Consider the following 72089-nt stretch of genomic DNA (forward strand, 5'->3'; position numbering starts at 1 on the left):
GAGAGCTACTTCCAGACTCATTTTCAGTCAGCACAGATTTCTCTCTTCTGTAAGGGTGAGTTCAAATCCAAGGACTTTTTTCCTCTAGACTCTGTCCACTGAGCCATGCCTTAACCTCCCGCCTACCCCCAGACTCCTTTCTCTTCCTTGTTTTGTTGATAACTTTTTACATAGCCTCTCCTGGCTTTGAAGTCATAGCAATCCCCCTGCCTCAGCTGCCTGATTGCCTATATAACCCATTCCTGGCTTCACATTCATTTCCTGAAGGACCTTTGTTTGAACTTGCAGAGAGAAATGTCAGATTCACGAGATCAATATTACTACCTAGATAAACTTTCCTGAGGCCGAGTCCCTTGCGGTGCACGTGTGTTTCCCTCCAGCTGTGTAAGCCCATTTATTAGCAATGTATGGCAGTTTTGCCTGCAGAGGCTGCAGGCCAGCAGGAGATACCAGTGTCTCATATACTCAGCAGTTGCTTCCCAGCCTCCGAGCCCTCCTCCTCTGACTACCCTCCCCCAGTTCAGTCTTGCTGCAGAGCCTACCCCCACCACGATGCCATGCGACCTTAGTAACCCCCAGACTCAGAGGCAAGCATGTAGCGCATGGCTTGCTAATCACAAGCCTGCACTTGCCAGCTACTGTGGGAACAGGGATGCACATATGACCAAGCTGACCCTATCAGTTTGTCTGAGTAGCCAAGTAAGCTTAGAGTCAGAGACGCTCCTTTGAGGCTGTTTCTGTAGGTTGGAAGGCTGAATCCGGGCTATACCTGTGAGGACCCCGAGGAGGAACCGAGAGATTCAGAGAAACTGGGTCCTCAAGCATCCCTGGGTCACTGGATGTAGCGGTATCTGAAGAGAGACCTGTCCCTGGACCTTCTTATTGCAAAGTTGTTGCACACCATCACACACACACACACACACACACACACACACACACACACACACACACACATCGTTTCTTCCTCCTCTTAAAAAGCTGCCTGAATCATTCACCCACCCACCCACCCTGCCAGTCTCTAAACAGCAAGGTTCTTGCTAATGGATGAGACCCAAAGAGTGCTGAGCACCCCACACATCGCAGACAGGATTCTTGGGTCCCGGTGGCTCCACAACACAGTGACAGGAGGAAAGGCAGCGGGAGCCACCCAGGCACTTAAGTAGAGAGAGAGAATGAACAGATGAAGCAGAACAAAAGGGCCCAGAAGGAGCTTGCTGCAAACCACTGCAGGTAGAGCAGGGACTGCACCAGCGGAGCCGGTGAAAGATAATGCTGGACGGGTAACCGTACTCTAGGGAAGAAGAGAAAACCGTACACTTGCTTTACCCACAGCACAAGTCCCCAGCGCCTGCACACTCTTTGGTACCCCACCTCCCAAAGAGTGGACCTTGCCCCCTTCAATCTCAACCTGTACACACTCTTTGACACTCCACATTCGAAGATTGGGCCTTGCCCCTCATCCACACCCCAGCATGAGCTGGAGGGAGCCCTTAACTCTAACAGGCAGAAAGGGGCAGAAGTGGGAGTTTGCATGTCAAACCAGAACACAGCCTGAAAACCCCTCCTCTTTTCCTTCCTGCCCACTCTCTTTAGTGCTCCAAGGTAGCCACCCAAGAGCGAGAAAACTCAAGCACTCAACGCTGAAGAGCTGGTCTCACATCCATGGAGAGGAGGAGTCTTCCTACAGGCAGATGTGCCTGTGGGGCACTCTGTGCTGCTCCAGTCACCTTGGGCTGTCATGGCCTCCCTGTGCTGTCATGGCTGCACCCTGCAGATGGCTTAGACTTATGAGCTTGACCTTTCTGAGTTTTCAAGCTCAAGCTGGGAGAACCCAGAGAGTCTTTGAAAAAGCCATGGAGGTCGGGAGAATGGGACACACAGAGCGTGGAGACACAGTCACCTGGCTGACTTCCCTGGGTTTACTCTCTGAACGTAAGTGTAAAAGGTGAAAATATCAATCTACACTAGATGGGTCAGAAGAAAGAAGCCCTCAGTGAGCCTCCAGAAGGTCCTTGCAGCAGTGACTCATCAGCACCAAGCACCCAGAAGCTTCACAGTGTGCTCACAACCAGTGACACTGGCCATGGCCAAGGCAGCCACTGTTGAGCCTGCTGGGATGGACCAGAGAGTGGTACCCAACATCACAGCAGCACAGGGCCTAGCCTGGATGCCAGATTCAGATACCAGGAGGCCTTGGGCAAAGCCAACCATCTCTTTATCTTACTGTTGGAGAGGATCTGTTGGAGGGGACTATGGCTCCTCATGGGGGAACTAATGGCTTAATGTGTCTCTGCAGCACCTAGCAAGGAACAGGGGAGTATGAGGAACGGGTAACACTGGAAACTCCTGGATGCCATGGGAGTGAGGCTAGGTATTGCCAGGAGGAATGTGGGGAATGGCAGAGTTGGGCTTGCTGTGAGCGTGTAGAGCCCACCCACCCCACGGAGGCTGACACAGAGGCACGGTAGGGTAGATGGAGATGCACTTCAGGCTGTAAGCATACAGCAGTAGGCTACAGGGTTTGCTTGCTTGTTCTGTTCTTCATCAGCAGGTGCTGCTTCCCTTGACCAACCTGAGATGTCCTTTTCTTTTCCCTCATGGTTCTCTCTTTGGCCAATTAGTGTATTTCAGGCTGGAAAATAGTCAGGAGGGCACCAGGAAGACTCCGGGTGGGGACTTCAATGCAAGCAGGCATTTTGCCAAACAAGCTTCTTACCTGCTCTTCTGGGCTCATTACCTGTGCTTTCTCCTGTGTTACTATAACTCAGTCACTGGAACCCTTCTCTCTGGCTGGGAGGGAGGCCGCTAGAGAGCCAGCGGGACACAGAGCACCTGATAGCACATTGGCCATTCATGTAACTACCGTGTAAGGACATCTTGTTCTTAGTCCTAGGAGGGTCCAGGAGCCAATGCTAGGTTCTGGGAATCCAGCTATGATCCAGACCAGATCTAAGGAGGGGAAGGTACTCCATGTAGCTGCATGGGCATGGGAAAAGAATTAGACTCTCTGTCTTTGTTCCCTTCAATCTGATGATGGCCAGCAGATTCATTGAAAACCATTTGTAGACATGAGAGATTAGGAAGGAGTAGAGCACAGGGGGCTGTGTGGTGGGATGAGCAACAGGCATCAGACAAGGCAATGGCTGGCTTGAGCGGTCGGTCGTACCTTAGGACATGCAGGAAGTGTGCAGATTGAAGGGAGCTTTTGACAGTTGCCACATCTGTGTCCCCTCCCTTGTCATAGACATGCATGCTGCAGGATTATAGGAAGACTAGGTATCTGTGTCACACCTGGGGAGGGAGGGTAGAGAATGAAGTGAGCAGGAGATGGAGTGATAATGGGCTGGCCTTGACCATCAGCCAGCTCCTGGGGGAACAGAAGGCTCTTCTCGGACATAGGAAAGCTAAGGAGTATGGAGTCCCAGGCAGAGTTTGTGAGAGAGGATGACCTACTTCTCTGGGACATCAGGACTCCGTGAGGACTATGGCTCCGCCCTCTGGCTCCCATCCAGCTGTCAGTTTCCCCAGCACAGCCCGCCGGTCCTGCCACAGACCCTGGACTGCACTGACAGCAGGCGAGCAGTCTGAAGGGACAACCTGAAAGTAGTCACACCTCACCTCCTCTGATGGCTTGGGATATCTTGAAGTCTTCTCACTTAAAATTTTGCTTTTCATGCACTCGGCCTGATTTCCTCTCTCAACCCTTTACCTTCCATTTCCTTTACATTCATGTTCTCTCTCTCTCTCTCTCTCTCTCTCTCTCTCTCTCTCTCTCTCCCTCTCTCTCTCTCTCTCTCTCTCTCTCTGTGTGTGTGTGTGTATGTCTCTGTCTCTGTGTGTGTGTGTGTGTCTGTCTCTGTCTCTGTCTCTCTCCCAAACAAACAATGAAAAAAGAAAATCCAGAGATGAGGGTGGGGATGGGAGGCGGGGGAAGGGTAGGTGGGAAGGGGCTATAAAGTGAATAAATAAATCAATGAATAAAAAAGAAAACCCCAAACAAACAAAACCCCAGCACAACAAAAAAATGCTAAGACAAAATAAGACAACGAAAAAGGCCCACAAACAAAACTATAGTCTGTTTCTCTGCTGGCCAACTGCTACTCTTAGGCAGGGTCTTGCCCTGGAGTGTGGCTGACATAGCCAGGGATGCTTCATTAGAGAAAATTGATTTTCCCTTGTGCAGATTGGTTAGGGGTGGGACCCCATATCCACTTCCTTGTCTCTGTCCTGGGACCCCGCCGTCTGGCTTGAACTTGTGCAGGTCTTGTGCCTGCTGCCACAGTCTCTGAGCTCATAGGTGTGTCTGTCTGTTGTGTCTGGAAGACACTGTTTCCTTGGGGTCCTTCATCTCTGGCTCTGATCATCTTTCTGCCTCTTTTTCTGAATAGCTCCCTGAGCCTTGAGGTTTGATGAAGGCATTCCATTTAGGAATGAGTACTCCAAACTCTCTCTCTCTCTCTCTCTCTCCCCCCCCATGGCCCAGTTGTGGGTCTCCGTGTTAATACCCATCTACTGCAAGAAGAAGTTGTTCTAATAAGGGTTGATCTATGGCCATAGCAATATATCATTAGGAATTGTTTTATTGCTAGTTATTTATTAGTAATCATAAAGGTTGCTATTAATTTATTACTATTAATTCCTTCAATAGAACAATAATAGTGGGTTTTCCCCTAGGCCCATGACCTATATAATTTCATGTTCTTGGCCAGGTACCTGGCACACACACACCCCCCATCCACCCTCACAGTAAACTGTGAACTCATAGCCATGAGGGGCCCACACCGACTGTTGATTCAGGACACCTGGACAGTCTGCCATTCTCAGCCTGGAAAAGTACAGCCAGCCAGGAGCCACCTGACCCTGAGGACAGACTGGGTGACTCTCCTAGTCTAGCCAAGCCCTTTCTCAATGTCACAACTCTGCATTTCTTCTTGACTGGATGGCACCCCCATGCTTGCCTGTCTCTCCCAGGCTAGATCACACACTCAGAGAGTTAACAATTGCTGTCTCTGTGCCACTCACCCTTCTGTGGCTCTCTTTTGTCCCCTGTGGCAGCTCTCTCTCTCTCTCTCTCTCTCTCTCTCTCTCTCTCTCTCTCTCTCTCTTCAGGCTCAGGGCTGCATGTAGGTCATGCTGTGAGAACCTACAGGAGATGCCACAGGTCCCTGCTCAGCTGTAGCCTTGGGCGTTTCGTTCCCTGGATGTAGAGTCAAAGTTAAGTTGCCCAAGGCTCTTGCTAGCTGCGTTTGAAGACAAAGTTGTGTTTGGAAGATATAACGTACTCACCAGCAACCTGAGTTCAGGAGCAGTCTTGCCATGCCTCTGGGCTTCTTTTTCTAAAACCACTGCGTGGTGGCATTCTCTTTGTCACAGAAATGAGATGAGCTGTGTCTGTGTGGGGTCTGGTTTCCCTGCTTAATCCCCGGAGCTTGATGAGACCCACAGCTGTCACTGCACGTGGAAGGCTAAGATGCTACTTTTCACCGCAGCCTTTGATTGACAACAGAGGATGCTACACGTGCGGTTGTTGGAGGAGGCTGATGTTGGCAGCAAGCTGGCAACTGGACCTTTGTACCCCCACTTAGTCACTTTCAGGTAGCAACTTGACCTAGTGTTTTCTCTCTTTTTTTTCCCTTTTTTTACTGTCATACTAGCAGCAACTCCAGTCTTTGAGTTGTCTCTTCATCTCAACCCAGAGCTCTACTTTCATGAAGATGACTGGGGTGTGTGTGTACAATTTTAGATTAACTGAACAAATCTCCTAGTCCCATTGGGGGTTCCACTCTCCTGAGAAGGGAATAGAAAGATTTAATGAATGTGATCTTGGCCATTCGTTTGGCAAGCTAAAGGGAAGGTAGTGCTCCCTATAAGAGTGCTCCCCAGGAAGACATCCTTGCCAAATTCCTGAAGCATGTGAGTGTGACCTCATTTGGAAAAGGGTCTCTGTAGATGTGACCAAACCCAGGCTTTTGTAATTAGGACATCAGAATGGTTATTGAGGGGACCTTCGTGCTGTGACAGGCAGAGGGAGCTTCTCCAGGCAGCAAGGGAGGGAGCATGTGACACCTGGGCTTGGGATAGGGAAGTATAACCATGCACATCTGGAGACTCTGAAGCTGGAAGAGACAGGAAGAAGCCTCCGAGCCGAGGGCTTTGTGGCCTGCTGACACCTTGGTGTTTGCATAGTTGAGGCTGTAGTATTATTCTGTACTCTGTAAATCACTAACCTAGAGACTGGTACCCAGAAACCTTAAAGCCTGACTCTCTGATCTGGATTCATTCCCTGTGCTGAGCCTGCTCAGTCTCGGGCATCTTCTCGGTTCACACCACCTCCTGAGCACCAGTCGGCTCCCTGAGAAGCACATCCAGGTCCCACACGGGGTGTCCTGGCTCACACCGTGGAAGTCCAGCCCCAGCCTGGCCTCTTCTGGTTCTCTCCTTCAGGGCTGGCTTTCCTCCTGGGCTTTTTGCTAGGAAAGGCATGCATGCTGCTGCAGATTGCTGTAATGGGCATGTGGAAATCACCCCCACTGCGAAGCTCTCTGCTGCCTTCCTGAGAGCCCTGTCCCCTCAGTCTTCTTGGGCTCACTGTCATCCATCCTTCCTATGCTCCACCCCGCCCCCACCCTCTGCACACTCAAATTAGTGCAATGAGGTTATGAAACTTCCGGAATTCTTTCCTAAAATGTGACTGAGTTTGGGAGCAGATGCCCTGTCAGGAAATGGGCTTATGTCCTTCCTGTCCCTCTGTCCGTGGCCCTAAGGTGTAGGGTCAGGGTCATGATGATGTGTTTCTCTGCTAAGGAGCACATAGACAGCCTTTGATCATCACAGAGTACTGTCGCAAGAGTATGTGTAGTAACACATTTATGCTCACACCAGCAGTGCACTGCAAACACACACACACACATACACACACATACACACACACACACACACACACTCCTTTATGACAAGAGCTGATGGCCAGTTTCATCTGACAAGTTCAATACACTATCTCTTAAGAGGCATCCTGAAGTGTGGTTCTCACACAGGCATGGTGTCCTCCCATGGCATAGCTCAGCTGGCACTTGGTAACCTCTAGCGTTCATGTGTCTCTGGATATTGGGTTAATTCATTTGTCTGTTGCTGATGGCACACAATCTCTCTAATTTCATATGCGAGTCTGAGTTCTTCAGTCCAGAAGTGACCACAACTTTCTGTAACCATGGCCCTTCTTTTTGCCAATGCATAGATGTTCTTTATGTATCATGAGTACTAGTCCTTCTTGTTTAAATACAAAACACACCTTTTCTGTATTATTATTGTCTTTTTTTTTAAAGGTCATTTTGTTTTACCCATATGACCATTTTGCCTGCATGTGTATATTGCACCATATGCATGCCTGGTGCCTACAGAGGCCAGAAGAGGGCATTGGATCCCTGGAGCTGGAGTAACAGATGGTTGTGAGCCACCATGTCTGCTCTGGAACTAAACTGGATCTTCTGAAAGAGCAGAAAGTACTCTTGACTGCTGAGCAATCTCTGCAGCCCTCACATCGATTCCTTCTTACGATGACCATTGGTATCTTGTATCATTTGTTTGCTTGCTTTGGAGCAGTCTTATGGTATATACAGCCCAGCGTGGTCTCCAATGCACGATTCTCCTACCTCTGCCTCCCAAGTGCTGAGCTTCCAGGTACGCACCATCCTGCCTGTCTTGTTGGTATCTTTTTGCTAAAGATGTTGTTGGTATCTTTTAGCATATATAGAAATTTTTTTCTTGTAGGTCTGTGCTCTTATTTATCTGGTGCATCTTCCAGGCGGCTGCAGTGCTTGTGATTCACCACTTGCCTTGGTTTCTTTTCCTGTTGCCATGATAAAACAACCCCCAAAAAGTGACTTAACCAAGAAGGGGTTCATTCGGCACACAGCTCCAGGCTACAGTCCATCATTGTGGGGATGTCAAGGAGGCAGCAGCTTACGAGGACAGTCACATCGGAGCCACAGGCAGGAGCAGAGAGCCATGAGAGACAGTGCGGGGCTCAGCTTCTCCTTTTCAATCTGGTGGGGGCAGGGAAGACATGACCTGCTGCGGTCCATACTCAGGTTGAGTCTTCCTACCTCAATTAGCCAAACCCAGTGAGTTCCTCAGATGTTCCCAAGTGACTCTAGGTTCTCAAGTTGACAGTCGGCACTGGCCACTGGAGCTCTTCCCATTGCTGATAACCCTAACAAAACACCTGGCCAGTTTCTTCTGTTCTCTGTAGCTAAGGTGTTACCTTCAGCTATGTGGTAGCGGCTGCGTGAAGGATGACCTAGATTTGGGCTCTGTGTCACCTCCATTGGTGACTTGTGCTTCTGCATTCAAATCTGCGTGGGAGCTGAACTTCCTCAGCAGTGGGCCTCCTTACCCGTTCCCCTCATCTCTCCTTTCTTGAGTCTCTGCCTTCCCAACATTGCCCAGAGCCAGCCCATCCCGCAATCCTTGGGAAGTGGATGCTGTGTGAGGCCCTTGGGCCACAGTCCCTGGCAGCACCGGTAGATTCTGGATGGGGATTCTTAGGCAAGAAGTGCTTCTTTCCTGCTTGAAGGGATGGTTGTTTGGGTCAGTTTTGCTCTCTAAAACTAGGGCTCCAAAAGAGTAGGCTACATGTTCTAAGTCCCATGCCACACGAGACATGGTATTGAGGCCAGGATTCAAGCATCCCCTTGAGAAGAGATCCAGTAGTATTAGTGGCCTGGGCTCACTCTCTTGAGGGCCTACAGTTACCCTGACCAAAAGCTCTCTGTAGCTCAGTTATCTATTTGATAGCTTTTATTTTCCATAGGAGAAAACCAAGCATCAAAGCTGCTTAAAGTCCAGGCTCTTCTGTGGACTGGGGATTCCAACTAGAACATAACGTGCTCTGTTTCATCTCTGCCATTTGAGGTTGGCTCTTAGTGATGGCGTAAGGGTCAATCTGCGTGGAAGGAAATGCCCACCCAGACCCAGAGCAGGTTCTTCTACTTTGCCCGTAGACTGTACAGTCTTGGGCCAGTGGCACAATCAGCATTCTGAGTTCAAAGGGCCCACCCAGTGCTAGCTAAAGTTGCCCTCAAAGACATGCACCAGACTCTGGCCAGGCTGGGGCATACATGTAAACGGTGACCAGAGAGAAGTGTAGGCTGACAGAGAGAGCCCACACTGTTTGTCTCACACCTGGTGGCAGCCTGGCACACCATTCAGGGCTGGAAGACAGGCCTGCCAGGAGGCACCTCCCTCTCTTCTGTGGGCTCACAGCAACTCAGAGATGACAGTATGCAGGACGCCTCCAGGCAAAATCCAATGCAAAGCCCATTTCCTCCCTGCCAGAGACGATTCCTCACTCCTACCCAAGTGAGGTGTCTGCTCACCAAATCAATTTCTCGGCTCCTGCACAGCCCCAAGCAGAAGCGACAGGAGCTTTATTGATCCACACCCTCAGCAACATGCTTGCTGGGTAAGCGGGAGCCAGGTAGCTTCCCTGTCTTCCTGCTCCTCCTGTCCTGCATATACCCATGTCCACATGTCCAGCCAGCTCATCCCAGAAGGCAGGGGGGCCAAATCATAGTCCCTGAGAATCTCAGGACACCAGGCCCCTTCTAATGACCATGAGATACCAAGCATAAGGCTAACCAGCTTGTTTGTTTGTTTGTTTGTTTGTTTGTTTGTTTATGGACAGGCTGGCCTTGAACTATGTAAGTGAGGATGACCCAAGCATCTCTTCTTTCACCCTCACTTCCCAGCTTGCTGGGATTATGAGCGTGTGCTATTATACTCTGTTCATGGGATCAAACCCAGGGCTCTGTGTGTGTTAGTCAAGTACTCTACCAACTGAGCTACAGCTCACTCCCATGATGCCCAGGTTTTCATTATTGCCAGCGCATCCTGCATCTGCTGGGAGGGCTTCTCCCCACCTCACCTGTCACTGTGCCTACCATGACCTGTGTGTGACCTGGGAGTGCTGTAACTCTCCTTTACTGTTTAGTTCAGCTCTAACCACACCTGCTTTGTCTGACTATTGTGACACGATCTGCTGTCTTATTTTGCCCCCTTACCTCGAGAACGGGTAAACAGATGCACATTGTATTCAAACAATGACTCGACTGGAAAGAGAAATAAACCAGGTCTTTTCCACAATAATGAACTCCTAAATGCAACGAAAGGGAAGATCAGAGTCAAAGGGATGCTGTTGTGTGACTCTATTCACTGGCAGTTCTAGGACAGTAGCAACTAAACAATACATGATGTCAGAGACATAGGAGCAGGTGTTTCCGGGTGGGAGGGGGGCATGTTAACAAGTGTGTGAGGAGGTGAGGTGCTGAGAATATTCTGGAAACCACAGACAGACCTCATCAAATTAGACTCTTAAGGGTGTACATTTCATTCATGCTCACCCTCAGGGCTCTCTTATGCCTGACACAAAGGAGCTAGAGGTGCTGAGTGACCACATTTCACCAGCATCCTCAAGCGGAACACAAGCAGAGGAAGTCAGGCTTTCCCGCAGTAGGCGACGGACAGCAAATTTAGCATGGGGAAGGAGGACCATGAGCGTGTATGTCTCTCTGTGGAGACAGTCTTCCAAGCAGGCAATGAGAGCCAACTCTAGGCAGAGCATAGCAGCCCCTCCAAGATGACATACATACTGGTCTTTGGGGCTCTGGGGACAGCTGGTGCCAAGTGCTGCAGCTCAGGCAAAGGCCAGCCCAGAGTTCACTATAGCTGGAAAAGTGGACACCAAGCCCCAGAAGAGACCCACCCAGGTGGCAGGTAGCAGCTGTACACCCCAGGGTGGTGGTGATGGGGAGATGGCCAAGCTCTCTTCCAATCACAGACACTAAACATCACAGGCCCAGGTGACCAGACTGGAGTACACTGTCCACCACCGGAGAATTAGAAAGCATCTGAGAAAGAGCACAGAGTCCAGGGCCTGTTGGCCCAGCTTGGAGTCCAGCCAAAAGGCCCTCTGCAGAACAGAGGAGCCCTCAAAATTCAGAGCCTAGGAAAAAATGAGTTAGTGGGTTACAGAACTAACGTGGCCCTCTGCACCCAGGTAAGGGGTTCCTGGTGGTGGTCACAAGTTCTCCCAGGATGCTATTTTCAATGAATTAAAAGAATAGAATTCCTAGGAGTGACCATAAACACAATCTCTTCTAAGAAGTGGAAATCATGTGGAGAGTCAGAGTGGGAAATCTCTCTCCATCTTGACATGTGTGGCTGTGTCTGAAGGCACCCTGTTAGCGGTAGATAACATGTCTGCCTCATAACTGCACGGCTGTTCTGATGTAAGTACACAGGTGCAGTGACTGCAGGCTTCTTTATTTGGGGGCTCACCCAATGTCCTCTCTTCTACCTATTTTGAGGTTTTTGGTAGGTTTACCGTTAACTACTTCCCAGCTAGAGCTCTTCAGTCCTGTCCATCAACATCTGGGTTCCGTCTCATCCATCCACATCCCGGTTCTGTAGCATCTATCCACATCCGGATTCCGTCTCGTCCATCCACATCCGGGTACACATTGTCTACTTTCTGCTACATCCCTTACACACTTCTTCTTCCCCTCTCTCTCCCCGTCTATGAAGCGAAGCAAGTCTTTAGCTTCCACTTCACTCACACAGTGTCCTTCAGGCCCATCCACTTCGCTACAGCAAATGGGATTTTGCTCTTTTCCGTGACTGGGTAATATTCCATTGTGCGTCCAGTACACATTTACTTCCTCCATTCATCCATCTCCGGAGATTCTGTATCTTGGCTCTGTGAAGGGCAGTACATTAAACACACAGGGTGCCTTCAGAGGAGAGATACAAGGGTCGAAATGATGAATTCACTGAAAGAGCTTGTCAGAGATTGGGGCCGACAGAAGAGGAAGTGGAACTTGAGGATGGATCGATAGAAATTATCCAATCTGGAGAACGGGAGGGGAAAAGACCAAAGACAAATGAACACAGCTCCGGGGAACACACACAATAATATCAAATGGAAATACGTATTTGAAGAAACAACGGCTGTAAACTTCCAAATTTTGATGAAACTATCATGATTCTAAAAAAAAAAAAATAAAAGTGGAGATCTAAAAACTGTTGGGAAGCCAAGGATGAAAGCACACTGATGCTCGCTGCCAAATCATAGCTTCTGATACATTTAGCAGGCATTCGGATATCATTTTAAAAAATGGTTAATTTCTTAGTTCAAAGGGCTAAAAAAAGAACAATCGCAAAACAACATAAATTGTCAAAAATGGGGGGGAAAAAGAGAGTAATAAGGAATGGAAACGGACTTTCAAAAATAGAGCGCAATGCAGCCACATCAGGCTTAATTCGGGTTTTGTTTGTAGCTTTTTTTGGTGAAGGATGACAAGATGAACTGACCTCTGAGAAGCAGAACGAAGAAAAGGAAGCAAGAAAGCAGAAATTAGCATTCTAGAGTGCTTTGCGGGGGTGGGGGGGAGATACTGTGAGCAATCCCACACAAATGGAAGTCCTACGGGTGCGCATAAGCCATTTTGTGCAGGGAGCACGGTGACGGTCCACAATCAACACAGTTTAGCAGCCATGATGCACACACACAAAGACCATGGGCAGTTTTGAGTTGTCTAGAAGGCCCGTGGTCATGTTGAACATGCAGCCAGTGCAGCCCAGAATCCTCTATCTAGATAAACAGGGCGGAAGCTCACACTCATGTCCAGCATTGTCTGCTGCCACCCAATGTGAGATGGAAGAGATCCAACAGTGGCAGTGTGGGACTGCCCAGAGGGATGCCTGCTCTCCAGTTAGACACCATAATGGAGCTGGATGAAGGACGCAGTGCAGGAAGACTTCCAAATGGTGGAAGGCAAAAGCACACTGGCAAATACAGAGTGATGCTATTTTGGTGAGGGTCAATGCCTTCAGGCCAACTGTGCTCCTGGTTTCTGTCTATGCTGGCAGGATGAGAGCATGGGGCTATAAGCCAGGGAAGCTGGCTCCTGATGACATCTGCAAGCCAGGAGAAGGAGCATGAGCAGATGAAGGGCACAGGTCCTGAGTAGGGCTGTGAGCATGACAGACAGCGTTGTGGGCTGTGGGGGACCAATGTGCCCCTTACTTTGCTCTTTGTATACCCAAAGTATTTCAACTCAAGGTCAGAAACAAAAAAATACCAGACCTGTGGTTCCTGGGGATGCAATTTGGAGGCACTGGAGTTGGGAAGCCAGTCCTTCTCCTAGGGGAGGACTGTCTCAGAGGGGACAGAGACCACTTGCTATGTGGCACTTACAGTGGGCCTTGAAACAGAAAACAATATCAGAAAAGACTGGGAGACCCTGGGGAAAACTATGAGCATCTCTCATTAAGTGTGCATCAACCTTAACTGCGGACAGTGAGCCATCACAGTGTGACAAATTAATAGTTCCTGTGGGTATGTGGGAGTCCCCACCAGTGTCTGTGGACCCAAAAATAGTCTGGAGTAAAAACAGTATTAAGTAATCAAAAGTACGGGTCCTCCTGTGTCTTCTGACTCTCCTTCCCTCATGCTAATTAATCTGTCTGGCTTATCAGGTCCAATATGGGATGGTTAATCTTGCCTAGCAACACGACTTGATTGACACCTCTAGGAAGTTAGTGTAACAGGTGTTTTCAGAGAGGTTTGCTCATGATGCTCTGCCAGGCGAGCTGGCCAGAGGAGGTAAAACATAACCTTGGGGGCCCTGATCTCTCGGGGGGCCACTTCTTGCTACTGCCCCAGTGTGATTCCTGTCCTCTGGGATGTGAGCTGCTCCGCTCTCTGCTTCCCATCTGCCCTGAGGTGAACCCATGTGATGCTCTAACGTGGTTGAGAGAATGTTGTACTTGCTCCCCAACCTGCATCCAGGCCTGAGTTCAATCATGTCCCCTTTGCATCCTGATATTATCTTCCTCTGGGGATACTGAATCAGGAGACTTTCTTTGGGTTTTCTGTGTCATAAGGTCCTCTGTACCCCCAAGTCCTTTGTCCTTTCATGTCCCCTGTATTTCAGGCCTTCTGTGCCCCAAGGCCATCTGACTGGTGGCGCCTTTGCCTGGGGTGGAGGAGGCAATGTGACTTTGGAGAATCTGACTCTCTCAAGGTCACCAGAGGAGTACAGAGAGTGGAAGGAGAGAAAGTCAGGGTCCTCCCGGCTTCTGTTCAGCTCCCAGCCCAGGGCCTGGAGCTCCTGCCTGTGGCAAGGCATGTGCAAGAGTCTTAATGAAACGCCAGACAAGCCATTTGCATTCTTTGCAAGACCTGGAATTTTTATCTTGGAGGTTTTTTTCCCCCCTGCTCTGGGAAAGACATTTTAACTGACTAATATTTTTGAGACTCGCTCTGGATGTCTGTTAAAAATCAAGTTCTGTCCCTGCTAACAAGCGTGACTCAAGGTAGGAAGAGGCTGTATGACTCAGCACCCAGGACATGCGACCACTCCCCCTGCTAGAGGGGGACAGCAAGCCTGACCTTGTTAGGATCACTTTAGAGGTGTCCATGTCCATGTCCAGACCTGGCCACTGATATTTGGGGGATGGAGAGAGCTTTACGCCACTGTGTACTAGAGAGACTGTGTCTGGGTACTATCTCTGATGCTTCTGCTCCAACTGAATTAATCAAGATGATGGCAGGCAAGGACAGGATTCACCCATTCTTGTCGCTCCTACGCAGGCCAGGCCCCTTCGGCCCTCCCTACACCATTTTGTTCAGGCTACTACCCTTATCCTTGCTTCCTAAAGCCCCACCCCCTGACCAGCCGAGGACTCTGGGGGCCAGCTGACAATGACCCAAGCAGGTATACCTAGAGACATTTGAATAAGCAGAGGCCTCCCATCTCAGCACTCGCTCTCCTGGGTCTCCCTTATCCACAGCTCATGTGCCCCAACACCATAGTCATGCATCTCTGCTCTCGAGGAGGCCTTGTGGGACAGATCCAGAGGCTGTACCCACTATCAGCATGAGGACGATATCCTTCCTTTGGTTTGTCACTATTTCCTCCTTAGGCTTCTGTCTTCAGTCCATGGGGCTAGGGCAGCGGACATGGGTGAGAGCAATGACCAGGCTAGGTGGCTCCTGTTGGACATCTTGTGACCTTGATAACTCATACTTGTCTCTGAACTTTGCTGGCTACAGAGTCTGAAAACTGTTGTATGAGATTCCTGAAAATGCAGCTGTCAGAACTCGTAACATTGCCCATCTTGTGCTAGCCCACATGGAAGGCTACTGTAGGTGGAGTGCATTGTATTCCTGCATGAGAACTGTAGGTCTCAGTGGCTTTGGGCTTGATGGCTCTGTACCTAGAGCTGTGAACTTTCCATTGTGCATCTCAGTGGCCACAGTCACCCAGGCCAGCAGAAGTCACCTTGGACTTGGGGTTTGCTGCAACCTCAGGCAATGACTCCTATCAGGCCTTGATCCACATCCATGCACACATAATACACATGTACATATATGTTTGCTCCATTGTTGCTGTCTGTGGCCCAAGAATCAATCCATGACTCCAAGAACACAAAATGGCTTTCTGGGTAGACCCTACTAGGAATCGCATGACAAATGTGCAACCTTTATCCTGAAGTTCTATGGTGTCTCAAGTATCTATGGTTTGCTGGAATCAGTCTGACATGGCCGATCTTGTGTGATACAGACTGGTGGCGGTGTACCTGCCTCCAGGAGCCTTCACAAGCTTCGCCTGGCCCCTTGTTGGCCCTGAAGTGTGTGTGTTTTTTGCTTCCCTCACTCCTTCTACCTCCTTTTCGTTTTTTATATATGTGTTTATTGTCATTGGTGAAGTTAGGACAGAGCTCTCAGCAAGCAGACCTTACTCCATTTTGAAACCCAAGTGGCCCTGGCAGGTAGGTCACTGAACCCCAGTGACCCTTGAGCTCTTTCTCCAATGACTACCCAGGTGTGAGCTATATCAGATATGATGAGCTGATACTAGTTGGGGTCTCCAGTGTGAGGTGAGGACCCAGAGGGATTAAGGATCTAATGAGGAGTTAGGGATCTCTAGTAGGGGTGCCTTGCATAGCAGTTGAAAGGGCTTCACTATTTCATGGCTTTCAGGTTTCAGCTGGGCTTATAGTGCACCCTTTCTGGGGTCTGACTTCTGGGGGTGGGTTGGGACCTCACAGTGAACAACTTAAGCCAGGGCATACCTGAGGATGATGAGTAGCCTGGGGTCAGCTGTGGTCTAGTCTGTGTTGATTGTGTAGGTGGTATCAATTCCCAGGGCTGCTGTACAATTCCGATCCCATAAGCCAAGGGCCACATAGAGGTCACCACAGGGACGTGACCTTGAGAAGGTCACAGCGGGGACTTGTGACTGCTACCTCCTCAGAGGCCATCTGAAGTGGAAACATGACTCTTCCAGACAGGCCCATTTTCCTCCCCTCCCTCTCCACAGCATAATACATAGACGGCCATTCCTCAGCCTCAGCACAAGCTGGTCACCACCACAGCCACTGTTATCTGCTCAGAGGCCTAAATTACCAGCAAAGGGAGATAGATGGCCAGCCCTTCCCAGCTCAAATTGATTCCCTCCCGGGGCTCCCAGACCCTCTCACTGGTGATCACTGGAAAAGCTTCCCCCTCCTACACATAATGGCCCCTCATGAGCGCCTGATAGGAGCAAAGATATCCAATTGCACCATGATGCGGTGAGCCAGGCACAGATGCAGGGGTGGGGTGCATTTCAAGGGTGTCTTACCCCACAGCCCTAGTGGCTTTCCAGGAAGATGCTGGGTCATCAGAACTAAAATTTCCCTGAGTGGTGGGGGCCCTGAGGACAGACTCCAAGCTCTCTCTGCTTCTTTCATAAGAAAAGAAGAGATGCAGAGGAAGTCACCAGCATATACTGTGGTCTATTCTGTTCTGGGCAAAGTGGAGTTCTGGATGCACAGAAAGGCTAGGAAAATTTCCTAGGCCACCCAGCTAGTGAGTGTGACTTAGCCCTTCCTTGACCCCATACCCCCTCTCCAACCCTGCGCTCATTCCTCTACCCTAAATCTGCTGTAACTCTACGCCCCCCCCCCATTTAACTCCAGCCCCTATTGTGATCTCACTATTCCTTCCTCTCAAAATCCCCAGGAACTTGCTAGCACTGAGTTCCGGAATTGCCTGGCGAACATAGGCAATATTCTGCAGGACTTCTGTCTCCTTTCCCAACTTCCCTTAGTAAGAGAGAGGGGCAAAATGACATATGGTAAGTGGTCATGACAGATACAGTGGTTGGTAGCCACCTCTGGTATCCACAAGTAATATCACACTAATGCCCTGTGACACTGGGCAAGTCAGGCAGCCCCTCTATTTCTTCCTCTTGGGACCAATCTGAATGCAAAGAGAGATTGCTTTAGATGCTCCTTGAAGATGCAAGGGTCCCCTCACACCCTGTCAGGGGACCGCAATATTGCTAGCAGCATTGATGGTGACAGTGAAGACAGGGATAAGCAAGATGATTGTGTAGCATAGGTGTGGAGTCACCAGTATTCAGGGTGACATTCATGATACCACAGTAGGGACAGTAAAATGGCAGTCATGATGAAAACAAGGGTGTATTGATGGTGATGGCAGGGTGACATCAATGATGGTCCGGTCAACTGTCATAGCAGTGGGAACAGTGAGGGAGATGCTGTTGCTGTTCTTGGTGGTGGAGACAGAGATGATGGGGTTGGTGGTGGCTGTGGTGGCAATAGTGGCGATGCTGGTGTGGTGAGGTTGATGACAGTGGTCAAGAGGGTGATGATGGCCTTGGCGGTGATTATGATAATAGTAAGGATGGTGGTGATAAGATACATATGTCATTTATAGTGTGACACTGATTCTGATGGTGTTGTGAGTGATGAGGACAGTTAGGGCATTGGCAAGGGTACTGGTACTGCTGATGGTGATGGTGATGAAGGGGTGCTGACGGCAGGAGTGATGGTCATGGTAGTGATACAAGTAGCACTGAGAGCATGAGTGAAGGTGACTCTGAGGACAGTTGTGCTGTCGACAGTCAGCTCCAGCGTCAGCAGTGTGATGGTGATAGCGATAGTGTTGATGTTAACAGTGACAGTGTTGATGTTGGTAGCCATGAAAGTGATGGTGGTAAGGATGTTGATGGCAATGAGTTGTATTAAGGACAGCGTTATCAACTCAGCGCTTAAGCCAGGCAGTCTGTGGAGTGGTTACCAGTCTCCACTGGGTCTTCCCAACCTTCCCATGAAGTCCCTGCCATCTTTAGCCCCATAATATGAATACAAGAACAGAGCTGCGTGCCTGGGGCCATGAGCAGAGACCAGGATTTACAGACTTTCTTCCCAACCCCAGAACCTCACTCCCAGCAGGCCCCCATTTCCTCCTCCTCCTCCGGAGCCCACCTGCCTCGAGCTAACTCCCTTACGAGCTGACAACTAATCTACTAATCTCCGACTGGTTTGGCGCCTTCCATTGTAATTCTGGCAGCCATGTCACGCGTCTGCTAATTACATGTTTTATTGTCTCATTTGCTGTTAAATATTGCTTGAGCCTATCGTTAAGCAAACCTACCTCCTCTGTGGATGTATCCTCTTCTGAACCCCCCACCCCCCGCATACTAGGCTTACTGGGGACATGTCCCATGATGGTGACACTCTTTTCTGTCTTCCCAACTTGGCCTTTGACAGTGCTATTGGGTCTGAATTACCATTGTCCTATCTGTCCTCCTGCCCACTGTACAGTGATATATTTAAGCAAAAGGCTACTCACAGCCCATCTGTCTGTGGCTCCTTCAGGGTATCTGCAGGGTGGACATGTGGCTGCAGGCTTTTTGTGGCTTTCAGCCCTTTCTCTGCAGGCTGACCTGACATAACATTTCTACCCATGTGGCCTCTTCCCCTTCTAGGCTGGCAGTTGGCTTACTGCTCTCCCTGGTCTTTCTCAGAGCTCCCGGGCTCCCCATTACCTGTGGGGGCCACCCTAGGTCAGCTTCTCCCTCCAGAACACTTCTCATTAAGCCATGCCCGTCTCTTCCCCTACACGTGCCTGTCCACAAGGCTTTCTAACTGGGCTCCAGGACTTCCACGCAGTACGGAAATCATCCAGGTCTCCAAACACTGACTTCCGAATTCAGCTTGACTTTCAGTTCCCTGTTACTCTGTATGACTTCAGTACTTGACCAGGATAGGTTCAGGCCCCCCTTTCTATTCCGGACATATCTTACCACCTCCATTTCTGTTGTTAATTGTTGGCCATCACCTTCTGCTGTGGATATCTGCACACCTGCTGCAACCCCACCCAGTCTACTTGTACCCGACATTGCACAAAGTGAGCTATGCCAGGCGAACACTGCAAAGGTCAGCTCCAAGGGACACAGGCCTAGTCCTGCTTCTTATGCTTCCCCAGGGTGTAGCTTTGATGGGTGGCAGCTCCCTCGCTCAGGGAGCCTTGTGTGTTCCCTGACCTTCCTCTCACACACAGCCCAACTGCCCTATCATATTGGTGGTCTCAAATCCCTACAAGATGGCAACATTCCAGAAACTTCCATCTGAGATTTATAACCAATACCGCTTATTCCTATTTCTGGAGAAAATGTCCAGATGTGCACACTTGATCATTCCTTAAAAGCCTACTGTGACCCTGCCATGAAAATACTTCTCATGGCTATTTTGGTCATTAAAGTGTTATTCAACTTAATCCTTAGCAAACCCAACACAGAGGGGTTAAGGAAGTTGCCTAAGCTGGCACAGCCGGTGTAAGGAGACAGAGGCTTTCCATCTCCTCTAGAAGGCTCAGATTCTCTGAGGTGAAGATAACCTACACTTGTTCACAGCCAGGCTCCAGAATGGCCGAAGATACTGCAGCTCTAACTCGTGCCATATCCTACACTGGGTAATCCCTGAGAGACCACTTCTTACCTTCCTCCTGGTAGCACCCCACACCACTCAGGGATCAGGACTAACAGCTTCTCCTGTGAGCATCCCAACTGCCCCAGTGCACTGCAGGAAGGTGTCCCAGAACAATGGCTATAGCATGAGGTGTGTCTCACCTCAGCACCTGCCTCAGTTATGGATGCTACAGACTCCCAGTATGAGTGTATGGTATGTCTGAGGGCACCTGAGACTTCCTTGAGACGTGACTACCAGAGCCCCAGGAAAACAAGTGCAGTGTACCCCACTGCTGAGAGAGGGAGACAGCAGCTATGGGTTACTTCAAGGTCTGTGTGGTTCAGATGGGGTAGGAGCTTGCTCATCCTCACCAGGTCTACCTTACTGTTCACCTCTGTATCTGGGGTGCATGATGCTAGGGATGCAAGGCTGATTGTGGATATGAATTGCAAGGCTGTCGCAACTCTGGTGTGAGTGTGTGTGAATGTGTGTGCATGTGTGTGTGCGTGTGCGTGTGCGTGTGTCGTGTGCCGTGTGCATGTACGTGTGCGTGTGCGTGTGCGTGTTTGCACACTGCGCTTGGGCTGGCACACTGCTTAGCTGGGGCACAGCACATCCTGACAGTGTCTCCCTGACACACAACAGCAAAACGGGTTGGGCAGTCTGACCAGCAGCCTTGGAGGGAAGTCCCGCAGGGTCTGCACAGCTGCTGGACAGCTGGAGCTGAGCTGAGCTGCTAACTTATAGGAGCCCCGGGTGGCCAGCTGATTGGATCCAGCAAGACAGAAGCAAGGAAGCTTTGGGGGGCACTTTTATCTCCTTCATAATACATTTCTTAAGATACACGGTCAATATTTGTTCAATGCCGAACTTGGGAAACAAACAATGGAAGGAGAAGATTGTCTGTAATTACGGAGACAAACATCAGCAGTTTGGGGATGTGCTGTGTTCTCCTCCCTTCCTCGCTCTTCGCTCCTCTCGTCTATGTTAACAGTGCATGCTGTGGTTGACCTTCTCAGCTTCCAGAGGTCAGGCCGATGGCATCTTACCCAACTGTGGTTGCTCACCACACTCACACATTGCAACAGTTTGTCCTGTCCCCTCCTCTGGGTCTCTGTTGCCATGAAATCTCATACCATCTGCCCTGGGTCTAATAGCCTCCTTCCTGTCCAGTCTGTGGACAGGATGGTGGCTTCATTCCTGCAAGGGCCTCCTGGGGCACAGAGAAGAAAGAGTAGTTCCTGGATGGGTTGAGAGTCTCATGATAAACCTGGCCATTCCTTAACCTTCCTATACCTACTTCTCCGAGGATCAGTGTGGTGGTTTGTATATGCTTGTCCCAAGGAGTGGCACTATTAGGAGGTGTGGCCTTGTTGGAGTAGGTGTGGCCTTGTTGAAGGAAGTGTGTAACTGTGGGGTGGGCAATGAGACCCTCCTCCTAACCATGTGAGAGCAAGTCTTGTCCTAGCAGCCTTCAGATGAAGTTGAAGAACTCTCAGCTCCTCCTACACCATGCCTGTCTGGATGCCGCCATGTTCCTTCCTTGATGATAATGGACTGAACCTCTGAACCTGTCAGTCAGTCCCAATCAATTGTTGTTCTTTATTAGAGTTGCTGTGGTCATGGTGTCTCTTCACAGCAATAAAACCCTAACCAAGACATTCAGCTTGCTCTCACTCAGACTCCTCCTGTAGGAGCACTTCTCTAGAGGCACCAACCCTCACTCCCAGTGTCCTCACACTTCCTAGAAAGTATCTCTCTATGCACCCTGGGATAGCTGGGTCCTCCAGACTCTGCAAGAGAACACACTGACTTCTACGTGTCAGTCCAACACACACAGTCAGCCTGGTTCATGACATACAGCAGGCATGGAAACAGATGATCAAATGAGGAACGGATTTGTGTCTCTTTAATACCCATCTCTGTATACACATCTCTACACTCAACCCTGGCCATCTCTCCAGGACAATCTTGTCAGAAGGGTACCACATGCCATCCCCTGCCCCCTTCCACCTGGTCCCAGGCAGCCTGTCACATGGGCCCCCACAGTTTGCACTGAGCTGTGGCTGTTACCATGTTTGGTACTCGAGAATAAATCTAGCCTGCTTTTGCTCACATTTGCCGCTATTCCATAATGAACTGTAAACAATTTCTTTCTTCCATGCTGGCCACTTGTACAATGTCTCTGGGCCACTTTCCGCCCTGTGTCTGTGCTTCACGGGTTTTTCTTTTAAAGATTTTGTCTTTTGATCATTAACCCTTTGTCTAAATACATCGTGGAAAATTCCCCCCAGCACCGTGCTCAGGTGGCATTGGGGCAGGGAAATGCGAGCAGCTATGCTACCACATCGCTGCCAGTGTGAGTCTTGGTGAGCTTCATATTTTGCCTCCTAACCAGGGTTCCAGGACAGGGCTGTCAGGCTGCAAGTGTTATCTGTGCTGGGTCACAATGGCTGGTCCGTTCCCAACCCAGCCAGCCTTGTGGGAACTGAGTTTAGCATCTAGCTTTATAATGCTTCCCAAATTGTACAAACACTTTGCCTTCTAATTTTAGTTTAGTTGTTTCCCCCCACCCTTGGAACAGCCATGAGGCAGATATTTCCAATTCATTAAACCTCCCACATGTGTTTTAAATTTCATTTCCAAGATAAAAATCCCAAAGACAACACAGAGGATGAGAAGACACATTCATTAAAATGCGGTTGCCTCCCACGCCCTTCTTCAACTCTCTAGATCATTCCTACCCCATACCAGGGCCTTCTGGGAACAGCTCTCTCTCTCTCTCTCTCTCTCTCTCTCTCTCTCTCTCTCTCTCTCTCTCTCTCTCTCTCTCTCTCTCCCATATCTAGCTTAGGCCACAGGTTCATGGGTTAAACAAAAGAAACGTACTGAAACATACTCTCTCCCATTCTGGAGGATAGAAGTCCAAGGGCAAGGGGTCAGTGGGCTGGCCCTTGCAAGGTTGCTCCCTGAGGCCACTACAGTAGTAGCTGCCACTTCCCTATGTCCCTACATGGTCATCCTGTGCTTGTCCACAAACAGATTCCTTTAGAGGACACAATCAGCCTGGACCAGGCCTTGCCCCAATTCCCTTATTGGACCCTTCTCTCTTTGAAAGACCCTATCCCAAACCCATCCTCATTCTGGGGTGCTGAGAGGTTAAACACTTGAAGGGATGAATCTAGGGAGACAGTTCTGCCAAACACCACATAGCAGACACTCAGACTGGAGGGTCCCCCTTTCACTCCCACTTTTGGGTTAGTGTGACTAAGAACCCCAAGAAGCACAAGCTTTTGTTTTTCAAGCCACTGGGTGTCCCCCGGAGCACTGTGGCACAGACAGGGATTTCCAGACTGGGCTGGTGGGATCCGTGGGCAGCTTGGAGAGAAGTCACTCCCTCGTCTGTGTCTGTAGAGTGGGGATTGATGGTAATTTGGGGAAGGTTAGCCCAGGACCATCTCCCACAGAGGGACAGGGACATGATGGATGAGAGTTCCTTTCCCAGATAGAGAATTTTTTTATTTCCCTCCATGTTTGATTCTAAGATTCATATATAGCCATTGGGAACAGTACAGAATAAGGAACAAAGATGTCCCAGACTTACAGCAGTCCCAAAGGCCACATCTCTGAGGAATCCCTACAGTGTGTGTGTGTGTGTGTGTGTGTGTGTGCTGCTAAGAGCTCATCTTGCCTCCCCCTCTCTTCTACTTGAAACTCAGCCTCTTGTGCGCAATGACAAAGACCTTTGCCTGGCCAAGCTTTATTCAGTTCCAGAGCCTTCTCCTGGCTCCTCCTCTCAACCTCCTAGAACGCCACTTCGTCAGATTAGCAAGGAGGACCATAGCTGAACACCCTCGGTGTCTGCGATGGTTAATTAGAATAACCAGCTTGATTGAGCTCTGCTCGGGGTATTAATGAAGCATGATGCTGAGTGTGTCTGTAGGAGCATCCCATGAAGGATGAGTTGAGACGTGACTCTGAATCCTTACAAAGTCCCATGTTGTCTGGGTTCCCTATTGCCATAGACTCAGGAAGGACCCACAAGCCCCAGCAGATAGCAGGGCCATGGGGAAGAAGGACTTCAGTCCCTGGGGAGTCATGTTCTTCACTCCACCCCAACGGATCCTACAGTGACCTGAGCACTTTCTCTGGCTCAGGTGTAACTGATTGTCTCAGCTGGTACCAACTGTAAGGGATGCAGATGCCGTCCAGCTGTTTATGGAGAGATAAACTCACGAGTTCTCACTTGTTATTGTGAACTGTCACCTCACCTGTCACTTCTTGACTTTGTCAGAAACTGCATGTCATTAAAAACCCCTTAGTGTATCCGGCTCATCCCAGTTCCGGGTCTAGAGCAAGAATGTGCTACCGTTGCAGCTGGTGGCCTTTCACTAATGAGACAATATACACATCCATTCCTCACCTGCAGACCTTGAGCAGTCAGTATTCATGGCCCTTGCTAAAACTAAGGCATGGCGTATTTTTAATTCAACCTATAGGACATGAGAGTGAATTTCACCCTGCAATTTTCCTTCTGTGTGCCCTGAGTTCTAGGTCCTCCCGTTGGGCTGTCTGGTGCTTATCTGCAGCTTAAGCACCCTGTCCTTCAGTATCCGCTGTCCATCACTGCTTCCATACTGGTAAGGGTGAGAGCGACTTCCTGCTTGGCTCCTGCTCCTGCTCCTGCTCCTGCTCCTGCTCCTGCTCCTGCTCCTGCTCCTGCTCCTGCTCCTGCTCCTGCTCCTGCTCCTGCTCCTGCTCCTGCTCCTGCTCCTGCTCCTGCTCACTGGTACAATTCCTTTTACATCCTCCAAGTTTTAACACTGACATTTGCTTCTGCCCCCAGACCAGGTGCCCCAAGCCAGGCTCTATTTCGGGGATGTTCTTAGAAGAGGAAAACCAAACTCCAGGTGGACACCACAGCGTTGGCTGATCTGCCATATCAACTTGGTTGGATTAATAAATGGCTCAGTGGTTACCAGTACTCACTGGTTTTCCAGAGATCATGAGTTCAATTTCCACACCCTGCAGCTCATATCCATCTGTAACTCCAGATACAGGGAGATCTGATATCCTCTCTTATCCCCCAAAGGCACTTCACATACATGCCATGCATGACACACATATGCAGACAAATAAAAATAAAATTAAAAAAAAAAGAAATACCTAACAACTATGTCTAGGCTATACCCTATGTTGCATGCAGTGTGGGGGTGGGAGGACGGTCAGTAGAGGGAGCTTTAAATTCTGCCCAACATGCAGTCATAAAGTACTTAAAACATTATGGGATAATTTTCGTTTATTTCTCCTCTATCAGTCATCCTCCATTATGAAATTTGTAAATAACAATATGCCCATGCCAGTGTGAAGAGGTTGGACACATGTGTGCCGCTTGTCTTATGTCAACTCGACACACAAATCAGAGCTGTAGTTCTCAACCTGTGGGTAGAGACCTCTTTGGGAGTCAAACAACCCTTTCACAGGGTTCACATATCAGGTATCAACATTATGATTCATAACAGTAGCAAAATTACAGTTATGAAGTAGCAACAGTAATAATTTTATGGTTGGGTAGGGGTCACCACAGCATGAGGAACTATATTAAAGGGTCCAAGCATTAGGAAGGTTGAGAAGCACTGACCTAGAATCATCTGAAAGGAGGGAGAGTCAATCAAGAAAATTCCTCCATGAGACCCGGCCCTAGGCAAGCCTGAACAGCATTTTTTTTTTTTTTTTTTTATTGGTTTTTCGAGACAGGGTTTCTCTGTGTAGCCGTGGCTGTCCTGGCACTCACTTTGTAGACCAGGCTGGCCTCGAACTCAGAAATCCGCCTGCCTCTGCCTCCCGAGTGCTGGGACTAAAGGCGTGCGCCACCACGCCCGGCCTGAACAGCATTTTCTTAATTAGTGGTCCAAAGGAGAAGGCTCAGCCCATAGTGGGTGGTGCCATTCCTGGATTGGTGGTCCTGGGTTCTATAAGAAAGCAGGCTGAGCAAGCCATGGGGAGCAAGTCAGTAAGCAGCATCCTTCCATGGCCCCTGCCTGCATCAGCCCCTGCCTCCAGGTTCCTACCCTGTTTGAGTTCCTGTCCTGACTTCCTTCAATGATGGACTACCATGTGGAAGTGTAAGCCAAGTAAACCTTTTCCTCTACAACTTGCTTTTGGTCATAGTGTCTCAGTGCAGCAATAGAAACCCTAAGACAACACCTGAAGAGAATTAATGAGACATTTTCTGATGTATCCCTGAAGGCATTTCCAGACATGATTGACTGGAGCAGATTATGTATCTTGAATGTGGAGACACCATTGATGGGCTGGGGTCTTGGACTGAATAAAAGGGAATGGCTGACTGCACACAGTGTTCCCCTTTCTCTGCTTCCTGACACACCCAGACATGAACAAGTATCCTCCCACGGCATCAGGCAGGGGGTGGACAGGACGTGATGGATGGCACCCTCATGTTGATAGCCAAAATGAAACGAAACCTTCTTTTAAGTTTCTTCTCGTCAGATCTTGGGTCACAGCAATGAGGAAAAGTGACAGAGATATGGTTCTAAGGAAGGAGGTGGAGGCCATCTTCTTTGTAGGTTGCAAGGGCTCCATTCTCTATGACTGTCACCTCATCATCCCAGAGACACTGCAGACAAACCCAGCACACTCAGGCTCTATTTTCTCCCTATTGCTGGTCTGTTGTCTGAGACCTCCTCCCCGTCCCCCTCCTTCTCCTCCTTTCTCCTTCTCTTTCTTCTTTTAGACAATTATTCTTGCATGTGATAGACAGGCACCAGGGCCTGCAGGTAGAAGAGAAAAGACCATTTTGTGGAGTGGTTCTCTCCTCCCACCTGTACATAGGTCCTAAAGGTTGTACTCAGGTTGTCCAGCTTGAAAGCAAGAGTTTTTACCTGCTAAGCCACGTGGATGCCCCCCACCTTCTGCTTGTTTGCATGGTTCTGCAGATTCCTGTCACCTTGTGCCATCTTATCCCCCTTGCCTTTCACATCCCAGACATTTTCTCCCAACACTCAGTTGTATGTATGACATGGGGTTCCTTCCATCTAGAAGCCCCCAACTCCCACTGGAAAGGGCCCCACCCTGTGTTCTTCCCTAAGCTGTCTACTCTGCCCTCTGCTCTGGCCAGTTCAGCACTCTCCTCTACAGATTCACATTCTCTGTTGTTTTCCCGGAGAACACATTTCCTAAGAGACAAACAAGATGATCCTTATTTGCTCGCTGTCCCACAGTGAGCAGAGTCCATGGGACATGAGGGGCCTGTGTGAGTCTTTGCTCCACGTTGGATGTTAATGGAATCCACCAAGGTACAGCAGCTTCAAAGAGAACAGCCATCAGTGTGCTTCATCTCCTGGCAGATGACTCTCCTCTCTCTTGGAAGTCCCTTATCACTGCCACTACTATTTTCTGTCCTGCTGTTGGACAACTTTATGACACTAGCTTGTTATAAGTCTGGATTTGCCCCAAGGGGCACTGCACGTGCCCTTCCTTTTCAAAGCTGTTTCACTCTGGCTTGAAAAGAAGGTTCATACATTCCGTGCAGGTTCATCTCCCTCTCCTCCCAAGTCCTGCTTAGTTCTTGGACCCCTGGAGGCATTGTAGTGTCCCTTATCTATTTTCTCTCAATGATAGTCTTGCATCTCTAAGCTCTGTGCTCTTAAGTGTTCTGAGCCTGACTCCTACACTGCAACATCATGATAGGGCCACAGCACATTCCAGAGCCCGGGTGCTGAACTGGGATGACCATCTAGTGCTCACTGGGTTCTTCTGGATTTCCTATCCTGTGGCTTCTTTGGAGCTAGCTTCCTCTGACCTTAGGTGCTTCTGGGACATTTGCTGCTATCTTTTGTGCTGCTGGTCCCTTGAGTGTCCTAATAATGTATTTGCACGGGGAATTCAAGGATGGGGTGATAGTGTGTGTCTCCTCTATGCTTTCTCAGAACAGGCTTTTTGGTCAGCTGGATACTGAGAATCATGCTGACTTGACATGGTCATAAAGACAGGTGGGTTCTGTGAGGGTCTTGTGCTCACTGGTCATGCACAAAGGTCTTCTCTCTGGGATCTGCCTAGCTTTTAGCCACCATAAGAGGCTGCTGCCTGAGTTGTGGCCACCATGCTTCCTGCAGTGTGCCTGCAGGATGCTTGGCTTCTGTTGTAAACCCTCCAGACTGTGTGCAAACCTGGGATCTGGTGGCAGGCCCCTGGAGAACTGTCCAGGAAGGTTGACCCGCGTGTAACTCAATGATGACCCTTGTGTCTATCTTGGCATTTACCTCTGACATTCCTGTTTCCTGTGGGGTTCTTGCCTCCCTTGGATCCCAGGAGTAGGTTTGCTACCACAGGTCCTGGTCTGGTCTGTAGCTTCCTCCTGTTTTTTTAGGTCAGCTCCCCACTCGCTCTGTTCACTGCCTCCCAGAAATTCATTTAAACCTCTTAGTCATTGTTGTGAGGATTAAAATGTAATTGTGTATGCAAAGCACGGGAAAGCTTACCTGCCACAGAGGCATGAATACTGGCATTTATCATCACCCAACTAAGCAATGTCCTCAAGACTCAAACCCTTCGTCAAGAAGTCTGTGCTTAGGACCGCAGCTGCTGGTCCCAGCATCTAGCACAGTCCCCAGCCCTCTGTGAGACAATGCCACACAGCCTGCCCTGTGTTGAACCCATTGAATATGGGAGAATGGTCCCTCACAGGACACCAGCCTCTCCAAATTCTGGGCACTGGCATAGTGATAGAGGGCTTCTGGGCACATCTGCCTGGTGGTCCATCATTCTGCTCTTTTTCCTTCTCATGGCTGGGACATACCCCTTAGCTGTGCTCCCAAGAAGGGGCAAAGGAAAGGTGGGCAGTGCCAGCTAGAGACATCCTTGGAGAACATAGCTCATTCCCATTTAGGGGACTCATGAAGGGCTGCTGAAGGGCAGGCAAATGAGGCTGGGGCTGTGCAGGGACAGATGAGCATGAGGTTCTTAGCTAGGACTGCTCTTGGCTATCTTGGAAGCTGAACTGCTGGCATTAGGGGATATTTCTGATTCTAAGGATTTCCCATGTTCTCTGAGCCATGATTCCCTGCCTTATCCACTGCCCTCCCCAATAGTATGTGGAACAAAGACTAGTTTCTAGTCATCTCATACAACAAAGGTAATGTCACTAAGGTCACAGCTGTGTAGACTGTTACAATCTTCCAGGCACCACAGGTGACACTTAGGCACCATAGTAGACTCAGGGCAGGAGCCAGGTTCACACAAACATGGGACAATGCATTCTGTCAACCTCTTGAGGTGATAACTCTCTTGCAATAATAGAGTTCTATATAAGAGCTCAGGCTAGCCTGATGTTTGACTGCAGGCAAGACGCCCTAGTAGAAGCCACAGCAGTGCAGCTCACCCTCCCCCCCCGACACCCCCTTCCCTGCCCTGAGTGACCACGTTTCTGTGTGTGACATTTAGTCGCTTGGGGTATAGCCATGACAGCCACTCTGGACACCAGCTATGATGACTTGCAAGGCTAGAATGGGTGTGACATTGCCTGTGGGGCTGCAGCCATTGTCACCTGGCTCTGCCTTGTTTAAATCTCTTAGTCAGCTTGGCAGTGGTCCAGAAAGAGGCCAGAAGCTCACTGAATTCTTCAAAGCCCTGTCCATCCAATGGTCCCAGAGGATCCTGTTTTCTCCCCACATAGAAAAGACCTGAGCGCTGTTGCAGCTCATATAAATGAGCGCAGAAATAAATGGTTTTTTCCTGCCCCATCGTTCTCCTAGAACAGGCGGCTCAGGTCTGTTCCCACTGACCACTCACCCACTTGGCTAGCTGGAGTAACTACTAAGGCCGACATTTACGGAGTCACAGGCTACATATTCATCATGGGAAATTGCATTATTAGGAACCCACCTGGATCTCACCACAGTCGTATGTGGGAGGAACTCTTGGCAGCCATGTCCCTGGTGGGGAGACAAAGCACGGGGAAGTTCAGGAGACACCACAAGACTGGGCAGCTGGATCAGTGGAGCCAGGGCAGACGCCTATGTGATGCTTAATCTTAATTGTCCGTTCGCCTGGATTTCAATTCACCATGGAAACACACTCCTGGGTATCTCTCTATGAGGGTATTTTCAGAACAATTTAACTGAAGAGGGAAGACCATTTGGAATGTGGGTGGCACCATCCCCTGGGCTGGGGTCCTGGACTGCATAGCAAGCAGAAAGTGAGCTGAGCCCCAGCATTTATCTCTGCTTCCAGCAGAGGACACAATGTGACCAGTTATCACCTGCTGCAGACACAATGTGACCAGTTATCACCTGCTGCAGACACAGTGTAACCAGTTGTCACGTGCTTCTGCCATCCTTCCTTCCCAGCCAGGATAGACTTCTCAAACTGTGAGCCATAATAAACCCTTCCTCCTGTAAGTTGCTTTAGAGGGTCTTTTGTCAAGCCATGAGAGATGTATCCAACCCATGTACACACTGAGTTGTACTGCCTCCAGTCAGAGACCATGGAGCTAGGCCAGTACTAGCATATGACAGCAATTGCACTTCCACCCACTCTGAGCATTAGTATTCACCCCAAACTCAGGCTCTGCTCCCCAGAGTCCTATCTTATGTGGTTACTACCAGAGCAATATGGCACCTGTGTTTCCTCTGTTAGGGTCACGTGTTACTGGAGGGGCTGTCCCATGTGCCTGAAGGATGCATCCTGTCCCCAGAGTGAAGGATAGCCCCTCCTCAGAGGAACTCTACCAGTGTGTAGGCCAAGAAAAGAGCCACTCAGAGTTAGGCAGCAGATTTGTTTTCCAGGTCTGTGTGATCTATCTAAGTAGCCTGAACTCTAAGATTCCACTGATCCATCCTTCAGCTGGTATTGCCACCACTGACAACTTCTGATGAGGTCACTTATACAAGGCACTGCATCTAGATTTATAGAGCATTCCTCACCCAAGAAACTCTGTTCTTGGTGGTATTGCCCATGACCCTGTCTGGGGGAGGGGATGCGGGCATCAGGGACCCTGGGTGACCTTGAGTGATCCTGGACTTGCATCTCAGTTTGACAACATGGAATTATGTTGGACAACTTGAACACTTGCTGTGGAAGGAGACATTTCATACTGTTCCTGGGCTGAAAGGGTCAGACATTCACCTGCATCTGCCACATGCTGCAGGTCACCAGTCCTTGCTGTAGCATGCTACTGTGTGCAGGGCCCATTCATTGTTTGGCAGTGCAGGAAACTGAAGCTGGGCAAACCCATGGAATTACCCAAGGTCACATTGATGAAGGACTGTCTCTCTACAGATTCAAAGAGCCATAAATCAGGGGGAAACGATAAGGATCAAAGCTACATAAATGAGATGAGTCACGGCCTTTTATCTTTATCAGCTACTTGCCTGGAGTAAAACCTGCCTCTCAGAGTTTTTGTGAAAAACTCTATGATCCATCAAATAAGAATGTGCCTCGCACATGTAAGGCCATGCAGTAGAGACTTAGCTGATGTTTAGGGACCAAAGTCTAATGAGGACTGATTTAAGGCAATTTTAGGGCAATAAAAAGGAATATGGCCATTTTTGCTGAGGAGCAGGGATCAGGAGTTTATGGAGCAGAGAACTGAAATAGAACTTAGTGAAGGAGGAGAGCAGAGTGGCCTGAAGGCTCAGAGCACAGCGTTTTCTAGAATAACTAGATTCACTGGATGGGGGAGCGCTTTAAGAATAGAGGGCTGAATACCTTGGACTCTCCGCTGCAGAAAGCCACCGTGTGTGGGATGGCTTGTATATGCTCTGGCCAGGGAGTGACACTATTAGAGGGTTTGGCTCTGCTGGAGTAGCTGTGGCCTAGTGGAGTAGGTGTGTCACTGTGGGCATGGGCTTTGTCCTAGCTTCCTAGAAGCCAGACTTCTGCTAGCAGTCTTCAGATGAAGATGTAGAACTCTCAGCTCCTCCTGTACCATGCCTGCCTGGATACTGCCATGTTCCCACCTTGGTGATAATGGACTGAACCTCTGAATCTGTAAGCCAGCCCCAATTAAATGTTGTTCTTATAAGGGTTGCCTCGGTCATGCTGTCTGTTCACAGCAGTAAAACCCTAAGACATGAGGGAATCCAAAGCCCAGGGTGTCGATGAGGCCATTCCTGGGTGTTTTCCATATAGGATGGGACTGCCATTTCCTGAGTCTAGCCACTTCAGGGTCAACGAATCTAACAATTTTCTCACAAACATGAATGGCTAGCACTTCTATCTCTTGCACACTACCACAGCTGGCCTCTTGGGCATCAGGATGTGTTCTTACTGATTCCAACAGACCAGGGCTGAGGGTGCCTCATGTTAGTATCACTGCAAAGATCTCAGAGGTCACTGAGGTCCAAAAGAAGTGTCAGTGATCAGGAGGAAAAAAAAAATCCCATCCCACTTCTACTTATGGGAGCATAGTAAGAGTAGTGAGGCCTGGGATTACTCGCCTAATACTGAAGACAAAACAAATGCCAGGAATCTACAGAAGGAAGGAAAGCAACTACTCATAGATAGTGATGGTCAGGCAGTAAAGACCGATCACAGAAGAAATACATAGACAGGCAGATCTGCCCTCATCTACCCTACCCACCTGAAGGACACTCTTAATTAAGCACAAGAAAGGGAACCAATCAGAAGCAAGAGGCTTTTCAAGGTTTTCAAGTATGAGTTTGTAGGGTAGAGACACAGAGCGCAGTGAGCCATGCACAGGGAGGTTCTGTTCCCTGTGAACAGGTGCAGGGCATAGCGGCCAAGCTGCACGATGCCAGGGTTCCCAGAGTGAGTGCTTCTGCCCCCTAGCTTGAAACCCAGCACATTTGGTAGGTGTTCCAAAGGCTCTGAGAGAAATTCTAGCTTCTACCTTAGCGAGCCAAAAATAAGAAGAGAGACAATAGAAATAATCCAGACCTAGACAACCTAACACACTCTCAGAGTCGGATTCTTTCAAGGAATCTAACAAACTCCAGCACTCAAGAAAGCTGGGTGCATGGGTTTGCCTATGAATAGCTCCCGGGAGAAGCTTGAAGCTTTGATTCTCATCCAGGAGAAAGACAACTCAGTGACATGGATTTGGAGGACACAGAATCATGGACAAGCAGGGAGACTGTCGCAGAACAGGACCCATGGGTTCATTATGGAAGTGAGATGCTGAGACCACGAGGAAGGGAATGCCATGCTAACAGCTAGGTCTCAACAATATAGGTAAGCTGTGATACGAAAGTCTCCAGGCAGAATTAGCAATAGGTGAGACACAAGAAAAGGAAGGGAGGAAAAACCTGGTAAGCCTGCAGACACAGCAAACTGAATGAAGCAAAACATGATAAATCATTAAATGTGAAGGTAGATTTTGTGGGTAGAGTTTTGTGTAGCCTCTCTGTGGGAATAATATCAGCTGTCTGATAGCTGGTAATTGTGATTATAGCGCATGAGTGTGTTGGGCAGAAACAGAGGGAGCATGCTTGAGGGAATGGTGGGAAGCTCTGGCAATTAAAAACAAATCCCACAAACCCAAGCACACTAAAAAAAAAAAAACCAAGGAGAAATACATACATTACATCACCACCATCAACGTTATCATCACCATCATGAGGAAATTACCACCACCACCATCACTACCACCACAATCACAGCCATCATCACCATTACCATCACCATCACCATCACAGTCACAGCCACCATCACCATCACCATCATCATCATCAATGTCACTGGCACCACCACCATCTTCACCATCACCTTTGGATCTACCCTCACCATCATTATGACATAAAGGGAAAAAATTTAAATACATTACTTGGGAGAAAGAGTGTTACAAAAATCCAAGATAAGAATAATCACAAAACCTTATTTATGCAAGCTAGAAGACAACAGAAGGGTACTTTCAAGTGTGAAAAAAAAGTGGGAAAAGAAAAACCCTGTCAATCTAGAAATCTATATACAGTGGAAACCTTTCAGAAACAAAATCACTCTGAAATTCTGTAGATGAAGGAACAATGGCACCTCAAGAACTGCCACAGGAAGTCCTGAGGGTAGAGGGGGACGCTAACGCCAGATGGAAACTGGAGTCTGAACAGAAAGGAGAATGCCGAGAACGGAAAATGAGGGCCATAAAGGGTTCTCTAAAATTATTTCAAAGTGAATTCACTATCTGAAGTGAAAGTCATGAGGTACCATGAGGCCAGAACACAGAGCTGTTAAGTGTGTGGCAAGAAGTTAAACGATGAGGAGGAACTGATGGGGCCTCTATTACACTGAACACTTTCTCTAGTACATGGAGCGCCATGTTGTCTGAAGGTGAGTTTTGGTAAACGAGACCCAAGTGTGGCAAACATCGGGTCAACAGATATCAAAAGAGAAAGAATTGGGGCCAAGAAAGTCATTGGAGGGTGATGATGACCTCCTAAGAACATGCAACAGAAAGAGAGACAGATAACACAACCCAAACAAATAGCAAGTCGTAGATTCAAAGCCAGCCTCACAGAGGAAAGCATTCTCAACAAGGCACATGGAAAAACTTCTGTAGTCAGCAACTTTTCATGGGAATTCTATTACATCTAAAAGATAAAAGGCAGACATTTGTCAGGCCAGGCAGAAAGAGCAAAATGTGGCTATCGGAGCCATTTATGAGAATCTGACTTAAATATGAAGTTGCATGTAATTATAAAGTAAAAATTCCTGTGTCACCCATACTCTATTAAAAAAAAAGTGTTGTTGTGACCACAGTAACACCAGAACAGTAGACACCAAGAAAGAAAGAAAGAAAGAAAGAAAGAAAGAAAGAGAGAGAGAGAGAGAGAGAGAGAGAAGGGAAGGAGGGAGGGAAGGAAGGAAGGGAGGGAGGGAAGAAGAGAGAGAGAGAGAGAGAGAGAGAGAGAGAGAGAGAGAGAGAGAGAGAGAGAGAGAGAGAGAGAGAGAGAGAGAAGCAAGAAAAGGAGGGTCAGATTCAACAATAAAGTTGTAAAATGATCTATCCATATCACTACAGATAGAAGGTTGTCACAATGCCAAGGTGATCTCAAGTGTGTGAGTACTGAACAAGAGGAAGAAGATGGATTAAAATGTAAGAAAAAAAAATGCAGAGATGCATTTAAAGGTTTCAACACCCAGATGGAACATTCCAGACATTGTAGAAACTTAACAATAGCATCTAATGGACTTGACCAGTGGGACTTCAGAGAAGACACCAGGAGAGTGGGTGTGGGTTCACGAGGGCTACAGAGATGGCTCAGCAGTGGCAAAGTGCTTGCCATGCAAGAATGAGGAGCTGAGCTCAGATTCCCAGCACAAGTGTCAAAAAGTTAGGCATGAGGTGACATGTTTGTAATCGCCTTGCTGGAGGAAGAAGGACGGGCAGGTCCTCAGAGCTCGTTGGCCAGTCAATGTCGCAAAATTGAGTGAGCTGCTGAGGAGCTGACCCTGAGCCCTGGCTTCTGTAAGCATACATGCACACTCACATGAGTATATACACACCACACACATGTGTGTGTGTCCACACATAGATTTATCATGTACTGCTTATAAACAGGAGAGAGCATCTTTAAGGATAATTCAAGGTGCTCTCTGACCCATAAAAGGATTAATTGAGAAAAAAATTAACAATCATACCTAGAAAAGAGCCAAATATTTGGAATTTAAAATACACTTCACATTAGAGCTGGGAAGCCCACACAAATTGGTGGGAATTTAGATAGTCACAGTCCCAAGCATGGGGATGCAGCTTAATCAGTGCCCAGCAGGAAGCTTGAGCATCAGCTGCCTGCTTTGGTAAAGGGAGAAATCAGTGAGCTAAGCTCCTGGGTAGACTGTGGACAGGACAGGAAGAGTTCGAGGTGGACTGAGCTGCTGTCAAAGGGGGAGGTGAAAGACAAAGTTGGATGGAAATTAAAATGAACAAGACAAGAATGGTTTGTTTAGAAAGATCAATAGCATTTAAATGCACCAAACTAGGGTGTCATGAAAGGAGAGAAGCTGTGAGTTTTCAAAGTAAAGAAGAAAGGGGGCACCCATTCAGACTCCACAGATGCAGGCAGAGGAGCGGGTGAATGACCTGACAAACTGGTGCTCCTGACAGTCTGGAGTAAGAGGGACAATTTCCTTGAAAGATAATAATCAGTGAAAAGGATACAAGAAACTCTAGCACAGCTGGGTCACCACATGTCTGCAAGAGGATCTGAGTTGGGAGGGAGTTTCTGTTGGAACCTCAAAACAGGGGGCTTCCTTGAAGGGTCTACTAAATACTTATGTCTGTCTCAAATGGGATCCATAGGAAAGAGGGTCAAATGTCAGCTTTGCTGACCAAACCAGTGTCTCTCCATGTGTAAGCAAGGGAACCAAGTTCTTCTTGAATGCAGATATAAATCTTTATGAGATCATTGGGAGTAGTACAATCATATGCCTGTAATAGCAGCACTCTGGGTATGGAGGCAAGAGGATCAAGTCCAAGGGCAGCCTCCATTACACAGTGAATTTGATGTGCTTTTTAAAAACTGTAGCATATACCATGTTAGCCAACATGCCATCACCAGGTTCTGAGTATGAGCTAACACATAAAGTGTTAGCGTGTGCAATTGCAACACATCATGTTACAGTGAGAGGAGACATGGTTTGTCCTGGTAGATACAGGAAAAAGCATGTGATGAAATTAAGTGCTCACTAGAAACAGTCTGGAGGAAGTTTTCTCTACTCAATAAGGCTGCCCAGAGGAGAAAGACCTGTGATTGATGTCACCTCCCAAAGTTCATGCTGAGTACCCACCACCTGCCTGCTACTCAGGATATCCCTGTGCTAGACACAGTGAAGAAAACAGGCTGAGAAAAAAAGAAATGGAAGTTTTATTGGTGGCTGACTTTCTGTTAATGGAAAAGGAGCAGGAAGAGGTGATGAGGTGGCTCAGTGGATAGACACTTGCCCCTAAGCCTGGTGACTCGAGTTTGTTCCTCAGGTCTCAGCTGGTAGAAGGAACTAACTCCCACGGCTTGTTTTATGACCTTCACATGTGTGTCATGGTATATTGGCATTCACACACACACAACCATGCACACACACACACACGCACACACACGCACACACACACATACATTCACACATACACATTCACTCATACACAATCACGCACACAGACATCAAATCAAAGTAGTCTTGAAAACTTAAAAAGAGACAGAAGAACTCATCAAAAAGCTTTGGAAACCTCTGAGTGGGCAGCAAGACCCAGGATACAAGGCCACTACACAGAACTCTGTTTCATTTTTTGTGTTTTTAACCACCTTTGTGAACTCTACATACATTCTCAGAATGTTCTGACCACTCAGAGCAGCCAGGGAGAACAACGCTGAAGAGGAACATTGTCTAATTTGCATAAAGCCTAATCAAGAGAAGGTGATGTCCCTCTGACAATTGACATTTATACTAAACAGAATAGAAGCTCTAAAAATAGACTCACTATGAGCTCTGCCAGCCCTTACACTGATACCCAACTAATTCAACAAAAAAAGAACATCTTTTTCTTCAAGAGATAAGACTGGAATGTGTGGATATATGTGGGAAAAAATGAACCTTGACTCCAACTTCAAGCTATTAGCAAATATTGAAATAAATGATACAATTAAATGAAAACCCTGAACCTTAAAAGTTCTATATAGAAATCAAAGGGTACCCCCTTGACCATCTGCTTAGGACTGTACTAGAAGAAGCAAGGATTTCAGGGGCAGCTTCCAAGGAGGTAAAAGAAATATTAGCAAATTAGACCTCAATTTATGCAGAAATGAAGACCTTCTGTACTACAAGGATACCATTAAGGAAATAGAAAGGAAAGACACTGAACACAGGAGAAGTTTTTCGCCCAACCATCTGGACATTTCAGAGAAGGAAAGACAGACTGATGGTCAACAAGGACATAAGGAGAGGATTTTACACTACAGCACATCAGGAAATCACACACTGAAAGCCATAGCAGGGGCTCCTGGAGGTGGTCAAGCAGACTTCCTTGGGGGGGGTGGCCAACACTGTGGAAGGCGGGATGTAAAGTGTGTAAGAGGCAGAAGGGGTGGATGCTGCTGCCCGGACACCACAGGGCAGTTCTCGTATGAACCCACAGAGACTGTGGCAGCATATCCAGAGCCTGTACAAGCCAGACTGAATCTCAGCATGGAGAAGGCAGGTAAGCATAAAATCCCACCTCTAACCATGGAGCTATTGACAAATGATAGCTACCGGAGAGTGATAGTTATTTGTCCCTAAGAGTCCAGCCCCCAGCAAGCTGCCCATGCTGCAGAGGAAGGCTACTTATCCACTAGTATATGAGCAGCACACACTGGAGTAGATGGTTTGTAAAGAGGACCTAAAGTTGGATAGGAAGGGAAGGTGGAGTGGATCTGGGAGGAGTTTGGGGGTGAATATGATCAAGACACTTAAAAAAAATCTCAATAGACTAATAAAGAAAAAACGTAAAACAACAAAATAATAGTAATAAAACAGCAACCTGGAACTCTTACAGGAAAAGCTACCAGTTTCTTGCTTAAACATTCACCTACTGGGCAATCCAGAAATCTCAGTCCTAGATATCTAGCAGGCACAAATGCACACACACACACACACACACACACACACACACACACACACACACACTTAATGTTCATCACAGCTTCACTCAAAATAGCCTCAAACTGGAAACGGCCCAAATGCTCATCAGGAGGTGAATGAAATAGCAACCAAAGAAAATATTAGCTAAATTGGGCTTCATCAAAATTTTAAATGCTTGTGCTTCAAAGGACAGCATCAAAACATTAAAAGGAAAAAAATCCACAGAGAGTAAGACGATTTTTTGCAAATCACATATCTGATAGGATTGAGTTTTCCGAATATACTAAAAACTTTCACGACTCAATGGTAAAGGGAAACAAAGCAATTTAAACTAAGACAGAGGACTCAACCAGACATTTGCCCTGGGAGCTAGCAAATAGCCACTAATTACATGGGAAGATGCCTAGACTAGTTACCAGGGAAACGTAAAGGAAAAACATAAGTTATTCCTTCACACACGCACATGGATACAGAGGGTGTTGAAGTCTGCAGAGACGGTGAATGGCAGTGCTTCGTGTGAGGAAGGCAGCCTTGGTAAATTCTTGGTTTTCAAACTGTATCAACTAGCTTCCCAACTCTGTCAAAATACTTGACATACACAGCTCAAAAATATCCAGGCCTGCTGAGCATCTACAACCAGGCAGCCAGGCTCACCATTTGGTGACCTCTGAGCTCAATAAGATACCCCGTTTCAAAATATAATAAGTTTGAGAGCAATTGAGGAAGACACTCATTGTAAACCTTTGTCCTCTGTATGCAGGGAAATGAGCACACATGCATATGTCACATGCACAGAAAGCAAGCAAGCAAGCAAGCAAGCAAGAAATGCTAAAGGAGGAACGCTTGTTTGACCTCATTGCTTTACAAGATTTCTGACTCCATTGTTTCTGAACTACCCCAGGACAGATGTCGTGGTAGAATCTCTGGAGGTGTCAAGAAGTGCATCTCATGGTAGACAGGAAGCCAAGAGAGACAGACAGGAAGAGGTCAGGGCAAGGGTCTTTCCAAGACACTCCTGCCCCACTGCAATCTACTGCATCCAAGCAGGCAGACCTTTCCCAGTTCCTCCCTCTCCTGTGGCCGCTAAGTTGGACTCTTCCCTGGGTTGATCCCTGGTGAAGGCAGAACATCCACAGTCCGATTCCCCAAGCCCCATTTCTGACAACTGCTTACACTGAGGACCAGGCCTTAGAGATACAAGCCTTTAGGGGAGATATTTCAGGTTCAAATCACACCACAGGCACTTTGGAAAGTGTTAGGCAGATCATAGAAAAGTTAAAGAGAGACGTCTGACCACAAAATTCCAAACCTTAGGTTTATATTCAAGGAAATTGTGCACCTGTGTGTTGGGGAGGAGAGGGGGGTCACACAAACCTGCACACTATCTCCATAGTACCATTATTCATCAAAGCCTCAAAATGGAAAATAACCCGAACATCAGATAAAATGTGGCGACCCTATAGTATAGAATATTATCATTCCCATGACAAGGAAGAAAGTCTTGACACATACTGCATTGTGAATGACCTGGAACTACCATACAAACAAAAATGAGCCAATCATAAGCAACCAATTATTGTATGATCTCATCCACATGGCAGTCTCTAGAATGGGCCAACTAGAGTCAGCATATAGTTTAGGAAATGTCAGCATGTGGGGAGGACCTGAATATGACCTCTGGTAGGTCCATGCTTTCTTTGGAGACTCATGAAACCAAAACTGTCTAAGCTTAGATTGTGAGGCTGGTGATCGGACTCTGTGACTCACTAAAACCACTGAGTTGTGCGTTCTACATGAATGGATTTCCTGGCATGTGAGCTACAACTCAATAAAACTGTTATTAAAGTGGAAAGGGAGGCTGGAGAGGGCTCAGGGGTTAAGAGCACTTAGTGCTCTTTTAAGAGGACCCAAGTTCAGAGTTCAGCTCCCAGCATGCACGTAGGGCAGCTCACAACCACCTGTAACTCCAGCTCCAGGGTATTTGACTCGCTCTCCTGGTCTCCATGGAGACTGCACACAAACTGTATATATACATATGGAAAGTGTGCTATAGGATGCCCACAGTGCACACACATTATGACACATTATGAGAAGGAAGGAGGTACTCTGTAACTCTATAGGGTCCATTTATGTGACTCTTCAGGACACAGACCTACAGTGTAGGGAAGCCAGACAGGGTTTGTTTGGGGGTGGGGTAGGCCTGGCTGGGAAAGAAAAGAGGGGGTGCCTGTATTGGTTGGTTTTGTGTGTCAACTTGACACAAATTAGAGTCTTCAGAGACAAAGGGGCCTCTGTTGAGAAAATGCCTCCATGAGTCAACTATAAGACCTTTTTTTTCAATTATTGATCAATGGGTGAAAGCCCATCCCATCCCTGGGCAGGTATTCCTGGGTTCTATAATAAGGCAGGCTGAACAAGCCAGTAAGCAACACTCTCCATGGCCTCTACATCAGCTCCTGCCTCCAGGTTCCAGCCCTGAATGAGTTTCTGTCCCGACTTCTCCAATGATGGATTGTGATCTGGAAGGGAAAGACAAATAAACTCGTTCCTCCTGTTCCTCCCAAACATCTGCATTCTGCTATCTGTCACCCTGTGGTGCTGCTGGCTCTACAACCTGTAAATAACCCATTGCAGTTCATTGAGAACTTAAGAAGCCTGTAACCTTGTAGTAGACACACGTATTGCAACGGCAGTCTGCGTGACTCTCCTCTGAAACCTGCTTTTATCATGCAAGGAAAGTTGTAATGTTTGCACAGTGGACTTTTGTTCATGGCTCAGTTGCCAGACACCAGGAGTGTGGGGCACATTGGATAGGAAACCAGGGGTCACTATGCTGACCTTCCAGGAAGCCAGATAGAGAACTGATGTTAAATGACAAACTGCATAGTAGCAGCACTTGGAAGGGTCTTCACGGAAAGCAAACGGTCACCATTGACTTGCAGAGATGGCAGGGAGAGTGCCTGGATGGAGCCATTGAGGAAGACAAGGCTTTGAAGGGGAGTTCAAATGTAGAGATTCCAGATGGGGAAGGGGACAGTGAAGAGGTCTGGCAGAGTGGTGAACAGGCTTCTCCACCCTGGCCATTTCTTCACCCTGCTCTTGTACATTAGTCAAGCTTGCACACAAGTCAATCAGAGCTAGACTGCTCTGCATTGGCAAACAAACCCTGTGTGTCTACATGTCAGCGGCCCTCACATCCACCACAGACAGGATGAACCAACAGCTCTCTTTTGCAGCTATGCCTCCAACCTGGCCCACTTTATCCCTTCCCTCTGTGTTCTGGGGCTAGGGTTTCAGGCACCTGGGTGACCATGGGCTACCCCATCATGACATATATGTTTAGTCACACCTACCATCACATCTACCCACCTCTATTGGCCTGGACTCTAGTTCACGACACCCACCTGGTTGCATGAGAAGACAGCGATGATGTCTGCAGAGGAGAAACAGGTGATGGGCACAGAGCAGATATTGCCTGTCTATGTGGCGTGGGTCACTGGAAAGTCTTTCCCTTCCTCTCTACTTCTTCATGGCATTCCTCCTGACTCCAATTCATCATCCCTCCCCATGCATGCCACACCCTCACATCATCTCAGCACCTTCCTGGGGTGAACCTCCAGGCCAGTTTCACTGAATGTAATGAGGCAATGAGCACTCTCAAGCACAAAGCTTTGTGACCTGTGGCGTTTGAGTCCCTCAGCCTGTCCTAAAGGGCCACAGTAAAGGATGTGGGGCTAGATACACTGGCTTCCAGCTCCTCATGCCCTTGCTCACCAACCTGGGGATCAAAGGTAAAGTCTTAAACTTCTGAAACATCCATGTGTAGATGCTCCTGCCGATGGTACTGATGGGGCACAACACTCTTCAACTCCGCACCTAGTTATTCTTCTCACTATATTCTACCACGAAACTCACCAGTAGTAAGCCTTCCCAGACAAAGGTATTGGGAGGTGTTGAAGTAGGACCTTCACTAGTACTGGTGCCCTTTTAAGATGAGACCAGAGTCTGCATTGGCTCTTGCTCCTTCCACTAGCAGAAGACATGATGAGAAGACAGTCACCTGCATACTTTTTCCTTGTCCCTAATCTTGGCTTCTGGACTCAAAAGCCAAGAATATACCTGCCCCACCACAATATAGCTCAGTGGGTCCTGCCTGCATCACACACGTGGGCAGGGGAAGCCGACTGTTGGATACTATCTTGAGTTTTCAGGGCAGTGTCAACTTCACCTTGTCATCCTTTGTGGTGATTATCACCACCATGATCCAGTTCCCTCCCGGGAAAGGTCATGGCCTCTACAGCCCCAGCTCAGCTCTTGAATTTCCCCCTGGCCCACTCAGCTTGAACACATACTTCCTCCCTCCTCTTAATGAGGGAAATATAAGCTAACGAGCTTACAAATGAGCATTGGGCAGTTTCTGGGGGAGACCCCAGCACAGTGTGTGTGGAGCTATGAAGCTGCGTGGATAATGGAGAAGATTAAATAGAAGCATGTGAATCTGTGTGCTTGGCTCTCACCAAAGCTGTAAAAGGGATAGTTCTTAAGCTTGAACTTTTCCCCCCTCTCCAGCTATTAAATGTCTCCTAGAAAATTGTTCTGAAGGAAGGCATTTAGCTCCACTTCTGTGTAGAGCGCAAAAGTGGGCTCTTGAGAGATGGTCCTCTCTGCAGAGAGCTTGTCCATGGTGTCAGACCTGGGTCCTAGCACACCTTCCCATATTCGTCTACTAAGATGACCCACAACTCTTTGGTTTTGACTCTTGTAGAAAGTAGGTCATGGGGGGGTATTTATTATGTTCCTTGCATGGTGCTGACCCCGCCTGCACATACCACTCAACCCTCAAAGACAATTCCCAAAGAGGCATTATGCCCACTTTGTAGATAAGAAAAACAGTTCCATATGGAAAAGGTCAGTCCAGGATGAGACTCCAAGTCTGTGATCATTGCTATACCTTCTGCTACCCCAAAAGCAAAGAGTGGTACATGACCCCTGGGGACCAGTGGACAGATGGGTCCAAATTTGTTTGCCTCGTGATGTGGACTTGATGGTGGAGAGCTTAAGAGGCATAATTTAGGGTTCAATTCAATTTAACAAATGTTAACGACATCTTGCCAAGGGCTAAGGGGAAGGAAAAGACTGTATGAGAGCTGTGGCCTCCTTCAAAGAGCTCTTGATTTAATTAGAGGGTGTAGGACAGATAAACATCAGCAAACAGCACCACCCAGATGGTTTGCATGGAACAAGAGAATGTGTCATAGGGACTTTGGCTAAGCTGAGGGATTGGACATGAGCCCATCTCAAAAGTTTCAGCAAGCCTTGCTACAATGAGAGGCAAGGGATAAAAAGACACAAGCATTTTAACCACAGAGAGGCTTCAGAAGCAGGCCAGCCAGCTACCAGGACAGTTGCAGGCAGAGAAGAGGAAGGCAGGGCAATTTCAGTCCATAGCCTCAGACAGAAGCAGGGGTATGCAGTGAAGTGCAGGGGTGCAGGTGGCTGAGAAGGGAGTATTGATCGATTGTACAAAAAGAAGGTGGCCTATGATCCTTCCTCTGCTTGCCTCTCAACATCCAGCCATGGTGCTGAGATGTTCTTTGGGTAACTTGATGAGACTCTTAGAAATCACGAGTGGGGGCAGCTCACTGAGAACAGGGCTCCATGCTCTTCAAACACTCTCCCCCTCCCCCGGAAGCTCAAAGATTCAAGGGAGCTTGTGCCCACCATGTAGACTGAGGGTTGCTCTCCATGTCATTTGCAGACACAAACCAGGAAGGAAACCCTTGCCATGACGCATTGGGCCCCCTCAGGTCCAGCATATTGTCTGCTCTATAAACAGCTCTAGACTTGAACTACACCTTCAAGCATGCTCAATCGAAGGGCAATGTCTCATGTAGAAAACAGGTCCATCTGGGCCTGGTGGGGCAGCCCTGTCATGCCAAATACTCTAAAAGTTGAAGCAGAAGGATTGCAAGCCCAAGGGCCAACTTGGGCAACTTATTAAGACCTTGCCTCAACATAAAAAAAACAGAGAGACAGAGATATGGTTCAGCATGACAATCTGAGCTTGGTTTCTGAAAAACTCACCGTGAAAAGAAAGAAGTGACTCCTGAAGGTTGCCCTCTGACCACCACCTCCAACCCCTACCATGTCTCTCCTACCCCCTCTCAAATCAGTGGCCTCTTCTTCATTGAATATATACACACATATATATGTGTGTGTGTGTGTATATACATACATACATACATATATACATACATATACATATCGTAATATGTGTATATTATGCAAATACAACCTGCTGAGTGTGATTTTATTGCTTGTGTGTACATGGTTTCCAGGCTGACCCCTTTGCATTGGGTAACCACTTAGAGAGCTCATCACTGGGAGAGACTAATTCTTCTGGTCTCCGCTGTCTTTAGTTGCCCATAGCTCTTTATCTGGAGATAGAGCCCTTGAAATTTCTCCCTTCCAAGTGAGCATGTCTATTTATAGTGTTACTGTTCAGGACTTGTTTAGGCAGGCGTATTGTTGAGGTATCATGTTGAGGTAGTTTCTCTGTCATTTCTAGGAGATACAATCTCACAGCAGATTGTCTGGCCTCTGGCTTTTTAGATCTTTTCACCTCTTCTACTAAAATATTTCCTAAGTCTCAGGTGCAAGATTTGCAATGTAGATTTAGCCACTGGGACTGGGATTCCAGAAATCCACTGATTTCTGCATTGTGTCCAATGCAGTTTTTCTGTAATGGTCTCTGATGTACTGGTGAGAGCATCACTGGGCTGTAATATATGGATAAGAACTCAGAATGCAGATAGGAACTATGCTGGTCTGGGAAGTTGGCAACAATAGGTTCTCTTCTAAGACCCCTGTCCTCAGCAGAGCCCCACATAGTTGGCGAGGTCTCTAGAATCAAGTATGATTTCCCTCCTGCTGATTGAGCCTTAAGTCTAATTAGAAAACTGTTGGTAACCACCAAGATGTGAGTGCCACTATTGTACCGTTAGAATTAGCTTTCCGTGTAGGTCAGTGTTGCGATTCACCGGGATTAATTCTGCTCTCTCTGGTTTGTATAGTACTTTATGGTACTATGAAAACTAGATCCAGCTCAAAACTTCCGAGTCCTGTGTCCAAGGTGTGCAGTGTCTTCTTCAGTAAGATCTTTCTTACCTTCAACCTCTGGGGGTAACCAATAGCAATAGAAACAGCATATATTATTTAGATATCGCTTGGTCCAACCTGACCAACAAGCTGAATAGAAATACCATGCTTAGTACTGAAGTTTTGTTAGATAGATGGCTCCTGAGGGGAGCATTCCCAACCTAAGTGGCATAACTTCATTTAAGTTAATATTAATTAAATATATATCTTAATTATATATATCATACATATCTTAGTACTATTAAGATCTCTTAATATGTATATATACTAAGGGATATAAATAATATATATATATACATATCACTTAATATATGTACATATATTGTATATAATTTTAGATAAGTATACAATATGATTCTTTAAATCTTCATCAAATGTCTTTGATGTCATTTTTCACTCCTCCTCCATTTCCTTCTCTCTGACATCCTCCCACATCCCCATTTAGAGCCCTCTCCCTGTTTTCCCAATTTCCCCCTCTATATTACCCATATCCTGATATTCCCTTCTCTAGCCTGCCCTCCACAATCTCTTTTTACTTTCCTGATTTCTATAGTTACTCCAGTTATATCACATATCTAAGGATCTGTAGCTAGGAACCACAGATGAGAGGTAATATATGGCTTTTCCCCTCTATGTCCAGGTTACCTCAGGCAAGATAATCATTTCTAGTTCCATCCTTTTGCCTTCGAAATTCATGACTGAGTTTTCTTTACAGCTGAGTAGTATTCCACTGTGCGTCTATACCACACTTTTATTGTCCAGTCACTGGCTATAGGGTGCTTATATTGCTTCAGTTTTCTGGCTACTATTAATAGGATGGCAATGAGCACGGCTGAGCAAGTATCTATGGAATAGGATGTCAGGTCCTTTGAGCATCTGCCAAGGGGAGGCACAGCTAAGTCATTCTGCAGATTTATTTTTAGCTTTTGACTGTTCTCCACACTGATCTCCAGAGTGGCTGGACCAGTTTGCATTCCCACCAACTGTGAGTAAGAATTCCCCTTTTGCCACAACCTCAATAACATCTGTTGTCAGGGTTTGTTTGTTTGTTTAATCTTAGCGAGTCTGGCTGGGTTTAAATGAAACCTCAATGTTGGTTCATTTTGCACTCAATTGTTAAAGAAGTGGAACACATTTTGAGATACTTCTTAGCCATTGTTATTTCTTCTATTGAGAATCCTCTGCCTCGATCCATAACCCACTTGAAGGATCTGCGGCTCTGTTTCTTGAGGTTTGGTTGGTTTGTTTTGTACAGTATGGATGCTAATCCTATGATTATTATAGTCAGGTATAGAGTTGGCAGAGATCACTTCCTGCTGTGTGGGTTTCTCATTCACTGAGTTGATTGTTTCTTTAGCTTTTTAGTTTGATTGGGTCCCACTTGTCGATTGTTGACCTTAATTCCTGGACAAATTAAGTCCTCGGAAGTTCCCTTCCTTCATTGATAGCTTGTAGGAAACTGCCTACACCTTGTCCTAGCCACTTGAGTGTTTGGGGTTTTAAAATTTGAGATATTTGATCCCCCTGGACTTAATTTTTGTGCAGGGTGAGAGATATGGATCTTGCTCATTGAGCAATCTCACCAGTCCCTAATAAAATATTTTTAAGTACAAAGACTGGACAGTGATTTAGTTAACTCAGTGATAGCACACTTGCCTTGGATACAGAAGAGCCATCCCTGATACAGAGAAAGAGGAAGATTAAAAGAGACCAAAAGAAACATGCCAACACAAATTAAATGAACTGGAGACCATGTGAGGAGGAAAACCAACCTAAGCCATAAGCTCAGCAGAGTAGAGGGGGTGTGGCCTCCCTGCAATGGTGTAGTGTGGTGGACAAGCAATCCACAGCACAGGCAAGCTTATGAACTGGAGAATACAGGAAGACCTTTTTAATCCTATAGGTTAAAGGAAATTTCCTGGAAGCAGAATAGAATAGCAAAAAGAAAGATACTAAGAGATAACAATGTAGATGCTGACCAACTCCAGGCATCCAAGGCCCAATATGGACCCTTTCCAAAGAGAACAGAAAGGGCTGAGAAAATGAGCCAAGGGGGAAAAAACTCAGAAAATCTGGCCCCAAGATGAACAGGAGATTACAAGTGAGGAAGGGAGGGTAGCAGAGATGTCAAGAAAACCAGGAGGCATTTTAGTAAAAATAAAATCTTTTAAAATAAAATCTTGAAAAATAGGCAGAACCAAAATCTAGAAAAGAGAAATTCTAAAAAAAAAAAAAATTTGTTTTGAGATAAAAATCTCACTGTGTAGCACTGGCTAGCCTGAAACTTAGTATATAGTCCAAGCTGACCTCAAACTCACAGACGTGTGTGTGCCTAAGTGTACACATGTGCACAGTTCCTTGAAAGGTCAGAAGAAGATGTAGGAGCCCCTGAGAGTGAAATTACGGGTGGTTGTAAGCCACTAAGTGGGTGCTGGGAACCCAACACAGGTATCTGTTGAGACATCTCTCCAGGTCTTCTAAATATTTTAAAGAAAAACAAAATTTAAGAGTCACAGACTACAAAAACCTGTTCGTGATGATTAAAGTTGCTTAGAGTCAAGTTCCCTCCTCTCACCTGTTCTCAGGAGTCTTCTAGAAAACACAATTCCTGTAGATCCTACAAGAGGGTTAGTGGTTTCATAAACAGGGGATCTGGGCAGAAAACAGACAAAGCTTCCAGGGAGGGGATGAGTTAGGGATGCTACAGGTTTCAGGACTGGGTGTGGAGAACAGCTCTCCACAGGGCCCTGGAGGGAACCAGGCCTACAGGGAGCACAGGTGTCGCCGTCCTGGTTCCTGAGTGGTAGGAAGACCTCTTTCCTGCACCAGTGTCTGAGCCAGCATAGGTGCATTGAGCAAATTCAGTAACCATTGATTAACTCCAGGAAACCAAGTGTATCCGGCTAGGGAAAAGCTCCGTGCAGTCAAGACTCAGCAGCTGCAGCCATAAGTCAGGACAAGGAGGGGCAGTATGAGCATCAAGAGTGCCGCAGACTCACTTCCCTGTTCTGTGGGAGAGAGATGAGCCATCAACAGATGGGACAGTGTTTACAGACACTGGCTTGGGGTGTAAAGGACAAAGTGTTTGAGGAGACTCCTCCTCCTGAACTGGAGAGGTAAAAAATTTTTATTCTATCTAAAACCAGGAGCAAGAAGATTCCAGAAAGAGACTTGTATTCATCAGAAACTTTGTAATGTTGTGTATGAAGATTGTCTTATTAAAAATAAGGATTGGTGAGCCTGGAGCTCACCAGGGTTCGGTCAGGAAAGTGCTTGCCACACGGGCATGAAAACCTGAATTTTGGATGCCCAGAAATAATATAAAATCTGGGTACAACAATGTGCACCTGTAATCTCATCACCAAGAAGGCAGAAGCAGGAGGATTTGGGAGTTTCTTCTTTAGTTAGTCAGACAGTCTTCACAAATTGATGATCTCCAGATCTCTTAATTCAGTAAGAGTAAGTCTATTACTTCAGTCTCAAAAGAGTAAGGTCGAAGGTGATTGAGGAAGACCTCCAGCTTTAACCTCTGTCCTCCAGGTACACACACACACACGCATGCACACACACGCATGCACATATGCACACACGTGCATAAACAACCCACCCACAAAATAAGTATTGGTTTGGACAACATCGTTCAAATGGAGGAAAACTGAATCTGGCTCTAAGGACAAGAATTCGTCAACCCCTTGGTTGCAGGGTTCAGAGTACTGTAGACGATGATTAGTTATCAGTGGTGCATCAGCTGAGAAGTTTGTGGGTAGGAACAAGGAGACCTGAGATGGTGCTGGATGAGCTAAAAGCAACCAAGAGGATAGTATGTGCAAGGCAGGCAGAGAGCATGGAGTTTATCCTCTATGATGACTGTGCCTTGGGATCACATGGGTCATGGTCTGGTCAACGTTTTAGAGTGTTTATTTTTTTTTCAGCACTACAGAGGCTGGAGGTCCACAGGTGGAAGGCAGATGGCAGAGGAAGAGGGTGTGGCACTCCTCCAGGTGTGAGGATAACTCCTTCTCAGCAGCAGCAGCAGGCCAAGTCAATGACCACAGTTACAGAAGAGTCTGGGAACAGCAGAATGGAATTGACCATCCTGAGCAGCATATGCTGAAGGCAGCTTGGTGCTGCACAGTGTCTCTGTCCCCCACCATGCAAGCAAGAGCAGGAAATATCTTTTCTTTTGGTCAATGAAGTCATGTGGGACCAGAATTAGGACCCTGAGCTCTGGGTAGGCATCGCTGAAGGTGTGGCAGGGTAGGAATCTGTCTTCTGTCACTGGAGGTTTCCTCCTGGCAACAGACATGTAAGGACTACATGAAAAATATTTACCGCCATGAAAATTCCCTTGGGAGAACTAGGAACTGGGCATGGATTTGAAGAGAAAGTAAACCTTGGGTCAACTTTGAGGAATGAATGTGGGGCAACTCTAGGCAGAATAAATGGAACAACATGGAGACTGGAGATTAGGAAGCTTGTAGGAAACAAGACAGACAGACAGACAGACAGACAGACAGGCCTTGGGGAGGTGGGATACAAGGCACAGAGTAGAAATAAGCTAATGATATAGAAGATATGTAGGAAGAACTGGAAAGGCTTTAAAATGCTAGAATAGAGGTCTGTGGATTTTATCCTTATGCAGAGTGACAGGGAGGTTTGAAGGCATGGAAGATGTGGGCAGACTTGCATCTTATAAAATGTAATCAGGGAGCTGAGTGAAGGTTGGATGAGGGGATGAGCTGGAGCAGATGGGAACCATTTGGGATACTTCAGTCATCCAGGTGAGCAACTGGCTAGCTTGTGCCAGTAGTATTGCTGTGAGCCTGGAAGGTTGGCAGGAACAACAGAGATGTAAGCATCGGGAATGAACAGGGCTGGGCTGTGTCAGGATGAAATCTAAGGAATGGTGGTGGATTTTTAGGTCACTTAGGAATGGGGATCTGTGAGACACAGGAGAGAACAAGAAAAAGAAGTGAAGGCTCAAGGTGAAAGCTAGGATTATCACAGTCTCTTATTTGAAAAGGTTTGTCCATCTGAGGACACATCAAAAATTCTTTTTATTTCTGCTTTCTTGTGCCCCAGAGACCTGCAACAACAATAACAGATAAGCTCTGGAAGCTTTATTTCATCACCACCCAACACCTTCAGTGGACAAAAACTCCAACCTAGACAACAGCCCTGGCTAATAAATTAACCATCTGAAATCAATTATAGCTTGACAAAGTGGTTTTTCTCAGCCTCTTGTCTTCTTAAAAGTTGGAGTGGTGGGAAGAAACACTCCTCACCCAGGGAGAAGCAACTAGCAAAAAGAAGAGAAACGGTCATCAAGTTTTTTGTGCTAGCCATGGCTCTGTGCGCAGGCAGAGCATCGATTCCCCAACAGGATGTTATTTCTGAGACCTTAAGAGGGCACAAATAACCAGGCATTTACTTGAATAAGGTCAGTGTTCCTAAGGAACAATTAGTAATGCTGATGGAATTAATACGCCGACAGAAAGTGCATCATTAACTCACTCATTCACAGAAGAGGAGCAAAGATCAATACTTGCAGAACACTCACTGAAGCCAGGGTCAAGAGACATCTCACCCACATCCACAGAAGTGGATTTTTCCTGTCCCTATTTTACCCAAAAGGAAGTTGAGTCACAGGACTTTAAGTGTGTTGTACAGAATTGAAACTACTGATCGGCTGAGTTGGAATTCACCTAAGTGTGTTCTGGGGCTAGAAATCTCAGGGTAGAAATGTCCTAATGGTGCAGAGCACAGAGAGATAGAGGCTGAGCGAAGGGAAACTAGAACAAGAAGTATTTCCAGAATGGGAACATGTTTCCCATTGTAATTGGTCTTGAAGAGCAGTTTGGGGGGCGGCTGGGGCACTGCAAAAGGTGGGGGCTATAAAATCACAGACTTTTCAAGACTAACTTTATAGTTTCCATCTATTCCTGACTTCATTTAAGCCCGAAACATTACTGGGAACATAGTCAGAGCCAAAGCCGGTGCCCCTCCCTCCTCCTTGTGCACCGGCTCGTAAAGATTCTGGGCAGCAGCTGCAGCCATTGAAACGGTTTTCATTTCCTTCCTTTGTGTGAGCTGCAAGGAAGCACAGAAAGAGGGAGTGGGGGTGGGTCTGATAAATGATTCCCCAGGAAGGCAACTTCATAAATGGGTTGGAATTAAAATACAAGATGCTCGAAGCCCTCCTACTCGCTCATGGTTAATGCTGAAGTGCGCTGGGGCCTTGGCTTTATTCACTTGACTCTGACGGCTTTGCTTATGAGTTGTAAATCTGCTGGGAGAAAGTGAGTTTGGAGCAACAGACGGCTGCAATGCTTTCTCTAGTTGATGTGCTCAGAAATGGAGTATTCCTGCCAGTTGGGCTCAGCAAATTCTTCTTGAGTGTACAGGGAGCAGACAATATGTGGTTCAGGACCATGGACAGCTCCCTGTCCCAGGCACCTGCTCTGGCTAACAGGGCTGTTTCAGGACCTCGGACAGGACCTTTCTCAGCCACTGGTGATCTAATCTGGAAGTCCTAGCTAGGGAAGACAGAGAGGGTTAGCTGGAGAAGGTCTCCAGTCTTGGTTGCTCTTAGGCTTATGGAGCCTGGCACGGATAACAGAATGAGTTAACGACAGATGGTACAAAGGGATGCATTTCATGAAATAAAAATGGTAACTTCTCACACCTACAAGGCCAAGAGCAATGGACAATACTGTACACAGCTTCTGCCACACGTTCCTAACAATACACCATAAGGCAGGCTGACCCATTTCTGAATTTGAAGGTCAACTTGAGCTCACATCCTTGAAAAGGTCACTCAGAGAATCAGGAGCAGTGCCAGCATCACAGCATGCTCTCCCAGAAGATGAGGACCAAATTGGAGGTGGGGCTGGTAGGAAGTCTGGCTTAAGACACCACTTTCTTCTCTGCTATTTCATTAATAACGTTAATGAAAACACACACACTCTCTCTCTAAGACACAAATTCCTATCATGTCACTTCTCCAGTTTTAAATCCTTTAAGGGTTGGTTCCCTATGACCACAGGAAAAAGGGAAAACCTTTTAAAAGACATTCAAAGCTTTTCTAAGCCTTACTCCAGCCCGCTTTGCCAGCACCAACTCTTGGCACTTCTTCCCAAGTACCTCAGCTTTCAGGGCCGGGGTAGTGGTGCCAGAGAGTCCTGTCCGGTGGCTGGGTGCACTCACTGTCCTCTTGTCTGCAGGGATCTTTCAACCCTACCAGCTGAGGGTGTGTGATAAACGGACTCTGTCTCTTAACCAAACTTCACCACCAATATCTCAGCCTCCATGAGGCTTACACCAGCCCAACAGGCAGAGCTTAACATTCTGTTCAGTGTTTGCACACGGCTTTGTTTTAACCTCAATTATCACATTTATCACACTATAGTCTAATTATTTGGGCACATTACTTTCTTCCCAACTAAGCTGTGAGCACCTCCAGGGCAGAGACTCCAGCAGATTTCTTTCTGTTTACCCTGCCAATACTGAGATGCAAACGCTCACAGGGTGTGCTTCTAAAGAGAACCTGGGCCCAGAAGAGAGAGTTTGCCAAAGTAAAATGATGGCAGGAGCCATTGCTCTTTAATGAGGCACCTCACAAATGCCCAAGGAGCTTGGAATGTGTGGGCCTGAAAGAGCATTGACATTCCAGCGGATCTGATTTTGGGATATCCTAAACCACTCCAGAGCTCAGACCATGGGGATCTTGAGCCTGCCTCTGGTAGAATGAATGTGACCTGGAGTGGTGAATCTGTTGAGTCAGTCCTCTGTCATGATGTTCTCACTGGTAGTGAAGAGGGAACTCTTGAGCCTCCCATCATATTGATTAACCTTATCAGGGACAGAATTGGCCCTTTCAGTGTGTTTGGATCTTAGGTTATAATGGTTAAGGTTCATCCTACAATTAAGGAAACCTTTACACTCTATGCCAGAAAGCTGAGAACGCTAGATCTCAACCCTTTACAAAGAGTAACCTGAGAGAGGACTGTGAATGATCACAAGTCTTGGGGACATAGGCCTAGTATAAGGGGGTTAGAGAAAGCCCCCAGGTTGGAATACCATACAGCCGGCCTTCCATATCCATGACATTATATCTTCAGAGTCAACCAACCATGACTGGATTGGGGTTGTTTTATTTTTTTTTTATGAATCATGCTAACATATATAGATTTTTTGTCTAATAACCCTCTAAACAATACCACATAACCATTACCGAGGCAGAATTTGCATGGCATTAGCTGTTGTAAGTCATCTAAGGCTGATTTAATGTACACAGGGGGGTGTTCATAGCTTAGATACAGATATGATAACATTTTATACAAGGATAAGAGCATGCACAGGTTTTAGTATTCATAGGCAGTCCTGAGACAAGTCCCTGGGGGATACTAAAGGACATCTGTGTGTACTGAGGCTCAAGTGGGGCTGAAGCATGGAGCAATGGATGCCATCTCCACATGGCAGCTCTCATTTGAAGGCTTTGGGTTCTTAGAAGATTCCCTATCTCCTGCTCAGGTGCAGGCTTCCTAATCTGTAATTCTAAGCAGCCAAAACGCCAACTGAAGTTGTCTAGTTTTAAAGGCAACACTTGGATGAGGTTGGGGACAAAGGGAAAGTTAAGTTCCTTCTATGTCATTAAGCCAGCTCCCACTGTCTCAGGGGCTGCTCTAGTACCACCACTTCAAGAATGTTATGCCTTGAAGCATATTCCTCCATCACGAGTAGTCTGAGCTGCTAATGGGTGTCTAATTTGGAGAATATTGCAAAATCTCTTAACAATTAGTGCTCAGGGTGTGCTACACCAGATGAAAGAGTTCATTGGAACTGGGGTGCAAGGCTGTCACATTTCATCCCTTCTGCCCCACAAGAGCATAAAAGTCAATTCAACCACTGTGTTAGCCCCATTGCTTATAGGGGGCTGAGCTCTTTTAAATACTCTTTGGTGTGTGCTTTTTCCAGATCCAACCCTCACAAAGTCCTCTTAGGTAGGCAGGGCAGTAATATGTTATTACTTCCAGTTCATGAGTGGTGCAATAGAGGCTTGGCCAGAGAGAGCTTGGCCAGAATGAGGGGTTTGGACAGGTTTATGTTCTTGAGATTCAAGCCACTCTCTCGAGGATCAATTTCTGGACATCTAGCTTGGTACACTGCATCTCTGTGAAATTACTGGACTGAATGACTCTTAGGTTTATCCCTAAGCACCTAGCATATGGACTGGAGCACACCAAGCAATCCCAAGTATCAACCAATGAGTGGTGCTCTGTCTTAGGACTGAGAGCTGTCCCCAATCAGTGAACGCCTGTGAATGAAGTACCTGGCTGTGCTTTAGTTCCTCCATCTACAGAATATGGATGCTGGTTGAGGAGACTCACGGAAGCACCTGCCACTTTAGAAAGCCCTGGATTTAGCTTTTGTTCTGTGGTGATCACCGGGAGGGTTCTCAGCGCCATCAAGCCGCAGTCTCCATCTGAGCAAGACAAGATGAAGATGTTGTTCCTCCTCAACAGAGAGGTTTCAGCAACATAAAACAATCCCCGAAAGTTGTTTAAAACAGTGCCTGGCTAACTGAAGTGCTGGGCAGAGTCTATCTCTTTGGAGCCTGTGGAAACCACACAGGGAAGGGGTCCCAAGGCCTGTCTCAATGAAGCTCCACAATTTCATGATCTGTTATGCAGCCCTCAGTTACCTACTGTGTGCTGGCACTCAGAGGACATGTAGATAAATGAGTCCCCCAGCCTGCCACAGGTCGACGCGGACAGATAAGCAACAGGCACGAACAGCCTCATCCTTCTCTCATTTGGCTCCTCAACGGAGCAACTGAACTGCAGAGATTGGAAGGGAAAAAAATAGGGATGAAGGAGGAGAGGGAGGGGGATGCAAGGCCATATCAGCTTTGCAAAAGAGGATGTTTCAAGTGGAATGCGGGGCTAATTTAAATCCCAAAATGACTGATGTATTTTCCATGGTGTTTTATTAATCAGCCCCAGACGGAGCACAATTTGCAAATTTCATGTGGCAGCTATTAAACATTTTCTCCTACGTAAGTAAATGAAAGGGATTTACTAATTCCAGCAGACACTTTGTGAATGGCTGATGGGAGCACACGCTCCAACACCGGCGGACACTGAAGTGCTCAAGATGGGAAGCAACAGTCAGATTCCAGCACTAAGCCTCCACGCTTAGAGCCCCAGAAGACCTGACGAGTACTGATACAGTTATCAAGGATGGTGGTTGTTTAGGCAAAGATTCCAGATGGAGAAGGGACTGTCCTGTAGGGAAACATGAGGAAATAAAGCAATTTGATAATGCCCTGGGGCTGTTGGCCTCCTTCTGCTACCACAGCCTACCCTGTCCTGGGCATTCTGGGACATCCAAGCAGGTCCCTTGACAGGCAGAGGAAGTAACATATTTCTAGATCTCCTTCTGCTCTTTCTTAAGAGAGCCATCTGGAAGACTCCTACCCTTGGGGCTATGTTTTTGCCAAATGTTCTTCAAAGTTTACACCTTGCAAAGATCCAAGGTTTGGGGTTTTTACTATTGGTCACAGTCAGTGATATCCATCAACGAGTATTGATTAATTTCATTCAGTGTGGGAGAAATTAGAAGCACAAAGAATAAAGATTGCTGAGTCATAGCATGTGACAGATGTGGGAGAGGTGACAAGAGCAAGATACTGGGTCACATGACCCCACGTTCCTACTGGTAGGATCTTGGAAAATGGCAGAGAGATAACTTGATGTCTCATGGTGCAGCTCTATAGCTGGATCCCTCTTTGGTGTCGGTTTACTTACCTGTAAAATGAGAGCCTAAGCATTAGCTCCACTCTGGCAAGAAGACCCTAAACCATATTCATCTTCCCCTCAGTGGGGGAATGTTTTTCTAGGAAGAAAAGAGAAGCCTCAGGAGACTAGGGCTGGTTAGTGATACCAGATAGGTCTCACAGCCCTTGTGGGCAGAAAGGCTGCCCTCCTATCGAAGGATCCTCATACCCAGAGCCCACTCACACTGTGGGATGTGATGTCTTCCGCTATTTTCCATATTCTTAGCCTTGAACCAAATCCTCTCTGTAACCTTGCAGGCAGCTGTGCACTGCACATTTGCACCGTGCAGTCTCTGCCTGGCTCTGAGGATGTGGTGGGAACCAGATGTGCTCTCTGCTCTCCATGGCCACCAAGGGGCAGATGTGTTGTGGCTGTGCCAAGGACAGAATCTAATGCTCTTCCCACTAAAACCCATTCATGGCCAACTCCCTTTCTACTTTGTCCACATCAACCATGATGTGCACAGGGCATTTTCTCCTTCCCATCTCTTCCTCAACCTTTCTACATAGCAGAGGCTGCCCCTGTGCAAAGCTGTGCTGGCTTCTTCCATTCATTTAACTCGTTTGCACACACAGTCAAACCCCACCCCTTTCATGTGGTTAGTGATACATACATATGGCACTGTCTTGCTCATTGTCCCAGAATCCCCAGGTATACAGAACTCCTTGACTGTAGTAAACATTTATTGAGTAAATGTTTTTTCTTGTAGAAGCTCATAGCAGGGGTAGCTAAGAGCAGGAGGCAGCATCAATCAGCCCCTAACACCCACAGTTACAGAAGGTATTAAAAAACAAAAACAAAAACAAAAACCTATGTTGCTGTTACACACTGACATGTGCAAGGCTTTCAGCAATGAATTTCAAAGTGTGCCAGGAAGCCAGTGTTAAAGTTTTATCCCCTTAGGAGACAAATCAAGAATTGAAAAGTGGTGTAGACATGACCCAGATGCTGGGGTCTCTTAGTTAAGTTTACTATTGCTGCGATGACACCCCATGACCACAAGCAACTTGGGGAGGAAAGGGTTTATTTGGCACATGCTTCTACATCACTGCTCATCACAGAAAGGCATCAAGTCAGGAACTCAAACAGAGCAGAAGGAGATGAAGAGGCCATAGGGGAATGCTGCTTGCTGTCTTGCTCACCATGGCTTGCTCAGCTTGCTTTCTTATAGAATCTAGGACAACCAGCCCAGAGGTGGCCCCACTCACAAGGAACCGGGCCTTCTCCCATTAATCACTATTTAAGACAATGCCCTACAGGCTTGCCTAAGCCTGATCTTATGAAGGCATTTTCTCAAGTGAGGTTCCCTCTTTTCAGATGACTTTATCTTCTGTCGAGTTGGCATAAAGCTAGCCGGCACATAGAGTGACCAGATGAAGAATTTTAAAGGGCTATGGTTAGTTCAAGGCTGTAGAAGGGAAAGGACGATGGCATGCAAGAAGAGGTGATAGCCAGGAGCTCAAAGATGGAGACACTAGGAAAAAACCAAAGTGCTAGAGAGAAAAAAAAATGCTGACAGAGTGAAAGATGCCTTGGACAGTTTTATGGTCTGCCAAGTAAGAACCACAGAGCTTGAGTAGTAGTCAATGGAAATCTATGAATGGAAATAAAATAGGGAAAATAAATAAAAAAAAAAAACCAGAGGGGAGGCAGGAAAGGAGCAGGAGGAGGGAGGGAGGGAGAGAGAGAGAGAGAGAGAGAGAGAGAGAGAGAGAGAGAGAGAGAGAGAGAGAGAGAGAGAGAGAGAGAGAGAAAGAGAGAGAGAAAGAGAGAGAGAAAGAGAGAGAGAGAATGAAAACAACACCCTATCAGGAACTGTAGACAGCTGGGCATGATGGCACACACCTATAATCTCAGCACTTGGAAGGCTGAGGCAGGAGGATCACACATGTAATTCTAACATAATGTTTCATGATAAACTGAACTACATAGTTAGATTCTGATGTAACGTGTGTGCCATTGAACAACAAGAAGAAAATGAGAGAACCGAGCAAGAGAAACGTCTGATGCAATAATGATGGTGCTTCCCCATGTTACTGAAAAAGACAGTGTCAGATCCCAGTAGCTCAGGTCCTGGTACAGTCTAAGGCAACTGAAAAAGCCCTAGGCCCAAAGCCCCTATTCTGGGCCACTGCTCCGTGGCCATTACTAGAGACTATGTGAATGTCACCCCACCTGAATGGACTGCTGGGACAGAGTTGCAGAGGAACCTCTCAGAACCAAGATGGCACTAATAGAAACTTGAGGCTGAGAGTTCGGGTTACAAGCTAAAGAGGGGTTCATCCAGTAGATTTGGGGCCCCTCCACGAGTTTCTCACCTCTAGGAAGAAAGGTAGAAGAAATAAGAAGGAAGGAAGAACTTTAGAACCAGAATAGGGTTCCAAACTACACATCACATCCTGCTGGAGGTTCCCGCCAACTCTGCACTCATCCTAGACTCATGGGTCCTCTGGGTCACATATTCATATCCCATCATCCATGCCATCAGGGAAAGACAATGTCTGGTCTCACCAGCTTTGATATTGGAGAACGTTCCTAAGTGAGATTCTTCAGGTATAAGAAAGTATCTCCAGTCTGCCCCCACCTATTACAGCCACCAAACCCAGAAGCTATTGTGGATGCCAGGAAGTCCTTACTGATGGAGGCCTGATATGGCTGTCTCCTGAGAGGCTCTGCCAGAACCTGAAATACAGAGACAGATGCTTGCAGGCAACCACTGGACTGAGCGCAGGGATCCCCAATGAAGGAGTTGGAGAAGGGACTGAAGGAGCTGAGGGGGTTTGCAGCCTTATGTAAGGAGCAACAGTGTCAACAGGCCAGAACCCCCCCACACCCCGAGTTCCCAGGGATTGGACCAACAACCAAAGAATACACATGGAAGGACCCATGGCACTGGCTGCATATGTGGCAGAAGATGGCCTTGTTGGACCTCAGTGGGAGGAGCAGCCCTTGGGCCTGAGGGGTTTTGATGCCCCAATGTAGGGGAATGCCAGGGCAGGAAGACAGGAGTGGTGGGGGGGAGCACCCTCAAAGAGGCAGGGGGAAGGGAGATGGGATAGGGGTGTTTCCAGAAAAAAATATCTCCAATAAAAAAGAAAGAGTTGGGGCAGGGAGGGAGGAAGGGAGAGAGGGGGAGGGAGGGAGGGGGAGGGAGGGAGGGAGGGGGAAGGAAGGAAGGAGGAAGAAAGGAAGGGGGAGGGAGAAAGGAGGAAGAAAGGAAGGAGGGAGGGAGAGAGGGAGGGAGGGAGGGAGGGAGGGAGGGAGGGAGGGAGGGAGGGAGGGAGGGAGGGAGGGAGGAAAAGAAGGATCTCCATGTTTGGTACCCACAGTTACATCACCCCTAAAGAGCTTTAAGGCATGTGCTCTTGACTCCCTTGGACACATCTATGGCTCTTTACAAAATCTATATAAAATCTATACAAAAAGGACCTATGTATTCTCGTGCCCAGGTATAAACCCAGTGTTTACAGCACCCCTCAAAATGCACCCTTTGGAGCTGCTTGCTGTGTGGAATTGGTGTGAGATGTCTCTGCCATTCACCCCAGGAAGATGCTGCAAGACTGCCCCCAACTCACAGAGTTGACCTTGGAGGTAGAAGTGGCCTGGGGAGCCTGGCAGAACCCGAGCAGAGCCCATGCAAGAGGCTTGACTGCCTCTCTTTCTGCTTGCCCTAGATTCCCTGGCTTCCTGGTGAACTTATGTCTCATTGAGGAAGTCTAGCTACAGACATGGGCTACTTCTTCGAGATGCAGTTCCCTGTTTGTTTGGCTTTTTTTTTTTAACTTTGTTGGGTGTCACATTTTTACAGAAAGAGCACTCTGTGCCAAACACAAATTCAGATTCATGCATTATTTACCAGCTAATATCACAAATGCTGTGTGTATACAAACCAACCCTCTTCCACCCTTGCCCTGACTGCTCAAAGGAACCAAGAGAATAGCAGATCTACATGTTCTACACAATGGGTTCAGACTCATCACCCCAGTCCCCCTTCTGTGGCCAAGACGGTGTCGTCGCAGAGGAACGGAGACTGGCTTGTCACCAGCTGGTCGAGTTACAGGGAACGATGGACAGTGGGTCCTTGCTGCTCACTAGGCTGAAGACATTCCTCTGCCTTTCAGAGCTTCTCTCCCCAAGTCATGCTTCAAAGTGTGTTCCATTTTTCCTGTTAGCTACTTTCTGCTGCTGGGAAGCGTCAGCAGATTTGCTCATGGGCCTGGCTCATTCCTGCAACCCTCCCTGCAGCCCTCCTTACACCACTGCTTGAAGCCCCCCCCCCCTTCATCTCTCCCTTCATCCTTTGCATCTCTCCCTTCAGCTCTCCCTACACCCATCCCTGAACTCCCTTACATCCCTCCCTGCATCCTTCCTGAAACCCCCCTTCATCCTTCTATGCATCCTTCCCTGCATCTCTTCTTCCCAGCCCTTCACTGCTTGTTCCAGATGCTCTTGGCTCTTTTCACCTGTTAGCTCTTGACATCCTTCATTACAGCTTCTGTCTGGTGCCATCTGACCACTCTCTACAAACGCCTTTCTGGTGGGAAGCCTAGAAAGAGTTGAGGAGAGGCCAGGTCCCGATGTGTCAGGCCTAGAAAGTTGGCCCGGGGGGGGGGGGGAGAGAACAAGTCTCTCAAGCATCAGTGTGGGGGCAACGTTGTGCTGACCCATTTATTAGAGTAGTGGAGCTGTTGTGTTTGAAATCTACTAGAGACTGACAGAGTTGGGAAGTCTATCTTATTTAGGACACAGTGGGTCCGATTGGAGAACTTAGGAGAGGTCACGACAGAGGTAGGTAAAAAGTGTGTATACATGGACTCTTGTGGGTGAAGAGGTGGGGGTGGGGGACTGCTGCGGATCCTCATTCCTCAGGGAGTGCTGATCTGATTCAAGAAAGTCAGGAGCCAGAGGGGGTAGAAACGCCCCTGATTGACAAGCCCTCCAAGTCACTGGAAGCCACTCTTCTCCTTCTCCAAATGGAAGTCATAAAACCTGCCTGCTGGCAGAGTCTTGGCGAACACACTCTGACAAAGGCCAGGGAGGCACATCATTGCAGGGTTCTGGGGAGGCAGTCACATTATTCACAAAAGGCATTTCCATATGCCTCTGTGAGGACTCAATTTCCCTTGCCTCCTCAGGGAATCCACTTACGGGAACCCATTTGCGCCTGATTGCAGAGACCACTGCTGATAGTCCCTGGGCTGTCCCTGTAGTTCTTATCACCTTTCCAAAACAACTAGGATCTGGGTTGTTTACCCAGCTTCCTCAGGCCCTTCCCCACACTGCGCTACCATCCCAGCCCGGATCAGCATAAGGGTACCAGCCCTCCCGAGGCCTCTGCCCTATCCTATCCCGTTTGAGCCTCATTTCTCTTCTGTGCCGTGATCCCTAACTCTGGCTGAGGTCTGTTCATAGTGTTCAAATCCCCTCCTGAACCCACCACTTTCATCCTCACAGAAGCATGCATGTCCCTTCCAGACCCTCTTATCCACCAGGTGCTGTTAAGTCACTAGACTCCTTATGTGCCCTCTTCTACCTCACTGTACCCTGCGGATGGCACCACATGGCTTGCCCACTGGGGAGATCCTTTCCTGGGACTATCTACCTGTGGGAGATAACAGCATCATCTCACTGACTCCACCCTGTGTGCTGTGGCCTGGTAAATGCTTGAAGCCCTGCCTTCTAGGAGCTTGCTAGGAGAGGACAGTGGCACAGGAGAGTGCATCCCTCCTGCATCTTCTATCTCCATGCCAACAGCTAGGACTTGGACTCCACCGCATCACCTCAGATTCCCTTTTACTCAACACTCCCCCCTCCATCTTTGAGCCCCCCTTCGGTATGGACAACCATAGTGACCTCAGCCTGTGACACAGGAAACAAGTATGAGCCAGTCTTCAAGACTCACATGTCAGATCTGCTCTAGACACTAAGGACCTAAGGTCCCATTCCCAGAGCAAGGCTCTGCCTCTTTCTCACAGTTGGGCCAGCTGCATCCTGCTCCGCTACCGTGGTGTCACCCTGGCTCAATGGGTGTGACATTGCCACTTTTCACCAGGCCAGCTTTGGACTTTTCTGACAAAGCCCTGTCTGTGGGGAGTCTGCTGACCCCCTCTCTTCTGTATCCCAAGGCACCCCAATCTTTCAAATTTCCCAGAATTCCTGAGGTGAGATACAATGTATCTTGCTCCTCAGCCCCCATCTTGTGGCAGAGTGTTCCAGATAACTCCAACAGGGCTATCACAGACAGCCACCAGTCTGCTCAAGGTTCTCTGGAAAGCCATATTCTAGAGTTCTTGGAGACCCCTGCAGGAGTGAGGGGTCTTGGGTAGAGACACAATTCTTCCTGTGGGATCATCAGATTGTCCTGTTATGGAGGTAAGAGATTGGACCAACTATAAACTGTTCTGTCTTCTCCTGCCCTGATCTTCCTCTCTTACACCATGAACTCAGCTTCTGGGCTCTCAAAACCCAGACAAAGGGAACAACCTGTTGGGAAACCCCATTCTACAAAAGCCACCCTCCTGAATTAAGGGGAATGAGAGAAGGCCCAGTCTAGAGACTATGGCTGAGTGGCTCTCTCCTCACATCTGTGTGTTTGCTGCAGGGCCACATGAGGATGAAGATACCAAAGGAGGTTGGGGTTCCTCCTCCTGTGACAAGCCGAGCATTAGGAAAGGACAGACAGCAGAGACCTGAAGCCACCTCCGGAGGATACTCTCAATGATGAGCTGAGTCACCGTGAAAATGCGTACCATGGCCATTAACACCGTGCCCTTTGCTTCCCATGACTCTGCAGATGTGGGCTGTAACCGAGGGGCTCCCCAGAGTAGGGAAGGCTGCCTGCGTTGGCTGATGAGGCCTGAGGCATAGGTGGTTTCGTTGAGAGCAGGGTGATTGGGCCAGACCTATGGAAACAAAGTCTGAGTCACCCTAGGTCCTTGTCTCTTCAACCTCTCATACTGCTCACTGTACATACGCTGCATGGATCCCTAACTGTTATACTGCACACTCCAGTCCTGTACACTGCCATTAGGAACTGGACTGTGTCTCTCTGAAACTCCCATTATCCGGGTATAACCCCAGTACCTCTGTTATAGACAGTCTCGGTGTCAACTTGACTACATCTGGACCTGACTAAAACCCAAGCAGCTGGGATTTTTCTTAATTAGATCAGTGGAAGTGGGAAGAGCCCATCTTTAAGCTGGGCCACACCTTCTGCTGGCAGCCTATTAAAAAGGGCATGAAAAAGGGAAACTTGCTCTCTTTGCCTACTTGCTCTCACTCTCACTAGAAAGTTTTCCTTCACTGGCACTAGGGCCAGCTTCTTCAGGATTCTTGTGTAGACTGAAGACCAGCTGAGACATCTTGCCTTATGGACTGACATCTACTGGACTGGTGGACCTTCCGTTGGTAGACAGCCACTATTGGATTTGCTGGGCTATAGCCTGTAAATCATGTGTGTGTGTGTGTGTGTGTGTGTACATATACATAATATATAATACATAATTATAATATGTAATATATAACCTATAGCCTATAGCATATAACATATAATAGGTGTGTATACATATACATACACACACATATGGAATTCAAACACAATAACTATCCTGTGCTTAAGCTGTCCAATGTGCGTTACTTTCTTATGCTAGCTCTAGAACACCTGTGCTTCTGGCCGTGGGCATCATGGAGAGTTCCAGAAAGCCCCTGGAAGAAGCCTTTAGAGGATCAGAGAGTTTCCCCTGCAGGACCGCCAGAGCGAAGGAGAGTGGGGCCCAACATGTATAGACACGCTTCCCTCCTTTCCTAGGAGGCCACTCTAAAGCTCAGCACACTGTGCTTGCTCTGGAGCCCTGACCTTGGAGCTCCAGCTATCACCATGATGAGCCTCTCCAAAATGCCGCAACACTGGTATGCCCTGTATATGGCACTCTTCCCATCATCCTTGCTCCTGGGGAAGAAGCCCTTGCAGAAAATGGCACTCTTGCATGGACCCAGTGCTCTCTGCCACTCGGGGACCTGGCATCCCAGGAGAATATAGCTGAGGCCTATAACCTTCAGAGGAAAGGGAGACTCTTGTGGCTACGCCAGCTGAAGGAGATGGGGATGTGAAACTTCACCGCCAGCTGCTTTAGGGAACTTGAGACTCAGGAGCACAGCTGTGTTTTTGTCTGTTGTGGCTAGGGACAGGTCATGACATGTACTTTCCTGTCTTGACAAAAGGAAGGTTCCCAGGAAACAGGGGCCGAATGAGATGCAGGCCTGTGGGATAACAGAGTCCTATTCGGGCTAAGAATATGAAGGAAATCCTTTCTTCCCGTTCAAGGTCTGTGTTACCCCCATAGTGGGGATGTGCAAAAACAAGACAGGATGTACCCCCACAGTCTGGGGTCCTTAAAAGGGGGTGTAAAGAAAGTAGACAGGGTATACTTGCACAGCTTGGGATAACTCTGAGGCTCAAGGGTGGGAGACGATTGCCTGTGTTGATTTTGTGGATGGATTTGACACATCCTTATAGTCTTGAAATATGTTACTTTAACTCTTACATACACAAGACTATAATGTACATCATTGATTTAATGATGGTTCATTGGGAGAAAAAGAAGAACTGGAAGTTGAATACACACCTCAAATGTTTTACTGCAGGGGCCCTGATGCTTGCCCCCTCACTGATGCTTCTGGGCATGGAAGAGGTCACAGTCCCAGCCTCTGCACAGCCCCTTCTGCGGTGGACACTACTCACAGAATCAGATAGGAGGTGGCAGTCACATGCACTCAACCTTCTGTGGGCACAATAATACTCGCAAAGGGAGACTGGAGTTCCCCTGTCCCCCTCACTTGGTTACACTTGAGTATTCTTCCTTCTCCATAAGAAAGGTCTGGGGGCCAGGGAAATGGCTCCGTAGACAGAGCACCTGGCACAAAAGCCTAGCAACCCAAGCTCAGTCCCTGGAATCCACATAAAGGTGGAAGGAGAGAAATGACACCAGGAAATTATTCTCTGACCTCCACATATATGCTGCAGTATCCCACCCCCCACATAACACACACACAATAATTAATAATAATAATAATAATAATAATAATAAATGAAAGCATTTTTAAAGAGAAATGGTGAAATCCCTGGCTATGTGGTCAGTGACCAAGTGACAGTCCCAGAGGGCAGAGGCTGCTGGGAGATTTGGGCTGGCCTATGCCACCCATAACAAGTGTCCACCGCACTGTTGCCTAACCACACATAGAGATACGCTATGTCTCTATTCCTGTGAGCGAGAGTCCTGGTGGGTGTGGGTAGCTGCTCTCCTGGAGTTTCACAGGCTGCCCGCCCGTGGTCTTGGTTGGAATCTAGGTCCTCTCTCAAGTCCATTTGGCTTGAGATAACTCAGTGCCCTGTGGCTGAAGGACTGGAGTCCCCATTTGACACCTGTAGAGGCAGTTCTTAACAGGGCTGATACCCTTCCTCCAGCTGGCTGGAAAGGCTTTATAACCTAGGTATACACAGCACTCATGTAGCCATGTGACTTTCCCACTTGACAAAACCTATTGAGGAGCTTAATGGATGGCATTGTACCCTGGTTCCCACTGCCTCCTAAGGCAGCTACATCATAGAGAAGCCGTGGAGGGGCTAAAACAGTCTATGTGTTGATGGTGTAGAGTCAGGGACACGGACACAGTCGTAGACACACTCCTGGGTTGGAGTATCTAGCAGCAACAGTACCCCAGCTGCAATTAGTGGCCAAGTACCCAGAGCTTGGTTTCTAGAACCATCTCTGTAAGAAGTGAGGTTCTTTCCAAGACAGTTGAGACGGGGACTGAGGAGGAGGTGGATAAGACAAGCCTAAAGCACGGTGTTTTTAGAGTATAGGGAGGATCCTGATGAAGGTACCACACAGAGCCTGCCAGACTGCAGTGACGAGCTGAAGGAACTCCTTGTGACAGGGCCAGTGCAGCCTGAGTGGCTGTAAATAAATGGTGTTAGCATGGATGTGACCCAAATCTAAAGGAGACATTCATGGTCTGCATAGCTGTCACAGATTGAATAAGAAAAGTGGAGGGAATGAAGCAGAGTCCCTATGCCAGAAAATTTCACATGCTTTCATGTTTCCTGCAGCCCAAGCAGGTGATCTACTCCTCAACTGTAGAGGGGTGGGGAGGCAGGTCTGAACTGGGGGCAACAGTAAAGAAAGGGAGGGAGCGTGGCTTTACAGCAATAAACACCAGCACAACCCAAGAACCAAGGTCAACCCCACCAGCCAATGGCTTCTTGCGAGTATGTGGTTTGAACATGTATTCCCAAAGTCATATGCTGATTCCCAGGACCCCCAGGATGGGGGGCACAATTTCTCTTTTGACTCTCCTGAGGTTGAGGGCTCATAGCCACTCCACCAAGAATTCAAGTGCACAAATTCAAACCTTTACCTCGATGCGTGTCACGGAAGGCAAAGAAGAAATGATCTGCAAGATAAAATTAGATGTCTATCTCACAGCAAACACAGAAATAAATTCCAGATGGACGGAAAACTTGTACGTGAAATGCAAAACTGTAAGGCGTTCTGTGAAAAGCTGGGAGAATGTTTTCCACATTATCTCAAGAGGGGCATGACAATAGACAGAATGGTTTCAAAAGCTGAGTAAGGGTGGTGCCAGGGGCAGGATGGAGCAGGTGGTACACAGGTGGGGAGTGGAGTGGTCCACACAGGCACTTAGAGATAAAGTGAAACAGAACAGCAGCATCCATCACATCTATCCATTGACAAGGGCTCAGAAAACTGATACACCTGACCGTTGGCATGGATGTGGAGAAACGGGACCACTACCACCAGGCAGATCCCTGCTATGCAGAAATCACTCCTGATCTCTCACCAAGATGGCTAGTAACACCTCCAGGTGAGTTCTCGCAGTCATTCGATTACTCTCCTGTGTTCAAGCTACACGCTGTGATTTGTCATAGCAGAAATGCCTACCCAAGAAAGGACACTACTAGTTGAGGAAACAGATTTTTATCCGAAACGGGGTCCTCTAGCTAAGCTAGACGTGACTTTGGTGTGTTGTCTAAGGTAAGCTCCCAAAACAATGTCAGAGGGGGAAGTGAGGGCCAAAGGCTTGTTGGAGTGATTCCAGATGTGCACGTGTTTTCATACCCAGAATATCGTTGATTTTTACTTCTTTTATTACGACCATAATATAGTTATATCATCTTCCCGTTCCCTTTTCTTCCTCCCAACACTTCCTTCCAACACTTCCTCCCAATTACTTTACCTTCCTGTCTTTCTTCCCTCCTTCCTCCCTTCCTTCTTTCCTTCTTCCTCTCTTTCAAATTCATGACCTCCTTTTTTGATTAACTGCTGGTAGATTCGTACATGTCTATACATATGTATTCCTAAATATAACCTGCTCAGTCTGTATGGCGTCACTTTTAATTGCATCTTCAGAGATGACCATTTGGTAGTTGTTAACAGATTGGTGCGCTCTTCTCTGGGGAAGACGCTTTCTCCCACTCTGGGCACTCCTTAGTTGCCTGTGGTTCTTTGTGTATGGTTGAGGCCTTGCAGTCTTTCCCACCCACATTAGCGTGTCTATTGCTGTCTTTGCTGAGATCATGAGCACGCAGTCTTGTTGGTGAGCCTTGCTGGCTGCGGCTTCTGACATTACTAGGAGACAACCTCACAGCAAACTCCCTGATCCTCTGGCTCGTAAAGTCTTTCCAGCCCACCGTCTGCAATGTCCCATGAGCCTTAGGTACTGTTAGTTGTTTTGTAGGTGTATCTGTTCAGACCAGGCTCCATAACTGTGCATTTTGATTGAATGTACTTTCTGTAATAGTCTCTGTCTGTGGAAAAGAGAAGTTTCCTTTGCAGCGCTAATTTTGCTCATGTATGAACGCTGGCTTGGAGGCAGTCTTTGCCTGGAGGACAGAGGCAGGCTGCTACTGGCCTCTCTCTGTCACTCTAAGAGATAGCAAGCTAATATAGTTAACTGCTAACACCTGTTTATTGGGGGTGACATTTATGTAAATGTCAATTCTATTATATTTTATATTTCCCTGTGGGTTAGAAAAAAACCCCACCATGATGGCTCAATGGCAGACTTCCCTCCTCTGCCCAGTGGAGTGTCCCATACTGCCAGGACATGGCATTACCAGAGCCCAGGCGGGCCAGGCTGACCAAGGAGGTCTGGCTGAAGACGAAGGCCAGCCGTGGAGGAGAGCCCATCCTGCCGGGGGTCCAATGAGGCCCATCTGGCCACCAGTATCACCATCTATCCCAAGCTGGGCCTGGGGCCAGAAAGAAGCAGAAAACGGGACCAGCGCCACTTCGCCCAGCTCTCTTGCCAACTCCCAGATCTCACCCCATCTCTGCTGCTGGCCCAGATCTTTTGAAGGAATTTCTGTAACCAGATTACAATGAGTGTCCTGAAGGAAACAAAGAAGGTACCATGGGAGTAGCCAGGATTGGTCTCTCTGAGGACCCAACACTTCAGCTGAGGACTGAAAACAGGGCAGGTTATAGAAATGTGCAGATTGTAAAGATCCTTGGGTTTGGTATAGTTAAGGGACATAAAGAACTCTACTGGGGCTGGGATTTGACAGAATGGAAGGGGTTGGGAATCAAGTAAAAGAGGACAAGCCCTGGTCTGGGTCAATGACTAAGCCCCAGTCCTTCACACACTGGTCCCTGATCCCAGTCACATACTGAGCTTTGATCACCTTGACCCTAAGTCTCACGTAGAGCCATGATAGAGATCTCAGTTTGAGTTGTGAGCCTGGTGAACTGTGATCTTTGAACCTGAGGCCATATGAAGCTCTAATCTAAATTTCATTCTGAGGCCTGATTACTTACACTCCGAACCTTGATCATGACTATAGACTTAGCCTTGATCCTCATAATAAAACAGATCCTGGAGTGGGCTCTAATCTCTGGTCACATTGTACCCCAATCTCCAAGTATGGACTGAACCTTGATTCTTGGTCAAGGATAAAACCCCAATTTTTGGTCACTGATGGTGAGTTTTTCTCTAGGTCTGGACACTTACCAAGCCCAGTACAAAAATACTGCTTTGGGGGATGAAAGATCCAAAAGACGACTCTAATGTGTTCTGCAGTGGGAAGTCCTACCTGCCCCCCAACCCATCCCCAAGCTCTGGCAGTGGCAGAAAGGTCTGGCCTGCATAGGGCACAGCACGTGGCCAGCCATGAGTCATGAAGGAGGGTCATGCAGCAATGTGAGGCAGCTGCCTCTGCATACCTCTGTGAAGCCACCATTTGGTCCATAATGTGATGTTAATTGCTCTCCGTGGTGCCTGGTGCTTTGTTAAAAAAATTTTAATGTTGATTTTTATTGAAAAACAGAAATAGCACAGCATATGCTCCTAGCATCTATGGTGCTAAATGGCGCCCCTTTTGCAGTCCCTCCCGAGAGCCTGCGGGAGCTGTCAACAGGCTGTGATGCAGGAGTTGCTAGCTCTCCTGCTGTGTCCTGAGGGACTCCTGGGAAGTGGCAGGCAGGGGCAGGAGCCTTTGCTGGGAGAGCCTACAATCATGTTTCCTGGCACTGTGATGGCACAGGGCAAAGATGGACTCTGGACGCTTTCACCTGGAGCCTTGAGCACACATGGTCTATGTCTAGTCAGCACACCATGATGGCAGTGGCTTAGAATGACACATGGAGGATGGGCAGAGGGTGGGGAGACAACCAAAGTGTGGTTGGTTATCAGTGGGCATCAGGCAGACCACGCTGAGCCTCACAGCTATGGTGTCAGCAAGGGGACGGTCACTGGGTCTTGTGGGGTACTGGGCTGAAGGAACAATTCCTTAGTGACTTTAGTGTCTCACATGTGACAAGGGCACATAGGGAGTTCTGCACGGCTACGTTCAACTTCACGTGTGTGTCCTCGGGGGACCCTGTTTGAATGGGCCGGGCAGGGACTCTGGGCAGAGCTGAGGGGTGGAGGCTGTTGGGCACAGTTGCTTCCTATACGCTTCTGGGACTTTTCTAAGTCTTAACATGTGACCTTGACTCCCACTCTACCTACAGAGCCTTAGTGGGCTCCAAGCTCCAGACTCTGGTCCCCAGGGATCTTTCCTTTGTCTCCAGTCCATGATCTTTAAGAAGCCCTGGGAAGTGGGCCTGTTCTGGGCCCATCTACCCATTCTGCCTGCATCCTTGCCCCCCCTCCCCCCCCACACACACATCTCCCTATTCACAGATTGGCTCATTTTGGTACATCAGCCCTGCAGTATCCCAGTTCGCCCAACCCTGCAGTGCTCAAAAAGGCTTCTCTCCCTTCCCAATGGTTCCTTTGCACCCTCCCCTCTCCCTTCCCAGAGGTCCTCTGTGCAGCCTGGGCTAACCAGGCCAGCAAGAGCAGGCTAGGTGATCTTTGTCAGCTGGGCTTCTTAGGGTCACCTGACATATGTTCGGCTGCCTCAGGGAAGTCCTGTTTGCTTAATAGAGCAAAATCCAAGAATTAAATCAAAGGTCCTATCTTAATATTCACAGCCCTTTGTAAGCTCCCGCCATACCCCCACTCATTCCTCTCAAGGTTGGTGCTCTGCATTCAGAGTAACAGTCCCCTGTGCTGCCCCTCCCCTCTCCCAGCCTCAGAGAAAGCCAGAGCCCTGATGCCCTCCCTCCCTGTGCCCCTCCCCTGCCAATCTACAGCTCCTGCAAAAAGCCCAAGGTTGATCCCATCACTCAAAACCTTCAGAACTGTATTGCGGTTCGGCTCCCTGCTTGCCTTCTGTGCTGTGGCACACACCTTCAGTGTCCTACCACCTCTCTTCCCCAGATGCCCAAGGGAGGATGGTCTTACCTAAGTCTGACTTTCCAGCTGGAGCTCTCTCCCTCCTCCTCCTCCTCCTCCTCCTCCTCCTCTTCATCCTCCTCCTCCACTAAGGATGGTGGAGCAGTGTGTACTTGCTCTGTCTCTCTGTCTCTGTCTCCCTATCTGTGTCTCTGTCTCTATCTCTCTGTGTGTCTCTGTCTCTCTGTCTCTCTCTGTCTCAGTCTTTCTATCTGTCTCTGTCTTTGTCTCTGTCTATCTCTGTCTTTCTGTCTGTGTCTCTCTATCTGTCTTTGTCTCTAATGGTCTCTCTGTCCCCTCCTCCTCCCCCTCTCTCTCCCTCTCTCATGTGTCCCCTCTCCCAGCAGTGCTTGAAGCTCACTTAGGCTCAGTCTACCTCTGGAAAATGTGTGATTAGTTGAATGTGTGGATTGACACTCATGAAGCCCTCGAAGCCTCTGCTTGCCCGCCCAGTGATGAGCACTTGGCAGAGGAGTCACAGGAAGGAACCTCTATCTTACATGGCCATGTGTGGGGCATCCTCTGTATATGGCTTCTATTCCACCCCACGCCCACATAGCAATGCAGACTCAGCTTTCCAGAGCGCTAGGCATTCAGCCTTGTGAAGTGCAGAACTCTGTGTTGCCCAAATATTCCCGTCCAGCCAGCCCTTCACATAAATGTCAACCTCAAGATGATACCTTGACTGCCCATTAGACTGCCCACTGAGAGAGTGGAACATTTTGCCAAGTGCCCGCTTAGTCCACACACAATTATGTTTCCGTAGCTAGCTGGCACCCTCAGGCCAGGTGAGCTGTGTAAGCCACATCACTCTCTGGATGACCTTCCTCCTACTCCTGAAAAAACGAACTCAGGTGCCTCCCCTGAAGGCACCTGCAGCTCTGG

The 72089-nt window shown here is 47.8% G+C and overlaps 2 long non-coding RNA genes across 2 annotated transcripts; one reads left to right on the plus strand and one right to left on the minus strand.

Moving 5' to 3' along the window:
- Positions 1-11317: 11317 nt before the first annotated feature.
- LOC110311045 (uncharacterized) lies at positions 11318-16817 on the minus strand. Its single transcript, XR_002379896.2, has 3 exons — positions 16686-16817; positions 16135-16323; positions 11318-11903 (listed from the first exon to the last, which is right to left on the minus strand). It is a non-coding gene; the product is annotated as an uncharacterized LOC110311045 (long non-coding RNA).
- Positions 16818-17103: 286 nt separating this feature from the next.
- Positions 17104-24793, plus strand: LOC110310018 (uncharacterized). The gene is made up of 3 exons (XR_002379791.2): positions 17104-17180; positions 24376-24461; positions 24668-24793. It is a non-coding gene; the product is annotated as an uncharacterized LOC110310018 (long non-coding RNA).
- Positions 24794-72089: the final 47296 nt, after the last annotated feature.

Source organism: Mus caroli, unplaced genomic scaffold, assembly GCF_978045245.1.
Source record: "Mus caroli unplaced genomic scaffold, Mus_caroli_1 scaffold_16, whole genome shotgun sequence".
In the NCBI taxonomy this organism is placed as follows: domain Eukaryota; kingdom Metazoa; phylum Chordata; class Mammalia; order Rodentia; family Muridae; genus Mus; species Mus caroli.